At 49.3% G+C, this 72,089-nt stretch overlaps 1 long non-coding RNA gene across 1 annotated transcript; it reads left to right on the plus strand.

The window, feature by feature from the left end:
- Positions 1-7,354: 7,354 nt before the first annotated feature.
- On the plus strand, positions 7,355-52,374 carry LOC144486925 (uncharacterized). Its single transcript, XR_013496355.1, has 3 exons — positions 7,355-7,471; positions 42,765-42,977; positions 52,307-52,374. It is a non-coding gene; the product is annotated as an uncharacterized LOC144486925 (long non-coding RNA).
- The last annotated feature ends 19,715 nt before the right edge of the window (positions 52,375-72,089 follow it).

The raw sequence follows: 72,089 nt of genomic DNA on the forward strand, positions 1-72,089 counted from the left end.
CCCCTCGACCCCCAACTCCCTGTGTTACTGACTGTATCTGTACTGATGTTAATCCAGCCCCTCACACTGTCACTCAGTAACCCCTCTTCACCAGCACACTGTGTTACTGACTGTATCTGTACTGATGTTAATCCAGCTCCCACACACTGTCACTCAGTAACCCCTCTCCCCCAGCACCCTGTGTTACTGACTGTATCTCTGCTGATGTTAGTCCAGCTCCCTCACACTGTCACTCAGTAACCCCTCTCCCCCCAGCACCCTGTTTTATTGACTGTATCTCTACTGATGTTAGGACAGCTCCCTCACACTGTCACTTAGTAACCCCTCTCCCCCGCAGCACCCTGTGTTACTGACTGTATCTGTACAGGTGTTAATCCAGCTCCCTCACACTGTCACTCAGTAACCCCTCTCCCCCCAGCACACTGTGTTAATGACTGTATCTCTACTGATGTTTATCCAGTTCCCTCACACTGTCACTCAGTAACCCTCTTCCCCAGCACCCTGTGTTACTGACTGTATCTCTGGGTATGCAAGTCCACAGATCCTTGAAGGTGACGTCCACAGGGGGAGAAGCTGGTGAAGAAGGCATATGGCATGCTTCCCTTTATAGGACGGGGCATCGAGTATAAAAGTTGGGGTCTGATGTTGCAGATGTATAGAACGTTGGTTCGGCCGCATTTGGAATACTGCGTCCAGTTCTGGTCGCCACACTACCAGAAGGACGTGGAGGCTTTGGAGAGAGTACAGAGGAGGTTTACCAGGATGTTGCCTGGTATGGAGGGGCTTAGTTATGAGGAGAGATAGGGTAAACTGGGGTTGTTCCCCCTGGAAAGACGGAGGATGAGGGGAGACTTAATAGAGGTGTATAAAATTATGAAAGGCACAGTTAGGGTGAACGGTGGGAAGCTTTTCCCCAGGTCGGCGGTGATGTTGACGAGGGGTCATAGGTTCAAGGTGAAGGGGGGGAGGTTTAACACAGATATCAGAAGGACATATTTTACACAGAGGGTGCTGGGGGCCTGGAATGCGCTGCCAGGCAAGGTGGTGGAGGCGGACACACTGGGAACGTTTAAGACTTATCTAGATAGCCACATGAACGGAGTGCGAATGGAGGGATACAAAAGAATGATCTAGTATGGACCAGGGAGAGGCACGGGCTTGGAGGGCCGAAGGGCCTGTTCCCGTGCTGTTTTGTTTTTGTTCTTTGTTCAACTGATGTTAATCCAGCTCCCTCACACTGTCACTCAGTAACCCCTCTCCCCCAGCACCCTGTGTTACTGACTGTATCTGTACTGATGTTAATCCAGCTCCCTCACACTGTCACTCAGAAACCCCTCTCCCCCAGCACCCTGTGTTACTGACTGTATCTGTACTGATGTTAATCCAGCTCCCAAACACTGTCTCTCAGTAACCCCTCTCCCCCAGCACCCTGTGTTACTGACTGTATCTTTACTGATGTTATCCAGCTCACTCACAATATCACTCAGTAACCCCTCTCCCCCAGCACCCTGTGTTACTGACTGTGTCTATACTGATGTTAATCCAGCTCCCTCACACTGTCACTCAGTCACCCCTCTCTCCCAGCACCCTGTGTTACTGACTGTATCTCTACTGATAATCCAGCTCCCACACAGTCACTCAGTAACCCCTCTCTCCCAGCACCCTCTGTTACTGACTGTATCTGTACTGATGTTAATCCAGCTCCCTCACACTGTTACTCAGTAACCCCTCTCCCCAGCACCCTGTGTTACTGACTGTATCTCTACTGATGTTAGTCCAGCTCCCTCACACTGTCACTCAGTAACCCCTCTCTCCCAGCACCCTGTGTTACTGACTGTATCTCTACTGATGTTAATCCAGCTCCCTCACACTGTCACTCAGTAACCCCTCTCCCCCAGCACCCTGTGTTACTGACTGTATCTGTACTGATGTTAATCCAGCTCCCTCACATTGTCACTCAGTATCCCGTCTCCCCCAGCACCCTGTGTTACTGACTGTGTCTCTAATGATGTTGATCCAGCTCCCACACACTGTCACTCAGTAACCCCTCTCTCCCAGCACCCTGTTTTACTGACTGTGTCTGTACTGATGTTAATCCAGCTCCCTCACACTGTCACTCAGTAATCCCTCTCTCCCAGCACCCTGTGTTACTGACTGTATCTCTACTGATAATCCAGCTCCCTCACAGTCACTCAGTAACCCCTCTCTCCCAGCACCCTGTGTTACTGACTGTATCTCTACTGATAATCCAGCTCCCACACAGTCACTCAGAAACCCCTGTCCCCCCAGCACCCTGTGTTACTGACTGTATCGGTACTGATGTTAATCCAGCTCCCTCACACTGTTACTCAGTAACCCCTCTCCCCCAGCACCCTGTGTTACTGACTGTATCTCTACAGATGTTAGTCCAGCTCCCTCACACTGTCACTCAGTAACCCCTCTCTCCCAGCACGCTGTGTTATTGACTGTATCTCTACTGATGTTAATCCAGCTCCCTCACACTGTCACTCCGTAACCCCTCTCCCCCAGCAACCTGTGTTACTGACTGTATCTGTACTGATGTTAATCCAGCTCCCTCACACTGTCACTCAGTAACCCTCTCCCCCCAGCACCTGTGTTACTGACTGTGTCTCTAATGATGTTGATCCAGCTCCCACACACTGTCACTCAGTAACCCCTCTCCCCCAGCACCCTGTGTTACTGACTGTATCTCTACTGATGTTAATCCAGCTCCCTCACACTGTCACTCAGTAACCCCTCTCCCCCCAGCACCCCGTGTTACTGACTGTATCTGTACTGATGTTAAACCAGCTCCCTCACACTGTGACTCAGTAACCCCTCTCCCCCAGCACCCTGTGTTACTGACTGTTTCTGTACTGATATTAATCCAGCTCCCTCACACTGTCTCTCAGTAACCCCTCTCCCCCAGCACCCTGTGTTACTGACTGTATCTTTACTGATGTTATCCAGCTCACTCACAATATCACTCAGTAACCCCTCTCCCCCAGCACCCTGTGTTACTGACTGTGTCTATACTGATGTTAATCCAGCTCCCTCACACTGTCACTCAGTCACCCCTCTCTCCCAGCACCCTGTGTTACTGACTGTATCTCTACTGATAATCCAGCTCCCACACAGTCACTCAGTAACCCCTCTCCCCCAGCACCCTGTGTTGCTGACTGTGTCTGGACTGATGTTAATCCAGCTCCCTCACACTGTCACTCAGTAACCCCTCTCCGCCAGCACCCTGTGTTCCTGACTGTATCTCTCCTGATGTTAATCCAACTCCCTCAAATTATCGCTCAGTATCCCCGCTTCCCCCAGCACCCTGTGTTACTGACTGTGTCGCTACGAATGGTAGTCTAGCTCCCACGCACTGTCACTCAGTAACCGCTCTCCCCCAGCACCCTGTGTTTTTGACTGTATCTGTGCAGGTGTTAATCCAGCTCCCTCACACTGTCACTCAGTAACCCCTCTCCCCCAGCACCCTGTGTTACTGACTGTATCTGTACTGATGTTAATCCAGCTCCCTCACACCATCACTCAGTAACCCCTGTCCCCCCAGCACCCTGTGTTACTGACTGTATCTGTACTGATGTTAACCCAGCTCCCTCACACTGTCACTCAGTAACCCCTCTCCCCCAGCACCCTGTGTTCCTGACTGTATCTCTACTGATGATAATCCAGCTCACTCACACTGTGACTCAGTATCCCCTCTCCCCCAGCACCCTGTGTTACTGACTGTATCTCTGGGTGTGCAAGTCCACAGATCCTTAAAGGTGGCAGCACAGGTGGAGAGGGTGGTCAAGAAGGTATATGGCATGCTTGCCTTTATTGGACGGGGCATAGAGTATAAAAGTTGGCATATGATGTTGCAGATGTATAGAACGTTGGTTCGGCCGCATTTGGAATACTGCGTCCAGTTCTGGTCGCCACACTACCAGAAGGACGTGGAGGCTTTGGAGAGAGTACAGAGGAGGTTTACCAGGATGTTGCCTGGTATGGAGGGGCTTAGTTATGAGGAGAGATAGGGTAAACTGGGGTTGTTCCCCCTGGAAAGACGGAGGATGAGGGGAGACTTAATAGAGGTGTATAAAATTATGAAAGGCACAGGTAGGGTGAACGGTGGGAAGCTTTTCCCCAGGTCGGTGGTGACGTTCACGAGGGGTCATAGGTTCAAGGTGAAGGGGGGGAGGTTTAACACAGATATCAGAAGGACATATTTTACACAGAGGGTGCTGGGGGCCTGGAATGCGCTGTCGGGCAAGGTGGTGGAGGCGGACACACTGGGAACGTTTAAGACTTATCTGGATAGCCACATGAACGGAGTGGGAATGGAGGGATACAAAAGAATGGTCTAGTTTGGACCAGGGAGCAGCACGGGCTTGGAGGGCCGAAGGGCCTGTTCCCGTGCTGTTTTGTTCTTTGTTCTTTGTTCAACTGATGTTAATCCAGCTCCCTCATACTGTCACTCAGTAACCCCTCTCCCCCAGCACCCTGTGTTACTGACTGTATCTGTACTGATGTTAATCCAGCTCCCTCACACTGTCACTCAGTAACCCCTCTTCCCCCAGCACCCTGTGTTCCTGACCGTATCTCTCCTGATGTTAATCCTACTCCCTCACACTGTCACTCAGTAACCCCTCTCCCCAGCACCCTGTGTTACTGACTGTATCTGTACTGATGTTAATCCAACTCCCTCAAATTATCGCTCAGTATCCCCGCTTCCCCCAGCACCCTCTGTTACTGACTGTGTCGCTACGAATGTTAGTCTAGCTCCCACGCACTGTCACTCAGTAACCGCTCTCCCCCAGCACCCTGTGTTACTGACTGTATCTGTGCAGGTGTTAATTCAGCTCCCTCACACTGTCACTCAGTAACCCCTCTCCCCCAGCACCCTGTGTTCCTGACTGTATCTCTCCTGATGTTCCTCCAACTCCCTCAAATTATCACTCAGCATCCCCGCTCCCCCCAGCACCCTCTGTTACTGACTGTGACGCTACGAATGTTAGTCCAGTTCCCTCACACTATCACTCAGTAACCCCTCTCCCCCCAGCACCCTGTGTTACTGACTGTGTCGCTACGAATGTTAGTCCAGTTCCCTTACACTGTCACTCAGTAACCGCTCTCCCCCAGCACCCTGTTTTACTGACTGTATCTGTACAAGGGTTAATCCAGCTCCCTGAGACTGTCACTCAGTAACCCCTCTCCCCCAGCACCCTATGTTACTGACTGTATCTGTACTGATGTTAAACCATCTCCCTCACACTGTCACTCAGTAACCCCTCTCCCCCCAGCACCCTGTGTTACTGACTGTTTCTCTCCTAATGTTCATGCACTTGAGCAGTCACAGGCATTCAGCCTTGGATCTTCAGGTAAGCGTTCTCCAAGGCGGCCTTCACGACACACGACAGCGCAGAGTCGCTGAGCAGAAAACGATAGCCAAGTTCCGCACACATGAGGACGGCCTCAACCGGGATATATTGGGTTCATGTCGCACTATTTGTAACCCCCACAGCTTGCCTGGACCTGCAAAGTTTCACTGGCTCTCTTGTCTGGAGACAATACACATCTTTTTAGCCTGTCTTAGTGCTCTCTCCACTCACGTTCTTTGTATCTGAAAGACTTGATTATCTGTAAGTATTCGCATTCCAACCATTATTCATGTAAATTGAGTCTGTGTCTTTATAAGCTCTGTCTGTGAACAGAATTCCCACTCACCTGAAGAAGGGGTTTGGAGCGCCGAAAGCTTGTGTGGCTTTTGCTACCAAATAAACCTGTTGGACTTTAACCTGGTGTTGTTAAACGTCTTACTGTGTATGGCTTTAGCCAGTGCATATAACGGTTGGAATGTGAGCCTCTACAGGTAAGCAAGTCTGAAAGGTACAGACAATGTGAGTGGAGAGAGGGTTAAGCACAGGTTAAAGAGATGTGCATTGTCTCCAGACAGGACAGTTAGTGAGATTCTGCAAGTCCAGGCAAGTCGTTGGGGTTACAGATAGAAACATAGAAAACTACAGCACAAAACAGGCCCTTCGGCCCCACAAGTTTTGCCGAACATATCCCTACCTTTTAGGCCTACCTATAACCCTCCATCCTATAAAGTCCCATGTACTCATCCAGGAGTCTCTTAAAAGACCCTATTGAGTTTGCCTCCACCACCACTGACGGCAGCCGATTCCATTCGCCCACCACTCTCTGTGAAAAACTTCCCCCTAACATTTCCCCAGTACCTAACCCCCCAGCAACTTAAACCTGTGTCCTCTCATAGCAGCCATTTCCACCCTGGGAAAAAGCCTCTGAGCCTCTCAACACCTTATATACCTCTATTAGGTCTCCTCTCATCCTACGTCTCTCCAAGGAGAAAAGACCGAGCTCCCTCAGCCTATCCTCACAAGGCATGCCGCTCAATCCAGGCAACATCCTTGTAAATCTCCTCTGCACCCTTTCAATCTTTTCCACATCCTTCCTGTAATGAGGCAACCAGAACTGAGCACAGTACTCCAAGTGGGGTCTGACGAGGGTCTTATATAGCTGCATCATTATCCCCGGACTCCTCAACTCAATCCCTCGATTGATAAAGGCCAGCACACCATACGCCTTCTTAACCACCTCCTCCACCTGCGGGGCCGATTTTAGAGTCCTATGGACCCGGACCCCAAGGTCCTTCTGACCCTCCTCAGTACTGAGAGTCTTTCCCTTTATATTGTACTCCTTCATCCCATTCGACCTGCCAAAATGGACCACGACGCATTTATCTGGGTTGAAGTCCATCTGACACTTGTCCGCCCAGTCTTGCATCCTATGTATGTCCCTCTGTAACTTCTGACATCCCTCCAGACTAGCCACAACCCCACCAACCTTCGTGTTGTCGGCAAACTTACCAACCCATCCCTCCGCTTCCTCATCCAGGTCATCCAGATAGTGTGACATGAACCCAAGATGGCGGTTGGGGCCATCCTCATGTGTGTGGAACTTGACTATCAGTCTCTGCTCAGTGACTCTGCGCTGGCGTGTGTGGCGAAGGCAGCCTTGGAGAACGCTTCCCCGAAGACTCACATTCCAACCGTTATTGTGTAAATTGAGTTAGTGTCTCTGTCGGCCCTGTTTGTGAACACATCTCCCACTCCCCTGATCAAGGAGCAGTGCTCCGAAAGCTCGTGTCTTGTGCTGCCAAATAGACCTGTTGACCTTTAACCTGGTGCTGTTGCCCCGCCCACCATCTCACACCGTCACAATGCCCGGCTGATTGACGGCAGCTCCGGACCAATAGGAGGAGAAGGGGGCGAGACTGGAGGACCGAGCGGGAGGGGCTGGTCCTCCAACCAATCGGAGTGAATGAGGGGCGGGGCTGGGAGTGGAGCATGCGCAGTGTGCGGGATGGTGATGGGTGATTTGATGTCAGTGAGTGGAATGGCGGCTCGGGGGGAGCGATGGATCCGGCGGGTGGGCGGAGAGGATTCATAACCAGGTTTGTGTACAGCGGAAACTCAGAGAATGAAATCGCCGGTTCCCCGTTTGTACCCAGCGGGAGCCCAGTATTGTTCCCCGTTTCTGCCCCGAGTTCACCGCCGCCATGTTGACAGCGGGGCTGTGTGCCTGCACCGCCGCCATCTTTGTGAGGGGCAATGTGAGGAGAGCGCATGTTCAGTGCCATCTTTGTGAGGGGCAATGTGGGGAGAGCGCATGCCCAGTGCCATCTTGGTCTGGGTTTGACCAAAGGGCAGAGGTTAAAGGTGAGTGTGTTTCAGAGGGGATGTGGGGACAGAATGTTGAGCAGACTGTGTTGGAAATCTGGAACTCGCTGCCTGAGTGGCTGCTGGAGGCAGGGACTCTCTGATTGAAGAAGCCTCTGGACAAACACATCAATACACAAGGTATGGTCGCTGATAGTCCAAGTACAAGGGGCGGCACGGTAGCACAGTGGTTAGCACTGCTGCTTCACAGCTCCAGGGTCCCGGGTTCGATTCCCAGCTCGGGTCACTGTCTGTGTGGAGTTTGCACATTCTCCTCGTGTCTGCGTGGGTTTCCTCCGGGTGCTCCGGTTTCCTCCCACAGTCCAAAGATGTGCGGGTTAGGTTGATTGGCCAGGTTAAAAATTGTCCCTGAGATGTGTAGTTAGAGGGATTAGCGGGTAAATATGTGGGGGTAGGGCCTGGGTGGGATTGTGGTCGGTGCAGACTCGATGGGCCGAATGGCCTCCTTCTGCACTGTAGGGTTTCTATGATTTCTATGATTCTACATTGATTGGACTCAATTGGTATTGAGGGGGCGGGGGAGAGAGGTTGGGGTGAGTAGTTGCGGGGGATGGGGGTGAGGGGTTGCGGGTGGAGAGGTTGTGGAGTGAGGTGTTGCGGAGAAGCGGGCGAGGTGTTGGGGGGATGGGGGTGAGGGGCAGGGGGTGAGGGGTTGCGGGGGAGGGGTGGCAGGAGAGTGGTTGAAGTGGGGAGGGTTTGCGGGGGTTGGGGAAAGGGGTTGCGGAAGAAGGGTTGTAGGGGAGGGAATAAGGCGTTGCGGGGCAGCGGTTGCATGGGGGAGGGTTTGCAGGCGTGGGGGGGTGGGGCAGGGGTGGAGGAAGCGGTGGGGCTGGGGGAGGGGATGCGGGGGAGGGATTGCAGGGGGCGATCTATCTTCAATAGATTGGTTGAAGACTTGGGCAGAGAGGTGGCAGATGGAGTTTAATCCGGACAAATGTGAGGTCATGCATTTTGGAAGGTCCAGTCCAGATCGGAAATATAGAGTAAATGGCAGAACCCTTCAGAGTATTGATAGGGAGAGGGATCTGAGTGTACAGGTGCACAGGTCACTGAAAGTGGCAACGCAGATGGAGAAGGTAGTCAAAAAGGCATTTGGGATTTCAATGTTGGGGTTGTTGAATTTATTCGTGGTTTTCAATGTTGGGGTTGTTGTTGTTGAATTTGTTTGTCTTTTTTACATTTTAGTTTATTGTTGAATTTGACAGGTACACGGGTCTCTGTGTGGCAACGCAGGTGGAGAAGGTCGTCAAGAAGGCATACGGCATGCTTGCCTTCATCGGCCGGGGCATTGAGTTTAAAAATTGGCAAATCATGTTGCAGATTTATAGAATCTTAGTCAGGCCGCATGTAGAATATAGTGTTCAACTCTGGTCACCACACTAACAGAAGGATGTGGAGGCTTTGGAGAGAGTACAGAAAAGTTTTTTCGGAATGTTGCCTGGTATGGAGGGCATTAGCTATGAGGAGAGGTTGGAGAAACTTGGTTTGTTCTCACTGGAACGACGGAGGTTGAGGGGAGACCTGATAGAAGTCTACAAGATTATGAGGGGCATGGACAGAGTGGATAGTCAGAAGCTTTTTCGCAGGGTGGAAGAGTCAATTACTCGGGGGAATAGGTTTAAGGTGTGAGGGGGAAGGTTTAAAGGAGATGTCCAAAGCAAGTTGTTTTACACAGAGGGTGGTGGGAGCCTGGAACTCGCTGTCTCCCTCTTTCTCCCTGTCACTCTCACTCCCTCTCACTCTCAATTTCTCTCTGCACCCATTCACCCTCCCCCTGCTTCAGTAATGTCCATAGAGAAGGAAATCTGCCGTCCTTACCTGGTCTGGTCTACATGTCATTCCAGAGCCACAGCAACGTGTCTTACTCTCAGCTGTCCTCCCAAATGGCCGAGCAAGCCATTTCGTTCAAGGGCACGGTGGCACATGGTTCGCACTGCTGCCTCACAGCCCCAGTGAATCGCGTTCTATTCCCACCTTTGGTCACTCTGTGTGGAGTTTTCACCCTGTGCATTCGAAGATCCCAAAAATAATGGGAATTTTAAAATTCAGTGCAGGCTTTCTCATAGTGGAGCTCTCTCTCTCTCAATTCCTGCATGATTGTAATGTCGAAACGGACAGGCATCTAGTTTGCAAAGATTTTACAATTGAGTTAATGTTTACAGGCAGCGACAGAGAGAGAGAATGAGACAAAGAGACTGCAACAGGCAGAGATGGAGGCAGAGGCAAAGAGACTGAGACACGCCCCAACGGGCCCTCAGAATTAAAATGCAGAGTGTATCCCTCATTGAAACCCTGCTCCCACGAACCGCCTCAGTTTAACCCACCACATCCAGCTGTTTTATATCCCCCTCATTTCTCCCCTCACTCTCTCTGTCTCTCTCTCCATCTGTTTCTGCTGCATTTCGGGCTTGAATTGTGGCCTCGTCACAGAGGCTGCATTAAACCTTGGGGCAAAGAGCAGGATTGGCTCCACTCCAGTGAAACACAACAATTCTCTCCAGCCCGGAAAGCTGGAGTGACAGAGGCAGTGATAGTAATCCCCTGTCCTGAGCCCCTGCCCCTGGCACCACCCCTTCTAAAAACACAGTCAGGACTCTGGAATTGGGAACGTTTCCCTCCCTCGTCCCTCACATGTTTTACAGTCAGTTCCATTTTAAATTTGCGTGTTTACAAGTTGGAGTTCAGGAAAGGCAGCTGGTTATTGATGCACAGCCAGATCACGGGGCAACAATTTGACGATATCCGGACGGGACAAAGGGGAGAAATGTAATTCTCCCATCCTCATGCCTGGTGTAATCCTCCCACCCAGACACTGAACGCCACGTATATTCCGAGTCTGAATGGACAACATCTCAGTCACAGAAAGAGATAAACTCCCCTCTTTAAACTGGGAACAAGCTGTGTCCATTCCTTGGAGACTTTTTAAAATCAGCCTCCCAACATTTATTTATTTGTTTATTTAGTTGTTTATTTCTGTAAATTGGGAATCCCAGAGGGCTGTGACTGAGGCTTTTCTCCAGAGACAGGGAGCTGGGCACTGACCCCACACTGGACACCCCCCAGATCCTGTGTCTCATCCCACCACCTCACTTCAACCCACACCTCTGTTTTGCTGTCAATGTCTGTTTTTCCCTCACCCCCGCTCTCGATTTCTTTGTTCTGTAACTCTCCCCAACGCTCGACCATTAACTCAGTAAATCCTGCCCTGATTCCATCTACCAAAATGCATCACCTTGCATTTATCTAAATTAAACTTCATCTGCCATTTGTCAACCCGCTGGCCCAATTGATCAAGATCCGATTGCAATCGGAGATAACCTTCTTCACTGTCCACTATGCCACCAATCTTGGTGTCATCTGCAAACTCACTAACCATGCCTCCTAAATTCTCACCCAAATCAATGTAACACGGGACATGGAGAAATCAGACATTGGTATAGTTAATGCTGGTATTTAGCATCATGCTTCAACGCCGCTATCTTTCCCTGACCTGAAATAGATGCTCTATTCAGAAATTATTTAACACTCGGGTATTTCTGACCAGGTCACTGGCACAGAGTCAGGTTCTGTGGCCCGGAAAGGAAAGAGAGGGGTTCGGAGAGCAATAGTGGTGGGGGATGCGTCGGTTAGAGGCACAGACAGGCGATTCTGTGGGTGCAAACGGGACTCCAGGATGGTAGTCTGCCTACCTGGTGCTGGGGAAATGGATGTCACCGAGCGGATAGGAGGCATCTTAAAACGGGAAGATAAAGAAACGGATATCATTGTACACATTGATGCAAATGACGTAGATAGGAAGAGCAGGGTGATCCTACGAGAGCAATTCAGGGAGTTGGGAAATAGACTAACAAGTAGGGCCTCCAGGGTGGCCATCTCCGGGCTGCTCCCAATGCCTGGTGCCAGTGAGGCTAAGAATAGGGAGTTGGTACAATTGAATGCTTGGCGAAAGGACTGGTCCAGGAGGGAGGGCTTCATTTTCATAGATCAATGGGAAGTTTTCAGGAGAGGATGGCACCTCCACAAGAAGGACGGGTCACAACTATGTTGGAAGGGCATGAATATCCTGGCTGGGAGTTTTGCTAGTGCAGTTCGTGGGGGTTCAAACTAGTATGACAGGGGGGTGGGGATCAAAATATTAGGTCTACAAGTGTAGAGGCTGGGGACGAGCTTGGGGCTGGGTCAAGGCTGGCAAAGAAAAAGAGCACTCTGGGGGAGGATGACCTCACTGGGCCTGGAGGTCTGGAGTGCTTATACTTCAATGCAAGGAGCGTAGCAGGTAAGACAGACGAACTTAGGGCCTTAATGCTCACGAGGGATTTGGATGTGGTTGCGGTGACAGAGACTTGGTTGAAAGAGGGACAGGACTGGCAGCGGAATATTCCGGGGTACAACTGTTTTAGGCTAGACAGAGGAGGGGCCAAAAGAGGTGGGGGAGTAGCAGTATTAGTTGGAGAGCATATTACAGCGGTGCAGAGGGAGGACAATTCAGAGGGGTCGTGTAACGAGTCACTCTGGGTGGAGCTTAGAAACAGGAAGGGTGCAGTCACTATGTTGGGGCTATACTACAGGCTCCCTAACAGCCCGAGGGAAGTGGAAGAACGGATATGTCAGGAGATACTGGATAGGTGCAGGAAAAATAGGGTTGTTGTAGTGGGAGACTTCAATTTCCCTGGGAAAGACTGGAAATCACTGAGAGCTGGGACTCTGAATGGGGAGGAATTTGTAAAATGTGTACAGGAGGGTTCTTTGGAACAATATGTAGATAGCCCGTCTAGAGAGGGGGCTATACTGGACCTAATACTGGGGAATGAGCCCGGTCAGGTCTTCAAAGTTTCGGTAGGGGAACATGTCGCAAATCGTGACCACAATTCTGTTAGCTTTAGGATAGTGATGGGAAAGGATGAGTGGTGTCCCAAGGGTAAGGTGTTGGATTGGGGGAAGGCTAACTTTCGTGGGATCAGGCAGAAATTGGCAGCTCTTGATTGGGAGAGGCTCTTTGAGGGTAAATCCACATCTGGCATGTGGGAGTCTTTTAAGGAACAGTTGTTAGGGCTACAGGACAGGCATATGCCTGTAAAAAAGGATAGGATTCGAGAACCGTGGATAACCAGGGAAATTGAGGGACTTGTCAAAAAGAAAAGAGAGGCGTATGTTAGGTCCAGGCAGCGAAAAACGGAGGGAGCTCTGGAGGAGTACAAAGAAAGTAGCAAGGAACTGAAATGGGGAATTCGAAGGGCAAAAAGGGGTCTCGAAATGTCCTTGGCAGACAGGATTAAGGAGAATCCCAAGGCATTTTATTCATACGTTAGGAACAAACGGGTTGTCAGGGAAAAAATCGGACCTCTCAGGGACAAAAGTGGGGAATTATGCTTGGAGCCCAAAGAAGTAGGGGAGATCCTAAATGCATACTTTGCGTCGGTATTCACAAAGGAGAGGGATGTGTTGACTGGGAGTGTCTTGGAGGGGAGTGTTGAACCGTTGGAGAAAATCTCCATTACAAGGGAGGAAGTGTTAGGTTTGTTAGAGAATATAAAGACTGCCAAATCCCCAGGGCCTGATGGAATCTATCCAAGGCTGCTCAGGGAGACGAGAGATGAAATCGCTGGGCCTCTGACGCAAAGTTTTGTCTCGTCACTGGACGCAGGTGAGGTCCCAGAGGATTGGAGGATAGCTAATGTGGTCCCGTTATTTAAGAAGGGTAGGAAGGATAACCTGGGAAATTATAGGCCGGTGAGCTTGACGTCCGTGGTGGGGAAGTTGTTGGAGAAGATTCTTAGAGATAGGATGTATGCGCATTTAGAAAGGAATAAACTCATTCACGATAGTCAGCATGGTTTTGTGAGAGGGAGGTCATGCCTCACTAACCTGGTGGAGTTTTTTGAAGAAGTGACCAGAATGGTTGACGAGGGAAGGGCCGTGGATGTCGTCTATATGGACTTTAGTAAAGCGTTTTACAAAGTCCCTCATGTTAGGCTGGTGAAAAAGGATGGATCTCATGGGATAAAGGGGGAGGTGGCGAGATGGGTGGAGAACTGGCTTGGTCACAGAAGACAGAGGGTGGTAGTGGAAGGGTCTTTTTCCGGCTGGAGGACTGTGACTAGTGGTGTTCCGCAGGGCTCTGTATTGGGACCTCTGCTGTTTGTTATTTATATAAACGATCTGGAAGAACGTGTAACTGGGGTGATCAGTAAGTTTGCAGACGACACAAAATTGGCAGGACTTGCAGATGTGAGGAGCATTGTCAGAAGTGACAGAAGGATATAGATAGGCTGGAAATTTGGGCAAAGAAATGGCAGATGGAGTTCAATCCAGATGAATGCGAAGTGATGCATTTTCGTAGAAATAATGTAGGGAGGAGCTATACGATAAATGGCAGAACCATAAAGGGTGTAGATACGCAGAGGGACCTGGGTCTGCATGTCCACAGATCCTTGAAGGTGACGTCACAGGTGGAGAAGGTGGTGAAGAAGGCATATGGCATGCTTGCCTTTATAGGACGGGGCATAGAGTATAAAAGTTGGGGTCCAATGTTGCAGTTGTATAGAACGTTGGTTCGGCCGCATTTGGAATACTGCGTCCAGTTCTGGTCGCCACCCTACCAGAAGGACGTGGAGGCTTTAGAGAGAGTGCAGAGGAGGTTTACCAGGATGTTGCCTGGTATTGAAGGGCTTAGTTATGAGGAGAGATTGGGTAAACTGGGGTTGTTCTCACTGGAAAGACGGAGGATGAGGGGTGACCTAATCGAGGTGTATAAAATTATGAAAGGCATAGATAGGGTGAACGGTGGGAAGCTTTTCCCCAGGTCGGTGGTGACGTTCACGAGGGGTCATAGGTTCAAGGTGAAGGGGGGGAGGTTTAACACAGATATCAGAAGGACATATTTTACACAGTGGGTGGTGGGGGGCCTGGAATGCGCTGCCAGGCAAGGTGGTGGAGGCGGACACACTGGGAACGTTTAAGACTTATCTAGATAGCCACATGAATGGAGTGGGAATGGAGGGATACAAAAGAATGGTCGAGTTTGGACCAGGGAGCGGCATGGGCTTGGAGGGCCGAAGGGCCTGTTCCTGAGCTGTATTGTTCTTTGTTCAATTGATAGAGGTGTATAAAATTATGATGGATATAGGTAGAGTGAATGGAAGCAGGCTTTTTCCACTGAGGCGAGGGGAGAAAAAAAACTAGAGGGCATGGGTTAAGGGTGAAGGGGGAAAGTTTGAGGGGAATATTAGGGGGGGCTTCTTCACACAGAGAGTGGTGGGAGTGTGGAATGAGCTGCCAGATGAAGCGGTGAATGCGGGCTCACTTTTACCATTTAAGAAAGACTTGGACAGGTATATGGATGAGAGGGGTGTGGAGGGATATGGTCCAGGTGCAGGTCAGTGGGACTCGGCAGAAAAATGGATCGGCACAGGCAAGAAGGGCCGAAGGGCCTGATCCTGTGCTTTATTGTTCTTTGTTCTGAGCCCACACTGGACACCCCGCCCCCCTCCCCCCCCCCCCCCCCAGATCCTGGGTCTCATCCCACCATCTCACTTCAACCCTCTGTTTTGCTGTCAATGTCTGTATTTCCCTTACCCCCGCTCTCGATTTCTTTGTTCTGTAACTCTCCCCAACGCCCGACAATTAACTCAGTAAATCCTGCCCTGATTCGATCAACCAAAATGCATCATCTCGCATTTATCTAAATTAAACTTCATCTGCCATTTGTCGGCCCACTGGCCCAATTGATCAAGATCCCATTGCAATCGGAGATAACCTTCACTGTCCACTGTGCCACCAATGTTGGTGTCATCTGCAATCTTACTAACCATGCCTCCTAAATTCCCATCCAAATCAATGTAACACGGGACATGGAGAAATCAGACATTGGTATAGTTAATGCTGGTATTTAGCATCATGCTTCAACGCCGCTACCTTTCCCTGACCTGAAATAGATGCTCTGTTCAGAAATTATTTAACACTCGGGTATTCCTGGAGGAACAGATGGACGGTGCACAGTGAAACTTTATGCTGTTGATGGCAGCCTAGAATCAGAAAGATTGAAGGAACTCACAAGGTCAATCCTATTTTTGATGTGAGTGGGGTGAGAGAGAGAGAGTTGAGGTGAAGGGGAATTTTGAGGTGAGAGGGTCAGTGTTGAGGTGAGGGGTGTTGCTGTGGACGGTGGGAGTTGAGGTGAGAGGCGGTTACTGAGGTGAGAGGGAGTGTGTTGGTGTGAGGAGGGAGCTTTCAGATGAGAGGGGAACAACATGGTGTTATATCAATACACACTGATCCAACAAACACTCCCAGGATATTTACTGCAGGGATTAGGTGCGAAGTCAGTCTGTCCCCTCACGCTGCCAGCCAGAGTGCGGAGGGAACGGTGACAGCCCTTAAACACGGAGCAAACATCATCTGCAACATCCCATCAAACACTCCAGTGTGTTGTTCCCAGTGTAGGATGTGGGAGGTCCTGGAGGCATCTTGCCTCCCGGACATCCACATCTGTGAGGGGTGTGTCGAGCTGCGGTTCCTGAGAGACCGTGTGAGGGAGCTGGAACTACAGCTCGAGGATCTTAGGCTGATGAGGGAGAATGAGGAGGTGATAGACAAGAGTTATCATCAGGTGGTCACACCAGGGCCACGGGAGGAGGCCAAGTGGGTGACGGCCAGGAAGGGTAAGGCTAGGGTGGTTGAGAGCACCCCGGTGGATTTGCCCCTGCACAACAAGTACTCCTGCTTGAGTACTGCTGGGGGGGACAGCCCGCCTGGGGGAAGCAGCAGTGGCCGTGTCTCCGCAGTGGAGTCCAGCCCTGTAACTCAGAGGGCTAAGGAAAAGAGGAGGAAGGCGGTATTAATCGGGGACTCGATGGTGAAGGGGACAGACAGGCGTTTCTGCGGAAGTAGGCGGGATTCTCGCATGGTGGTCTGCCTCCCTGGGGCCGGGATCCAGGATGTCGCTCTCGCGTCCCGGAAATCCTGAGGTGGGAGGGAGAGGAGCCTGAGGTGGCGGTACATATTGGTACCGCTGATGTGGGTAGGAAGGGAGAAGGGGTCATGAAAAGGGAATACAGGGAATTAGGGAGACAGCTGAGAAAGAGGAAAGCAAAGGTAGTAATCTCAGGATTACTGCCTGTGCCACGGGAAGGTGAGGGCAGGAATGGAGTGAGGTGGAGGATGAATGTGTGGCTGAGGGACTGGTGCAGGGGGCAGGGATTCAGGTTCCTGGACCATTGGGACCTCTTTAGGGGCAGGGGTGATCTGTATACAAAAAACGGGTGGAACTTGAATCACACGGGGACCAATATCCTGGCCGGTAGGTTGGCTAAGGCTACTGGGGAGAATTTAAACTAGATAGGTTGGGGGGAGGGGAGCTAGAAGAGTTGACTAGGATCAAGGAACTAATTGATGGGGGGGAGGATGCAGGGGTAAGGGGAATTATAAAATTAATGGTAGAGGAGAGGGTGCAAGTGAATGAAGGCGGTAATTTAGATAAGGGAGTAGAGGGAGACGGTGTTCACGACTCATCAAAGCGGGTCCAGATAAAAGCTGGAATAAGGACACTTTGCCTGAATGCACGAAGCATTCGGAACAAGGTGAATGAGTTGATGGTGCAAATCAGCACAAGTGGGTACGATCTAGTGGCCATTACAGAAACGTGGCTGAAAGGTGACCAGGACTGGGAGATGAATATCCAGGGGTATCAGGCGTTTAGGAAGAATAGACAGGAAGGAAAAGGTGGTGGGGTCGCGCTATTAATAAGAGATAACATCAGGGTAGTACTGAGGGATGACATAGGCTCTGAGGAACAAAACGTGGAATCATTATGGGTAGAGATGAGGAATAGTAGAGGGAGAAAGACACTAGTAGGTGTGGTATATAGGCCCCCAAATAATAATGTTGAGGTAGGGAGGGCTATAAACAAGCAGATAAGGGATGCGTGTAAAAACGGAACGGCAATAATCATGGGGAACTTCAACATGCACATTGACTGGCAGACTCAAGTCGGTAAGGGTGGAATGGAGGAAGAGTTCTTAGAATGCTGTCGGGATAGTTTCCTTGAACAGCATGTTACGGAACCGACGAGGGAACGAGCTATTTTGGATCTGGTATTGTGTAACGAGGTAGGTAGAATTAAGGATCTTATTGTGAAGGACCCTCTTGGGTCTAGTGACCACAATATGGTCGAATTTCTGATTCAGATGGAAGAGGAGAAAGTTTGGTCTCAAACCAGTGTCCTCTGTTTGAACAGAGGGAAATATGATAGGATGAGGGATGAATTGGCTAAGGTAGACTGGGAGAGCAGGCTGGCAGGTAGGATAGCTGAGGAACAGTGGAGGATTTTTAAGGAGATCCTTTTCAGTTCTCAGCAAAAATATATTCCAGCAAAAAACAAGGATTGTAAGAAAAGGGAGAACCAGCCGTGGATAACGAAGGAAATAAAGGAGAGTATTGAAATAAAAACAGCTGCGTACAGAGTGGCCAAAAATAGTGGAGAAACAAGTGATTGGGAAAAATTTAAGAAACAACAAAGAGAGACTAAGAAAGCGATAAAGAAAGGAAGGATAGAATATGAAGCTTGGCTAGCAATTAATATAAAAAATGATAGTAAAAGTTTTTATAAATATATAAAAAGGAATAGAGTGGCTAGAGTGAATGTTGGACCCTTGGAGGACGAGAGGGGGGAGTTAATAGTGGGAAATGAGGATATGGCTGAGTCTTTAAATAAGTTTTTTGTGTCGGTCTTCATGGTGGAGGACACAAATAGTTTGCCAAATATTAACGATAGAGGGTTGGCAGCAGGAGAAATACTTAATACGATTAATGTTACCAGAGAGGCAGTGCTGGGTAGACTAATGGGACTGAAGGTGGACAAGTCCCCGGGTCCGGATGGAATGCATCCCAGGGTATTGAAAGAAATGTCAGAGGTAATAGTGGATGCGTTAGTGATTATTTATCAAAACTCATTGCATTCTGGGGTAGTGCCGGTTGATTGGAAAACGGCTAATGTTACGCCGCTGTTTAAAAAAGGAAGGAGACAAAAGGCGGGTAACTATAGGCCGGTCAGCTTAACGTCTGTAGGAGGGAAAATGCTGGAATCCATTATTAAAGAGGAGATAGCAGGGCATCTGGATAGAAATGGTTCGATCAATCAGACGCAGCATGGATTCATGAGGGGAAAGTCGTGCTTGACGAACATGTTGGATTTTTATGAAGATGTGACGAGGGCGGTTGATGGAGGAGAACCGGTGGATGCGGTGTTTTTGGATTTCCAAAAGGCGTTTGATAAGGTGCCCCATAAAAGGCTGCTGAAGAAGATTAGGGCACACGGAGTTGGGGGTAGTGTGTTAAAGTGGATTGGGGACTGGCTATCCAACAGGAAGCAAAGAGTCGGAATAAATGGGTGTTTTTCCGGTTGGAGGAAGGTAACTAGTGGCGTGCCGCAGGGATCGGTACTCGGGCCGCAACTGTTTACCATTTATATCGATGATCTGGAGGAGGGGACGGAGTGTAGGGTAACGAAGTTTGCAGACGACACAAAGATAAGTGGAAAAGTGAATCGTGTGGAGGAAGGAGAAGATCTGCAGAGAGATTTGGACAGGCTGAGTGAGTGGGCGAGGATATGGCAAATGGAGTATAACGTTGATAAATGCGAGGTTATACACTTTGGAGGAAATAATAACAAATGGGATTACTATCTCAATGGAAACAAACTAAAACATGCTACCGTGCAAAGGGACCTGGGGGTCCTTGTGCATGAGACGCAAAAGCCCAGTCTGCAGGTACAACAGGTGATCAAGAAGGCAAATGGGATGTTGGCCTATATTGCGAGGGGGATAGAATATAAAAGCAGGGATGTCTTGATGCACCTGTACAGGGCATTGGTGAGGCTGCAGCTGGAATACTGTGTGCAGTATTGGTCCCCTTATATGAGGAAGGATATATTGGCATTGGAGGGAGTGCAGAGAAGGTTCACCAGGTTGATACCGGAGATGAGGGGTTTGGATTATGAGGAGAGGCTGAGGAGATTGGGTTTGTACTCGTTGGAGTTGAGAAGGATGAGGGGGGATCTTATGGAGACTTATAAGATAATGCGGGGGCTGGATAGGGTGGAGGCGGAGACATTCTTTCCACTTAGTAAGGAAGTTAAAACTAGAGGACACAGCCTCAAAATAAAGGGGGGTCGGTTTAAGACAGAGTTGAGGAGGAACTTCTTCTCCCAGAGGGTGGTGAATCTCTGGAATTCTCTGCCCACTGAGGTGGAGGAGGCTACCTCGCTGAATATGTTTAAAGCGCGGATGGATGGATTCCTGATCGGTAAGGGAATTAAGGGTTATGGGGATCAGGCGGGTAAGTGGTACTGATCCACGTCAGATCAGCCATGATCTTATTGAATGGCGGGGCAGGCTCGAGGGGCTAGATGGCCTACTCCTGCTCCTATTTCTTATGTTCTTATGTTCTTATGTTAGCTACAGAGGTCCAGTGTCACTCCCACCCCATCTTAACTGTGTGACCAGGCTGTCTCATGGCTGCTAAAGTGAAGGTTCAACTTAGTCAGGCAACCTTCAGGCTCGATATCCGTAAGCTTGCGCCCATCAGACATTTACAAGGATAAACTGCCTCTACACTCCCATCAAATACCCTCATTGTAGATGCAGCACAGGCCCAGATACACAAACTATCTCCCTCTACACTGTCCAAACACGAATCTCCAGTGCAGGTATAGCAGAGGGTGAGATACACAGTGTGTACAGGTGAGAGGGGGAGAGCGTTGAGGTGAGAGGGGGAGAGCGTTGAGACGAGAGGGTGAGAGTGTTGAGGCGAGAGGGTGAGAGTGTTGAGGCGAGAGGGGGAGAGTGTTGAGTCGAGAGGGGGAGAGCGTTGAGGCGAGAGGGGGGGAGCGTTGAGGCGAGAGGGGGAGAGCGTTGAGGCGAGAGGGGGAGAGCGTTGAGGCGAGAGGGGGAGAGCGTTGAGGCGAGAGGGGGAGAGCGTTGAGGCGAGGGGGGGGGAGGGTTGAGGCGAGAGGGGGGAGAGGGTTGAGGCGAGATGGGGGAGAGGGTTGAGGCGAGAGGGGGGAGAGGGTTGAGGCGAGAGGGGGGAGAGGGTTGAGGCGAGAGGGGGGAGAGGGTTGAGGCGAGAGGGGGGAGAGGGTTGAGGCGAGAGGGGGGAGAGGGTTGAGGCGAGAGGGGGGAGAGGGTTGAGGCGAGAGGGGGGAGAGGGTTGAGGCGAGAGGGGGAGAGGGTTGAGGCGAGAGGGGGGAGAGGGTTGAGGCGAGAGGGGGAGAGGGTTGAGGCGAGAGGGGGGAGAGGGTTGAGGCGAGAGGGGGAGAGGGTTGAGGCGAGGGGGGGAGAGGGTTGAGGCGAGAGGGGGGAGAGGGTTGAGGCGAGAGGGGGGAGAGGGTTGAGGCGAGAGGGGGGAGAGGGTTGAGGCGAGAGGGGGGAGAGGGTTGAGGCGAGAGGGGGGAGAGGGTTGAGGCGAGAGGGGGGAGAGGGTTGAGGCGAGAGGGGGAGTGTTGAGGTGAGAGGGGAATTTTGTGGTGGGGGTGAGGTTCTGTAACACACTGGTTGGCGCTGCTGCCTCATGGCGCCAAAGACCCGGGTTTGATTCCAGCCTCGAGTCACTCTCTGTGTGGAGTGTGCACGTTCTCCCCTGTCTGTGTGGGAATCTATCCCAGATTTGGGTAAAGAAAAGTTCAATACAGATACATCTCCTCTTGATACTGCCCTCTGACACCCTCCCAGAACAGTTACACATGGGATTGCAGACAGAGCAAAGCTCACTCTGCAGTGTCCCATTGAATAGTTCACTGCAAAGGGTGTTCACTCTGTGTCGAACCCCATTCTGAACCATGTTTCTGTATTTGCCATTGGGTTACTGTAAATTGTGCTTCCATTGAACATTTCCAAGGATAGGGACAGCACTGGGTAAAGTGTATGGTCTTCCTGCACTGCCAATTCAAACAGGCTGATAAAAGGGACGTGTATCTTCTGTATCAAACACGTTTCCATCACTGTCCATGAAGTAATCCCAGGGCAGCCTCACTGATATTGATATTTTCCATTTGTGCTTTTATAATAACGGTCTTCTGTTAATTTGTTGTAACAGTTTGTGAAATAGTCCTTCAGATCTTTCCTAAATACAGTTCAGACACTTGGGAATTTGAATGAATTAATTGCAAACATTTTCTGTTGTATAGAACATAGGAAAACTACAGCACAAACAGGCCCTTCGGCCCACAAGTTGCGCCGGTCATGTCCCTACCCACCTAGGCTTATATATAGGCTTACCTAGAACCCTCAATCCTATTAAGTCCCATGTACTTATCCAGGAGTCTCTTAAAAGACCCCATCGAGTTTGCCTCCACCACCACTGACGGCAGCCGATTCCGCTCACCCACCACACTCTGAGTGGAAGACTTACCCCTCACATCTCCTCTGTACCTGCTCCCCAGCACCTTAAACCTGTGTCCACTCGTAGCAGCCATTTCAGCCCTGGGAAAAAGCCTCTGTGAGTCCACCTGATCTATACCACTCAACATCTTATATCTCTCTATCAGGTCACCTCTCATCCTTCGTCTCTCCAAGGAGAAAAGACCGACCTCTCTCAACATATCCTCATAAGGCATGCCAACCAATCCAGGCAACATCCTTGTAAATCTTCTCTGCACCCTTTCAATAATTTCCACGTCCCTCCTGTAATGAGGCAACCAGAACTGAGCACAGTACTCCAAGTGGGGTCTGACAAGGGTCTTATAAAGCTGCATCATTATCCCCGGACTCCTAAACTCAATCCCTCGATTGATGAAGGCCAGGTGAAAACTGCCCCAGTAAAGTAAATCAGATTGACCAACTGGTTGCAATCAATGCCAAATGGGGAATAATTGTCCTGTGTAGAAGTGAGAACCCGTTCCATATTGTGATTGTTTGCAGTATTGGGACAGTGAGATGACCCGATCCAACACAAGAACACTTTGCAATATCTCCCAGTAACAGTGAGTCTGTGTGTCAGCGTTAACCAAGCGGGGTGACATTCCCGGAGGGGCTGACATCTCACGCAGAGTGAAAACCAGAATTCAATTGGTGGGGATTGCCTTGTTAAATTCAGCTGGGGATTTATTGAGGGAATTTGTGAAAATGCATGTGGAGATCTTATACAATCTTATTGAAAAACATTTCGAAATCCGTTTCTCGGGGCGGCATGGTAGCACAGTGGTTAGCACTGCTGCTTCACAGCTCCAGGATCCCGGGTTCGATTCCCGGCTCGGGTCACTGTCTGTGTGGAGTTTGCACATTCTCCTCGTGTCTGCGTGGGTTTCCTCCGGGTGCTCCGGTTTCCTCCCACAGTCCAAAGATGTGCGGGTGAGGTTGATTGGCCAGGTTAAAAATTGTCCCTTAGAGTCCTGGGATGCGTAGGTTAGAGGGATTAGTGGGTAAAATATGTGGGGGGAGGGCCTGGGTGGGATTGTGGTCGGTGCAGACTCGATGGGCCGAATGGCCTCCTTCTGCACTGTAGGGTTTCTATGTTTCCAACTGACTGTACAGAACAGAAGAGGTACATTTATAGAGATCTCAAGGTGAATAACATTAGTTCCAGTCACTGAACACCAGCATTAACTTTTTAATGCATATCGTTTTATACATGTTTCACATGCAGTGAATATATTTATTTTAATTCCGGTCTCTGAGCAGTCAGATATTGATACAGATAATTCTGATATTTAGCACCATGCTCCCACACTGCCACCTCTGCTTGACCTGAAATAGATGCTCTGTTCCGCAATTATTTAAACCAAGTGTATTCGTGGAGGAACAAACTTACATTCTGCATTCAAACTTTATGTTGTTGAGATCAGCCCAGGATCAGAATGATTGAAGGAGCGGAAGGTTTTTGAGACAGTTTGTGTGACGCTGCTGCTGTGTTGCCTTTATTCGTTTTGTAACGTGGGGGTCGCAGGGAATCAGTAGCGACAATAAGAGTGAGGTCAGTGATGTATCTGTTTGTCAGTTGGTAATAAGAATGAAGTCGGTGATACACCTGGAAGGTAAAGGCAGTAGGGATGAGGTTAGCCATGCACCTGGATGTGTATTGACAATCAGAGCAATTCAGTAATGTATCTGTGCAGGTTGTGAAAGGAGAGTGCGGTCACTGCTGTTCCTAAATACCTGGTTCCAATAAGAATCAGGTTATTTCTGCATCTGCAGGGACAGGTGTAGCATCGGGGAAACACAAGATAAAACTCCATCTGCAATTTCCCCAGCAAACACACCCAGGGCAGGGACAGCGGGCGGATGTTTGGGTTGTGTGGAGTAGGGGTGCTGTGTGTGGTGGGGGGAGTGGGAGGGGGGATCCTGCAGAATAAAAGTAACGCTACACTGTCCTTGTCCATCTCTCCAGGAGCAGGTACAGACCAGTTGGACACAGAAAACTGCCTCTGCACTCCTCCATCAACCTTTACTGCGCAGAGACAATATTAGATCTCTTCGCATTCCCAAAAAAACAGCACGGGGTTAGATACAGAGTGAAGCTCCCTCTACACTGACCTATCAAACACTCCCAGGACACGTACAGCACGGGGTTATAAACAGACTAAAGCTCCCTCCACACTGTCCCCCGTCAAACACTCCCTGGGCAGATACAGCATGGTGTTAGATACAGAGTAAAGCTCCCTCTACACTGTCCCCATCAAACAGTCCCAGGACAAGTAGAGCACGGGGGTAGATACAGAGTCGAGCTCCCTGAACACTGTGCCCCATCAAACACTCCCTGGACAGGTACAGCATGGGGTTCGATCCAGAGTAAAGCTCCCTCTACACTGACCCAATGAAACACTCCCAGGACAGATACAGCATGGGGTTCGATACATTCTAAAGCTCCTCTTGCACTATCTCAACCACATGCTGCCAGTAAGGTACATGTATAGATAAAGTCATAGAGGTTTACTGCATGGAAACAGGCCCTTCGGCCCAACTTGTCCATGCCGCCCTTTTTTTTTAAAACCCCGAAACTTATCCCAATTGCCCGCGTTTGGCCCATATCCCTCTATACCCATCTTACCCATGTAACTATTTAAATGCTTTTTAAAAGACAAAATTGTACCCGCCTCTACTACTACCTCTGGCAGCTTGTTCCAGACACTCACGACCCTCTGTGTGAAAAAAATGCCCCTCTGGACACTTTTGTATCTCTCCCCTCTCACCTTAAACCTATGCCCCCTAGTTTTAGACTCCCCTACCTTTGGGAAAAGACATTGGCTATCGAGCTGATCTGTGCCCCTCATTATTTTGTAGACCTCTATAAGATCACCCCTCAGCCTCCTCCGCCCCAGAGAAAAAAGTCCCAGTCTATCCAGCGTCTCCTTGTAACTCAATCCATCAAGTCCCGGTAGCATCCGAGTAAATCTTTTCTGCACTCTTTCTAGTTTAATAAAATCCTTTACATAATAGGGTGAACAGAATTGCACACAGTATTCCAAGTGTGGCCTTACCAATGTCTTGTACAAATCCAACAAGACATTCCAACTCCTGTATTCAATGTTCTGACCGATGAAACCAAGCATGCCGAATGCCTTCTTCACCACTCTGTCCACCTGTGACTCCACTTTAAAGAAGCTATGAACATGTACCCCTAGATCTCATTGTTCTGTAACACTCCCCAGCGCCCTACCATTAACTGAGTAAGTCCTGCCCTGGTTCAATCTACCAAAATGCATGACATCGCATTTGTCTGAATTAAACTCCATCTGCCATTCGTCAGCCCACTGGCCCAATTGATCAAGATCCCATTGCAATTGGAAATAACTTTCTTCACTGTCCACTATGCCACCAATCTTAGTGTCATCTGCAAACGTGCGAACCATACCTCCTATATTCTCATCCAAATCATTAATTTAATGACAAATAACAGTGGACCCAGCACTGATCCCTGAGGCACAGCACTGGTCACAGGTCTCCAGTTTGAAAAACAGTTCTCTGCAACCACTCTCTAGCTTCTGTCAAGAAGCCAGTTTTGTATCTAGTTAGATGGATCACCCGAGATCCCGTGAGGTTTAACCTGATGCCACAACCTTACATGTGGTACCTTGTCAAAGGCCTTGCTGCAGTCCATGTAGACAACATCAACGACACTGCCTTATCTACCTTCTTGGGAGAGGGGGGAGTGCGGGTGCGAGGGTGGGGGGGGTGGAGTGCGGGTGCGAGGGGGGGGTGGAGTGCGGGTGCGAGGGGGGGGTGGAGTGCGGGTGCGAGGGGGGGGTGGAGTGCGGGTGCGAGGGGGGGGTGGAGTGCGGGTGCGAGGGGGGGGTGGAGTGCGGGTGCGAGGGGGGGTGGAGTGCGGGTGCGAGGGGGGGATGGGGGGCGGGTGCGAAGGGGGGGGTGGAGTGCGGGTGCGAGGGGGGGGTGGAGTGCGGGTGCGAGGGGGGGTTGGAGTGCGGGTGCGAGGGGGGGTTGGAGTGCGGGTGCGAGGGGGGGTGGAGTGCGGGTGCGGGGGGGGGTGGAGTGCGGTTGCGAGGGGGGGTGGAGTGCGGGTGCGAGGGGGGTGGAGTGCGGGTGCGGGGGGGTGGAGTGCGGGTGCGAGGGGGGTGGAGTGCGGGTGCGAGGGGGGGTGGAGTGAGGGGGGAGTGCGGGTGAGAGAGGGGGTGGAGTGAGGGGTGGAGTGCGGGTGCGAGGGGGGGTGGAGTGCGGGTGCGAGGAGGGGGTGGAGTGCGGGTGCGAGGGGGGTGGAGTGCGGGTGCGAGGGGGGGTGGAGTGCGGATGCGAGGGGGGGGGTGGAGTGCAGGTGCGAGGGGGGGTGGAGTGCGGGTGCGAGGGGGGTGGAGTGCGGGTGCGAGGGGGGGGGGTGGAGTGCGGGTGCGAGGGGGGGGTTGGAGTGCGGGTGCGAGGGGGGGGTTGGAGTGCGGGTGCGAGGGGGGGTTGGAGTGCGGGTGCGAGGGGGGATGGAGTGCGGGTGCGAGGGGGGAATGACGGTGCGAGGGGGAGGTGGAGTGCGGGTGCGAGGGGGGTGGAGTGCGGGTGCGGGGGGGTGGAGTGCGGGTGCGAGGGGGGGTGGAGTGCGGGTGCGGGGGGGTGGAGTGCGGGTGCGAGGGGGGGTGGAGTGCGGGTGCGAGGGGGGTGGAGTGCGGGTGCGAGGGGGGTGGAGTGCGGGTGCGAGGGGGGGTGGAGTGAGGGGGGGGAGTGCGGGTGCGAGGGGGGGTGGAGTGAGGGGGTGGAGTGCGGGTGCGAGGGGGGGTGGAGTGCGGGTGCGAGGGGGTGGAGTGCGGGTGCGAGGGGGGGTCTGGAGTGCGGGTGAGGGGGGGTGGAATGAGAGGGGTGGAGTGCGTGTGCGAGGGGGGGTGGAGTGCGGGTGCGAGGTGGGGGTGGAGTGCGGGTGCGAGGTGGGGGTGGAGTGCGGGTGCAAGGGGGGGGTGGAGTGCGGGTGCGAGGGGGGGTGGAGTGCGGGTGCAGGGGTGGAGTGCGGGTGCGAGGGGGCATGGAGTGCGGGCGCGAGGGGGGGTGGAGTGCGGGTGCAGGGGTGGAGTGCGGGTGCCGGGGGGGTGGAGTGCGGGAGCGAGGGGGGGTGAGAGGGTGCGAGGGGAGGTGGAGTGCAGGTGCGAGGGGGGTGGAGTGCGGTTGCGAGTGGGGGGAGTGCGGTTGCGAGGGGGGTGGAGTGCGGTTGCGAGGGGGGGTGGAGTGCGGTTGCGAGGGGGGGTGGAGTGCGGGTGCGTGGGGGGGTGGAGTGCGGGTGCGTGGGGTGGTGGAGTGCGGGTGCGTGGGGGGGTGGAGTGCGGGTGCGTGGGGGGGTGGAGTGCGGGTGCGTGGGGGGGTGGAGTGCGGGTGCGTGGGGGGGTGGAGTGCGGGTGCGTGGGGGGTGGAGTGCGGATGCGTGGGGGGGGGAGTGCGGGTGCGTGGGGGGGTGGAGTGCGGGTGCGTGGGGGGGTGGAGTGCGGGTGCGTGGGGGGGTGGAGTGCGGGTGCGTGGGGGGGTGGAGTGCGGGTGCGTGGGGGGGTGGAGTGCGGGTGCGTGGGGGGGTGGAGTGCGGGTGCGTGGGGGGGTGGAGTGCGGGTGCGTGGGGGGGTGGAGTGCGGGTGCGTGGGGGGGTGGAGTGCGGGTGCGTGGGGGGGTGGAGTGCGGGTGCGTGGGGGGGTGGAGTGCGGGTGCGAGGGGGGTGGAGTGCTGCTGCGAGGGGGGTGGAGTGCGGGTGCGAGGGGGGTGGAGTGCGGGTGCGAGGGGGGGTGAGATGGTGCGGGGGGGGTGGAGTGCGGGTGAGGGGGGTGGAGTGCGGGTGCGAGGGGGGTGGAGTGCGGGTGCGAGGGGAGTGTGGGGTGCGGGGGAGGGTGGAGTGCGGGTGCGAGGGGGGTTGGAGTGCTGGTGCGAGGGGGGGTGGAGTGCGGGGGGGAGGTGGAGTGCGGGTGCGAGGGGGGGTGAGATGGTGCGAGGGGGGGTGGAGTGCGGGTACGATGGGGGGTGGAGTGCGGGTGCGAGGGGGGGTGGAGTGCGGGGGGGGTGGAGTGCGGATGCGAGGGGGGGTGAGAGGGTGCGAGGGGGGGTGAGAGGGTGCGAGGGGGGGTGGAGTGCGGGGACGAGGGGGGGTGGAGTGCGGGTGCGAGGGGGGGTGAGAGGGTGCGAGTGGGGGTGAGAGGGTGCGAGGGGGGGTGGAGTGCGGGTGCGAGGGGGGGTGGAGTGCGGGTGCGAGGGGGGGTGGAGTGCGGGTGCGAGGGGGGGGTGGAGTGCGGGTGGGGGGGTGGAGTGCGGGTCCGAGGGGGGGTTGAGTGCGGGTGCGAGTGGGGGAGTTGAGTGCGGGTGCGATGGAGGGGTGGAGTGCGGGGGGGGGGGGGTGGAGTGCGGGTGCGATGGGGGTGAGAGGGTGCGAGGGGGGGTGGAGTGCGGGTGCGGGAAAGGGGGTGGAATGCGGGTGCGGGAAGGGGGGTGGAGTGCGAGTGCGATGGAGGGTGGAGTGCGGGTGCGATGGGGGGGTGGAGTGCGCGGGCGGGGGTGGAGTGCGGGTGCGAGGGGGGGTGAGAGGGTGCGAGAGGGGGGTGGAGTGCGGGTGCGGGGGGGGTGGTGGAGTGCGGGTGCAAGGGGGGGTGGAGTGCGGGTGCGAGGGGGGGGTGGAGATCGGGTGCAAGGGGGGTGGAGTGCCGGTGCGAGGGGCAGGTGGAGTGCGGGTGCGAGGGGGGGTGGAGTGCGGGTGCGGGAGGGTGGAGTGCGGGTGCGATGGGGGGTGGAGTGCGAGGGGGCGTGGAGTGCGGGTGTGGGGGGGTGGAGTGCGGGTGTGGGAAGGGGGGTGGAGTGCGGGTGCGGGAAGGGGGGTGGAGTGCGAGTGCGAGGGGGGGTGGAGTGCGGGTGCGAGGGGGGTTGGAGTGCGGGTGCGAGGCGGGGTGGAGTGCGGGTGCGAGGGGGTGGTGGAGTGCGGGTGCGAGGGGGTGGTGGAGTGCGGGTGCGAGGGGGTGGTGGAGTGTGGGTGCGAGGGGGGTGGAGTGCGGGTGCGAGGGGGGTGGAGTGCGGGTGCCAGGGGGGTGGAGTGCGGGTGCGAGGGGGGGTGGAGTGCGGGTGCAAGGGGGGGTGGAGTGCGGGGGGGGTGGACTGCGGGTGCGAGGGGGGGTGGAGTGCGGGGGGAGTGGAGTGCGGGTGCGAGGGGGGTGGAGTGCGGGTGCGAGAGGGGGGTGGAGTGCGGGTGCGAGGCGGGGGGAGGAGTGCGGGTGCGAGGCGGGGGGAGAGAGCGTGCGAGGGGGGGTGGAGTGTGGGTGGGAGAGAGGGTGCGAGCAGATTGTTGAGGTTGAGGAGAGGAGAGGATTTTTGAGGAGATTGGCCGGCACGGTAGCACAGTGGTTAGCACTGCTGCTTCACAGCTCCAGGGTCCCGGGTTCGATTCCCGGCTCGGGTCACTGTCTCTGTGGAGTTTGCACATTCTCCTCGTATCTGCGTGGGTTTCCTCCGGGTGCTCCGGTTTCCTCCCACAGTCCAAAGATGTGCGGGTTAGGTTGATTGGTCATGCTCAAATTGCCCTTACTGTGTCCTGGGATGCATTGCTTAGAGGGATTAGTGGGTAAATATGTCGGGATAAGAGGGTAGGGCCTGGGTGGGATTGTGGTCGGTGCAGACTCGATGGGCCGAATGGCCTCTTTCTGTACTGTTGGACTTCTAGGATTTCTAAGAGAGATGGGGAGAGTGCAGGGTAGAGCGAGTGAGCTGGAACGGGGTTGTTGAGGCCTGGGAGTGTGTTGAGGTTGGAGGGGGAATGTTGATGTGAGAGGGGGAGCATCATGTGGAGGGGGATATCTTGAGTGGAGTGTGAGTGATGGGGTGAGGTTGGAAAATGTTGAGGAGTGGGTCAGTGTTGAGATGTGAGGAGACAGTTGAGATGAGAGGTGAGATTGTTGAGGTGTGAAGGAGGAGAGTGGGTCAGAGACAGACAGTGTTGAGGTGAGATGAAGATTGTTGAGTTCGAGGGGGGAGTGTGGATTTGAGAGCGAGACCGGTGACCAGACGGGGGAATGTTAAGATGAGAGGGAATTGTTGATGTGAGAGAGAGAGATTGTTGAGGTGAAAGGGGCGTGTGGAAGTGAGAGGGACAGTGATGACATGAGGGGGTGTATTGAGATGAGGGGGGGGGGGTTTGTTGAGGTGAGAGGGGGGGAAAGTTGAGGTGAGATGGCGGGAGCTGAGGTGAGGCAATGTGCTGAGATGAGAAGGGAGAGCTGACGTAATGGGGGAGAATGTTGTGGTGAGACAGAGGGTAGGATTTTATCCCCCGCGCTCACCCCGAAATCGGATCATCCCACCAGAGGTAATGGGATCTTCACACGGTCTGTGCCCGTCTGCTCCGACTCCCATGTGGTGTGGGACGGGAGATTTGTCTCTTGGGGATGTTGAGGTGAGAGTGTGAAGCTGAGTGGGGAGTATAGAGATGAGATGGGTAGTGTTGTGGTGCGTGGGGTAATGTAGAGGTGAGTGGGAGGATTGATGTGAGGGGGGAATATGTTAAGGTGGGAGGGGGAGAGTTGTGTTGGGTGGGGGAGTGTTGAGCTGAGAGGGGGTGTTCTGGTGAGAGGGAATGATGTTGACCTCAATGGGAGAATATAGATGTGAGAAGTTGAGTGTTGAGGTGAGAATTTGCCTTTTGCGATGAGAGGGGATGTGTTGAGCTGCGGGGATGTGTGTTGATGTGTGGGGATGTGTTGAGGTGGTGGAGAGTGCTGGGTTGAGTGGAAGTGTTTTTGAGGGGTGAGAGTGTTGAGGTGAGAAGGGGAGTTTTGTCATGAGAGGGACATTGTTCCATTGAGGCACGGCATAGAACATAGAACACAGAACAGTACAACACAGAACAGGCCCTTCGGCCCACGATGTTGTGCCGAGCTTTGTCTGAAACCCAGATCAAGCTATTTCCTCCCGATCATCCCGAAGTACTCCATGTGCCTATCCAATAGCTTCTTAAATGTTCCTAAAGTTTCTGACTCCACTATCCCTGCAGGAAGTCCATTCCACACCCCAACCACTCTCTGAGTAAAGAACCTACCTCGGACATCCTTCCTATATCTCCCACCATGAACCCTATAGTTATGCCCCCTAGTGACCGCTCCATTCACCCGAGGAAATAGTCTTTGAACGTTCACTCTATCTATCCCCCTCATCATCTTATAAACCTCTATCAAGTCTCCTCTCAACCTCCTCCACTCCAAAGAAAAAAGCCCAAGTTCCCTCAACCTTTCCTCATAAGACCTACCCTCCAAACCAGGCAGCATCCTGGTAAATCTCCTTTGCACTCTTTCCAGTGTCTCCACATCCTTCTTGTAGTGAGGTGACCAGAACTGCACACAATAGTGTTAAGGTAATGGGGCATGTCGAGCTGAGGGGAGGGATGTTCATGTGAGAGGGCTGTGTTGATGTGTGAGGGGGAGTATTAAGGAGAACGGGGAGTGTTTAGATAGGAGTGGTCGCTGAGATCAGAAGGGGTGGGTTTTGAAATAAGGGAGGTGTGGATCGCAGGCGGTGAATTCGGGTGTGAGAGGGAGAATTTGGAAGCGAGACGGATAGTGTTGAGGAGAAAGGGTGTAATGTCTGTGTGATAGAGATTGTGTAGAGAGGGGAAGGGGAGTATTGAGGTGAGCGGGGGTGTGTTGAGGTGAGGGAGTGTGTTGAAGTGACAGGACAGTGTTGGTGTGAGAGAGAGAGTGTTGGGGTAATGGGGAGTGCTGAGTTGAGAGTGAGAGTGTTAATGTTGTCATGTGAGTGTTCCTTGAAGAATTATTGTTTAAATCATGCAGCTTCCATGGAGGTGGAGCTAAGCTGTGGCAGTCAGGTAGTAGTTTTTTTTTGGTATTTTAGTTTAGTTTTGGGAAGCAGTTTAGCAGCAAGCTCAGAAGCAATCTCTCTCCCTCTCCCTGTCCTTCTCTTTTGAAAAGGCTGTGTTTTGCCAAATAGATTCGACTGCAACCTCTTCTGAGTTTCTCAAGGGATTTTGAGCATTCAGCCCAGGAGGCTGGACACGTGTAATAATTCGGCATTAACCTCTGCTGTATTGTGGTGATTTGGAGGGTTTTGTGGATTGGATGTTGGCTCTGGTTGGAACATACCAGAGATATGTCCTTCAGAGTTGTACATTATCGTGGTTGTTGTGTTTCTTGTTTGAAATTGTTAAATGTTCTTGCTAATTGTCTTACTACACATGTCAACAATATTCTTAATTAAACTTTGTATTGAATAAGAGTTCCTCGTGGGTCAGTTCACTCACACCTGAAGTGAAACCTCTCGTGCTCCTTCCAGCCAGATTCAAGGTAAAGAGTTACAGGTCACTCGAGCTTCATGAAACACCTGGAAGTATCCAACCTGACTGAGAACAACTGGGGGCTCCGGGATTGAAACCTGTATTTCTTGATTGATTTGGGATTAGTGAACTCAAAGACAGTGAGCGGTGAGCAGATTTGTGTTTTCTTTTCAGGTGTTGTATTCCAGTTTAAATAGGGAGTGTGGTTTGGATTAATGTCTGTTTCAGAGGCTCAGAAGTTTCTGCGTGTGGAGGAAGTCACGCAAGTTACCTGACAGATAGTGACTAAAGCAAAGCTTTTGGAATTGGAAACACATTGCAGTTGACATTGCCTGACAGAGTACAGAAAGGAGAGATAATTATGGCAATAGCACAACATTTGGAATTGTCAGAAGCTCAGTCAGAATCGTTGGAAATGGCGAGAATTCAGTTACAAATGAAACTGACTCAATATAAAACATAGAAATAAACCCTACAGTACAGAAAGAGGCCATTTGGCCCATCGAGCCTGCACCGACCACAATCCCACCCAGGCCCTTCCCCCACACCCCTACATATTTATCCACTAATCCCTCTAACCTACGCATCTCAGGACACTAAGGGCAATTTTTAGTGTGGCCAATCAACCTAACCCGTACATCTTTGGACTGTGGGAGGAAACCGGAGCACCCGGAGGAAACCCACACAGACACGAGGAGAATGTGCAAACTCCACACAGAAAGTGACCCAAGCCGGGAATCGAACCCAGGTCCCTGGAGCTGTGAAGCAGCAGTGCTAACCACTGTGCTACCGTGCTGCCCGGTGTAATGTCTGTGTGATAGAGATTGTGTGGAGAGGGGAAGGGGAGTATTGAGGTGAGCGGGAGTGTGTTGAGGTGAGGGTGTGTGTTGAAGTTACAGGATAGTGTTGATGTGAGAGGGAGAGTAGCTAAAAAGTAGTGAATTAAAACTATTTGAATTACAGGGAAAAGAAAAGGAAAGAGAGGAACAGCAAGGAAAATAATTAAATCAATCTGAATTACAGGCAAAAGGGAAAAGGAAAAATCGAAAGACTTTGAACTTCGGAAACTGGCCTTCAAATGTAAACATCGGGTACGATTGGCGGAGGTAAAGGGTAAAGTACAGTCTGAGGGTAGGGATGAGGATAGTGAGAGAATGAGGGGCAGAAAATACATCAGGAATAGAAAAGGCAACATTACAATCATCATGGGGGACTTCAATATGCAGGTGGACTGGGAAAATCAGGTAGGTCGTGGATCCCAAGGGAAGGAATTTGTGGAATGTTGAAGAGATGGTTTTTGGAGCAGCTTCTAACAGCCGACTAGGAAACAGGTAATTCTGGATTTGGCGATGTGTAATGAGGCAGAATTGATCAGGGAACTGAAGGTGAAGGAACCCTGAGGGAGCAGTGATCACAATACGATAGAATTTACCCTGCAGTTTGAGAGGGAGAAGCTGGAATCAGATGTAAAGGTATTACAATTAAATAAAGGTAATTACAAAGACATGAGGGAGGAGCTGGCCAGAGTTGATTGGAAAGGGAGCCGAGCAGGGGAGACAGTGGAACAGCAATGGCAGGAGTTCTTGAGAGTTATTTGGGAGGCACAACAGAAATTCATCCCAAGGAGGAGGAAACATGCCACAGGGAGGACGAGGAATCCATGGCTGACGGGGAAGCCAAGGACAGCAGAAACACAAAAGGGAAAGCATCCTTAGTGGCAAGGATTAGTGGGAAGGCAGAAGATTGGGAGGCGAGCAGAGGAGAACTTTAAAAAGCAATAAGGGGGAGAAGATGAAATATGAGTGTCAGCGAGCTCGTATTATAAAAAAAAGACAGGAGGAGTTTTTCCAAGATATAAAAGTTAAGAGAGAGGCAAAAATAACCATTGGATCACTGTAAAATGAGGCTGGAGAAGGAATAATAGGAAACAAAGAAATGGCAGAGGAACTGAATCGTTACTTTGCATCAGTCTTCATGGTTGAAGACACCAGTGGGATGCCAGAGCTCCAGGAGAGTCGGGGGGCACAGCTGAGTGTAGTGGTCATTACTAAGGAGGAGGTTCTGGGGAAACTGAAAGGTCTGAAGGTGGATAAATCACCTGGACCGGATGGACTACACCCCAGGGTTCTAAAATAGATAGCTGAGGAAATTGTGGAGATACTGGTGGTGATCTTTCAGGAATCACTGGAGGCAGGGAGGGTACCAGAGGACTGGAAATTAGCTGATGTAACAGCGCTGTTTAAGAAGGGAGGGAGGCAGCAGATGGGAAATTATCGGCCGGTTAGACTGACTTCCTTCATTGGCAAGATTTTTGAGTCCATTATTAAAGATGAGATCTCAGAGTACTTGGAAGTGCATGATAAAGTAGGACTGAGTCAGCACGGCTTTGTCAAGGGGAGCTCATGTCTGACAAACCTGTTAGAGTTCTTTGAGGAGGTAACAAGGAAGTTAGATAGCGAGAACCTGATTTATTTTGATTTCCAGAAGGCCTTTGATAAGGCGCAGCATAGGAGACTGTTATATAAGTTAAGGGCCAATGGTGTTGAGGGCAAGATCCTGGCATGGATAGAGGATTGTCTGACTGGCAGAAGCAGAGAGTGGGGATGAAGGGATCGTTTTTCAGGATGGCAGCCAGTAACCTAGTGGTGCGCCTCAGGGATCGGTGCTGGGAACACAACGTTTTACAATATACATTAATAATTTGGAAAAATAAAATGAAGGCACTGTTGCTAAGTTTGGTGATGATACAATGATATGCAGAGGGACAGGGAGTATTGCGGAAGTGGGCGGGGGGAGTGGGAGGGGGAGGGCTGCAGAAGGACTTGGACAGGTTAGGACAGTGGATAAAGAGGGGGCAGATGGAATACAATGAGGAAAAGTGTGAGGTTATGCACTTTGGAAGGAGGAATGGAGGCATAGACTATTTTCTAAATGGGGATATGCTTCGGAAATCAGATGCACAAAGGAATTTGGGAGGCCTTGTTCAAGATTCTCTAAAGGTTAACCTGCATGTCCAATCGGCAGTTAGGAAGGCAAGTGGAATCCTGGCAATCATGTCGAGAGGCCCCGCACCAGGTTCAGAGCCACCCAGGTTCGGACAGAGACGCTGTTCAGATTCACACAAGGTTCGGACTCGGATCATGTTCAGATTCACACCGTGTACAGACTCACCTCAGCTTCACAATCATAGAAACATTGAAATATAGGAACAGCAGGAGCAGGCCATTCGGCCCTTCGACCCAGCTCCGACATTCAGTTTGATCAGGGATCATCATCAACTTCAATATCCTGACCATCCCTTGCTCCCATATCCCGTGATCACTTTAGCCCCAAGAGCGATACATAATTTATTCCTGAAATCACGAAAGGTTTTGGCCTCAGCTACTTTCTGTGGTAGCGAAGTCCATAGATCATCAGAGTGGAGAAATTTCTCCTCACCTCTGTTCTAAAAGGTTGATGCTTATCCTCAAACCATGAACCCTAGTCCTCAACTCCCTGAGCATCAGGAACATTCTTTCTGAATCTACCCTGTCTAAACCTGTTCCAATATTATATGTTTCACTCTAATGAACTCCAATGAATAAAGCCCTAACCGACTTAGTCTCTCTTCATATCACAGACTTGCCATCCCAGGAATCAGCCTGGTAAACATTCGCTGTACTCCCTCTATAGCGAGGATATCCTTCCTCAGATAAGGACACCAAAACTGCACAGAATACTCGAAGTGTGGCCTCAACAATGCCCTGTACAACTGCAGTGACACATCTCTCTTCCTGTATCCAATCTTATCCCTATGAAGGGCAGCATTACAGTTGTCTTCTTTACTGCCTGTTGTACATGCGCGCTGACTTTCACTTACTGATGCAAACGGACACCAAGGTCTCGCTGAGTATCCACCTCTCTCAATTTACACCCATTCAAATAATAATCTGTCTTCCTATTATTGATGCTAAAGTGGATAACCTCACACTTATCCACATTTTACTGCAACTGCTTTGCACATGCCCACACATTGAGCCTGTTCAAATCACACTGAAGCATAAGAACATAAGAACATAAGAAATAGGAGCAGGAGTAGGCCATCTAGCCCCTTGAGCCTGCCCCGCCATTCAATAAGATCATGGCTGATCTGACGTGGATCAGTACCACTTACCCGCCTGATCCCCATAACCCTTAATTCCCTTACCGATCAGGAATCCATCCATCCGCGCTTTAAACATATTCAGCGAGGTAGCCTCCACCACCTTTGTGGACAGAGAATTCCAGAGATTCACCACCCTCTGGGAGAAGAAGTTCCTCCTCAACTCTGTCTTAAACGGACCCCCCTTTATTTTGAGGCTGTGTCCTCTAGTTTTAACTTCCTTACTAAGTGGAAAGAATCTCTCCGCCTCCACCCTATCCAGCCCCCGCATTATCTTATAAGTCTCCATAAGATCCTCCCTCATCCTTCTAAACTCCAACGAGTACAACCCCAATCTCCTCAGCCTCTCCTCATAATCCAAACCCCTCATCTCCGGTATCAACCTGGTGAACCTTCTCTGCACTCCCTCCAATGCCAATATATCCTTCCTCATATAAGGGGACCTGTACTGCACACAGTATTCCAGCTGCGGCCTCACCAATGCCATGTACAGGTGTATCAAGACATCCCTGCTTTTATATTCTATCCCCCTCGCGATATAGGCCAAGATCCCATTTGCCTTCTTGATCACCTGTTGTACCTGCAGACTGGGCTTTTGCGTCTCATGCACAAGGACCCCCAGGTCCCTTTGCACGGTAGCATGTTTTAATTTGTTTCCATTGAGATAGTAATCCCATTTGTTATTATTTCCTCCAAAGTGTATAACCTCGCATTTCTCAACGTTATACTCCATTTGCCATATCCTCGCCCACTCACTCAGCCTGTCCAAATCTCTCTGCAGATCTTCTCCGTCCTCCACACGATTCACTTTTCCACTTATCTTTGTGTCGTCTGCAAACTTCGTTACCCTACACTCCGTCCCCTCCTCCAGATCATCTATATAAATGGTAAATAGTTGCGGCCCGAGTACCGATCCCTGCGGCACGCCACTAGTTACCTTCCTCCAACCGGAAAAACACCCATTTATTCCGACTCTTTGCTTCCTGTCGGATAGCCAGTCCCCAATCCACTTTAACACACTACCCCCAACTCCGTGTGCCCTAATCTTCTTCAGCAGCCTTTTATGGGGCACCTTATCAAACGCCTTTTGGAAATCCAAAAACACCGCATCCACCGGTTCTCCTCCATCAACCGCCCTAGTCACATCTTCATAAAAATCCAACATGTTCGTCAAGCACGACTTTCCCCTCATGAATCCATGCTGCGTCTGATTGATCGAACCATTTCTATCCAGATGCCATGCTATCTCCTCTTTAATAATGGATTCCAGCATTTTCCCTCCTCCAGACGTTAAGCTGACCGGCCTATAGTTACCCGCCTTTTGTCTCCTTCCTTTTTCAAACAGCGGCGTAACATTAGCCGTTTTCCAATCAACCGGCACTACCCCAGAATGCAACGAGTTTTGATAAATAATCACTAACGCATCCACTATTACCTCTGACATTTCTTTCAATACCCTGGGATGCATTCCATCTGGACCCGGGGACTTGTCCACCTTCAGTCCCATTAGTCTACCCAGCACTGCCTCTCTGGTAACATTAATCGTATTAAGTATTTCTCCTGCTGCCAACCCGCTATCGTTAATATTTGGCAAACTATTTGTGTCCTCGACCGTGAAGACCGACACAAAAAACTTATTTAAAGACTCAGCCATATCCTCATTTCCCACTATTAACTCCCCCCTCTCGTCCTCCAAGGGTCCAACATTCACTCTCGCCACTCTATTCCTTTTTATATATTTATAAAAACCTTTACTATCATTTTTTATATTAATTGCTAGCCTAGCTTCATAGTCTATCCTTCCTTTCTTTATCGCTTTCTTAGTCTCTCTTTGTTGTTTCTTAAACTTTTCCCAATCACTTGTTTCTCCACTATTTTTGGCCATTCTGTACGCAGCTGTTTTTATTTTAATACTCTCCTTTATTTCCTTCGTGATCCACGGCTGGTTCTCCCTTTTCTTACAATCCTTGTTTTTTGCTGGAATATATTTTTGCTGAGAACTGAAAAGGATCTCCTTAAAAATCCTCCACTGTTCCTCAGCTATCCTACCTGCCAGCCTGCTCTCCCAGTCTAACTTAGCCAATTCGTCCCTCATCCTATCATATTTCCCTCTGTTCAAAAAGAGGACACTGGTTTGGGACCAAACTTTCTCCTCTTCCATCTGAATCAGAAATTCGACCATATTGTGGTCACTAGACCCAAGAGGGTCCTTCACAATAAGATCCTTAATTCTACCTACCTCGTTACACAATACCAGATCCAAAATAGCTCGTTCCCTCGTCGGTTCCGTAACATGCTGTTCAAGGAAACTATCCCGACAGCATTCTAAGAACTCTTCCTCCATTCCACCCTTACCGACTTGAGTCGGCCAGTCAATGTGCATGTTGAAGTCCCCCATCATTATTGCCGTTCCGTTTTTACACGCATCCCTTATCTGCTTGTTTATAGCCCTCCCTACCTCAACATTATTATTTGGGGGCCTATATACCACACCTACTAGTGTCTTTCTCCCTCTACTATTCCTCATCTCTACCCATAATGATTCCACGTTTTGTTCCTCAGAGCCTATGTCATCCCTCAGTACTACCCTGATATTATCTCTTATTAATAGCGCCACCCCACCACCTTTTCCTTCCTGTCTATTCTTCCTAAACGCCTGATACCCCTGGATATTCATCTCCCAGTCCTGGTCACCTTTCAGCCACGTTTCTGTAATGGCCACTAGATCGTACCCACTTGTGCTGATTTGCACCATCAACTCATTTACCTTGTTCCGAATGCTTCGTGCATTCAGGCAAAGTGTCCTTATTCCAGCTTTTATCTGGACCCGCTTTGATGAGTCGCGAACACCGTCTCCCTCTACTCCCTTATCTAAATTACCGCCTTCATTCACTTGCACCCTCTCCTCTACCATTAATTTTGTAATTCCCCTTACCCCTGCACCCTCCCCCCCATCAATTAGTTCCTTGATCCTAGTCAACTCTTCTAGCTCCCCTCCCCCCAACCTATCTCGTTTAAATTCTCCCCAGTAGCCTTAGCCAACCTACCGGCCAGGATATTGGTCCCCCTGTGATTCAAGTTCCACCCGTTTTTTGTATACAGATCACCCCTGCCCCTAAAGAGGTCCCAATGGTCCAGGAACCTGAATCCCTGCCCCCTGCACCAGTCCCTCAGCCACACATTCATCTTCCACCTCACTCCATTCCTGCCCTCACCTTCCCGTGGCACAGGCAGTAATCCTGAGATTACTACCTTTGCTTTCCTCTTTCTCAGCTGTCTCCCTAATTCCCTGTACTCCCTTTTCATGACCCCTTCTCCCTTCCTACCCACATCAGCGGTACCAATATGTACCGCTACCTCAGGCTTCTCTCCCTCCCACCTCAGGATTTCCGGGACGCGACTAGCGACATCCTGGATCCCGGCCCCAGGAAGGCAGACCACTATGCGAGACTCCCGCCTACCTCCGCAGAAACGCCTGTCTGTCCCCTTCACCATCGAGTCCCCGATTAATACCGCCTTCCTCCTCTTTTCCTTAGCCCTCTGAGTTACAGGGCATGTCTGCATTTTCTCATAGCTCACCCTCACACACCTTTTATCATCTGCAAATTTGGAGATGATACATTTAGTTCCATTTTCGGAATAATTAATATATAATGTGAGCAGTTGGGGTCCGTGCACAGATTCCTGCAGAACCCCACTAGACACTGACTGCTAATCAGAAAAAGGCCCATTTATCGCCAACTCTTTGCTTTCTATCTGTGAACCAGCTTTCTATCCGTCTCAAAACATTGCCTGTAATCCCATGTGCTTTCACTTTACATGGCAGTCTGCTATGTGAGAACTTGTCGAAAGTCTTCTGAAAGTCTCAATAAACACATCTGCTCACGGCACTTTCTGAACTGTAATGTCTGGGGGACACCTCCCCGCCCTGGACCTGGCCGTAAGGGACCGGGCAGTAAGGGACACAAGACACAGCAATACCTCTCCACCCACTTCCCTAAACTCCCACACTTACCCCAGCTCTCAGTGCTTCACTCTCTGCAGCTTGCACTCTGTGGAGCTCCCTGAGTGGGCACATTTCACAGGCCTCAGTTTGGTAGTTTATATTTGCCTGAGTCCAACTCATGAACCTGATTGAAGTCACTGCACCCCCTCCCCCTCTAGGTCTGAGTAACCGCCGAGGGCTGACCACCTTGGAAGCCTTTTTTGGAGTTTCAATGCTGGGTCCGGTTCCTGCTGCTCAGCCTCGGAAGTGAGTGGGGTTCAGCAGACCGGAGCTCGCCTCTTCCACCATGAGCGTGTGGCCCGAGTTCCCTTTATCGGGTGACAATGTGATCGAGAGGCTAAACCCACTGTGTCCATTTCAGACTCCGAGGTTCCCACTGGCGGAGATGGGGAACAGGAGCCGGAGAGCCTGGAATTCTTTCCAAAGTTCCCGGTCTGCTGGGAATTGAATTTTCCTGCACGGCCTGGGGCTTCATGGCTTGTAGATGATTGAAGCATTCCCATAGGATGGTATCTCCCAAGCGGACTTGATAGGAAACTGGCCCTGTTCCAGACTCGACCGTGCCTCATAACCACGCGGATCCATTGCCATGATTCTTTACCAATAACCTATCACCTGCCTTTCGGTGCCTCTCCCGGCTGGTGGGAACGGCACTGGGTGTTAGCTCCCACCTTCAGAAGGTCAGACTTAACACTGGGCGGAGTGAACTTCCCATCAACAACTCTGCTGGGGCTATTCCAGTTGTTGAAGAGGGGAGGTCGGGGGGTGGTTGGAGGGTGTCATTCTGTAATTGAAGATGAAATCTGGATGGTTTGGTGTCCAAAGAGACTGAGGGATGGTATTTTGAACCTGCTTTTACTGTTTGGGCCGCTCTTTCTGCCAGGCCATTGGATGATGGGTAATATGACACTGTAAGAAGTTTAACAACACCAGGTTAAAGTCCAACAGGTTTATTTGGGAGCAAAAGTGGCTTTTGCTACCAAATAATCCTGTTGGACTTTAACCTGGTGTTGTTAAACTTCTTACTGTGTTTACCCCAGTCCAACGCCGGCATCTCCACATCATAATATGACACTGCCCAAACGTGTCAAATTCTGTCCAACTTCATCGAATGCACAAATTCCTGGCTGATGAAGAGTGGTTTATTTTCAGGAACTAACATTTCCGGGATCCCGGTTGTCATGAAAGAGGTGTGAAGTTTCTCCACTCTTGTCCTTGTGTTTGAGTAACTCACCCTGTGTACGGCCATCCATTTTGAATCAGCATCTACCATTTCAGGAACATAGACCCCATGAACGGACCGGCACTCTCCGTGTGCAGCCACGTCTACGGATGTCCTGGCCATTCCCAAGTGTGAAGAGTAGTAATTGGTGGTACTTCTGCCCTTGTTGATATTGTCAACACTGACCCACGGGCAAATATTCGTATCCATACCTGGCCACCAGACATGGCAACTGTTTGTTATTTATATTTGAAAGTCCAATAGGAAGATTCAGGGGTCCTGTAGTTGTAGTTTCCTCTCAGGGTCTAATGAGTTGAAGAATTGAAGTAATGGATATTTCAGCAGACTTTTCAGCTGCTGCCTGAAGTGAGTCTGTGTCACAGCATAAATGGCAGTGTTTGTACAACAACTTGTGAGTTGTAACATGAAACCAAATTGCAGAACATAAGAATCTAACCATACCGACCGATAGCCCAAATCGTACATCCGACTCCATATAGAATAAACCATTAATGTCGACCATAAGAGGATGAAATTGGCTGAGATAACAAACAGTAAAATGATGGATTTCCTGCGACTCACCATCTCTGGGTCTCTGGGATTCTCCCCACTGCTGTGAGTCCGGAGTCTCCTGCGGGCTCTGCTGCTCATTAAAATGTGTCTGACGGTGAAAACGTTGAGCAGCAGAATCAGGACGAACGGGACAGCCGGGGTTAGAATGTTGTGGAGGAACTCGATTGTTCCCCAGACCGGAGAGAACATCACAACCATTGTGAACAAACAAAACCAGGGGGCGTTCCCCAGCCGATATCTATTTAATAACATAAAATACCAGGAAATGTTCTTTAAACAGCTCAGCACCGTCACTGTTCCCAGAACCACAGCCGCCGATTTCTCACTGCAATATTTACTCTTCAGCTTGGGGCAGCAAATGGCCACAAATCGATCAAAGGTGAAAGTGACGGTGAACCAGACAGAACAGTCAGTGGCTGCATAAAGCAGGACGGCGTGGATGTTACACACGGGGACCCAGTGCAGGAAAACAAACTGTTCCGGATAAAGAATGGGAATGTGTCTGAATATCAGGTCGAGGATAACGACCAGCAGATCCCCCGCTGACATGGCCACCAGGTAACGAGTCACACATTTGGACAGACCACAGTTTCTGCTCGTCAGAGTCACAATTGTGATTATGTTCACTGTCAGGAAGGGAAATAAAGAATAAAATTAGACAGGATTCAGGGAAAGAAGTTACCATTTGGACTGAGGTTGGGTTAAAATAAAAAAAGAATGTTCACACATAAAATCACTTAAATCTTTTTAAAAAAAATCCAGCATGTATTTTGCAGTGTGAGAGGAAAGAGGAGCATCCGGAGGAAACCCACACAGACACGGGGAGAAGGTCCAAACTCCACACAGACAGTGACCCAAGCCTGGAATTGAACCCAGGTCCCTGACGCTGTGAGTCAGCAGTGCTAACCACTGTGTCACCGTGCTGCTCCATGGTAGCAACACTGTGGTATACATTTGGGAGCGAGATTTCCGGGGAGGCCACAACATTGACCCTCACTCAGCTACAAGTAAATAGCCCCCCTCCCTTGTGGGGGATTTGGAGGGTATGAAGGATGAGGGAGTAAACCTTACAGAAAATCTAGACTGGAGTCCTGTAGATGGTAATCTGTCGTCTCTCAGACAGTTTACTGACAATCCCTGCAACAGAGCTGGTACCAAAGAGGGCTGGTTTGACCCTTGCCTCTGGACAATACTAACAATTGGCAGAGGGAGATCCTGATGCCTTGACAGCACAGAATCTCTATTATATTTACACAGAACTGTACCCTGGAGAGGAGATCACAGCATCGGGGCCACTGTTAGCACAACACAGGAAAAAATAGTAATCTCACACTCGATTGACACAGAACACAACTTCCAGTGTTTGCTCTGAAGAGTCGGAGAAAGCTTCACGGTTCAGCGATTCGCTATCGTCCATAATGCTCAGTGCGATTACTGCTGTCCCACGTTGGTCTACTGGACCAGTGCAGCTGCATCAGTCCTCTCTCGGCAGGAAGGTTGCCAATCTATGCACCAGGTAAAACTCAAACAAAGGCCAGTACCAAAGGAAAAGCCAAGCAGGCTGCCTTAATGCCTATCGTCCGGTGACTCTGATGTCCAATATTATGAAATGCATCAAAAGGTTAGTCATGGCATGAATCAGTTCCGGCTTCCCAGATTGCCTGGATCCACGACAGTTCACCGACATCCACCACAGGTCCACAATGCCATCTCCCTGGCCTGACAGTGAACCCTGGAACACAGACTCGTGTTTATCAACTACAGCTCAGCCTGCAACACCATTAGTCCTACGAAACTCATGTCCAAAGTCCGTGGCCCTGGGCTTGGCTCCTGCCTCTGCAATTCGATCCTCAACTTCCGAATCCATAGAGAGCAAAATTAAGGACAATCAACAACATCTCCTCCACAATCATCCTGAACAGCGGTGCCCCGTAAGGCTGCGTCCTCAGCCCCTTACTATACTCCTTATACACTGGTGACTGTGTGGCCAAATTCCCCTCCAACTCCATTTCCAAGTTTGCTGATGACACCTGCAGTGGGTCGGAGGAAGAGACAGAGAATCTGGTGAACTGGAGCGACAACAATAATCTCTTCCTCAATGTCAACAAAGCAAATTGACTTCTGGAAGCCTAGTGGAGTACATGCCCCGGTCTACATCAATGGGATGAAGTTGAAATAGTCGAGAGCTTCACGTTTTAGGGTCCACATCACGAAAAACCTTTCCTGGTTCCTCCATGACGTCCCTATAATTAAAAAAAGTCTCCGAACGCCTCTATTTTCTCAGAGGTTTACAGACATTTGGCATGTCAGCTGCGACTCTCACCAACTTTTACAGATGCACCATAAATACCATTCTAGCTTGGTATGGCTCCTGCTCTGTCCAAGACTGCGAGAAACTTCAAAGCTTGGTGAATGCAGACCAGTCCATCACTCAAACTAACCTCCCACTCATTAACTCTGTCTAAACTTCCCGTTGCCTCACAAAAGCTGTTTGTAGTGTACATTGATGGTCTAGACATGAATGTGTGAGGTGTGATCAGTAAGTTTGCAGATGATACAAAAATTGGTGGTGTGGTAAATATTGAGGAGGAAAGCCTTAGATTACAGGAATCATAGAATCCTACAGTGCAGAAGGAGGCCATTCAGCCCATCGAGTCTGCACTGGGCACAATTCAGGAATCGCGCACCACGGACATCAACTCTTCTCACTTGTTCCATCAGAGAAAAAGATAAACAATGTGTGAGGTCATGGACCAACCGACTCATAGAATCATAGAATCACTACAGTGCAGAAGGGGGCCATTTGACCCATCGAGTCTACACCGACAACAATCCCACCCAGGCCCTATCCCCAAAGTTCCACATATGTACCCTGCTAATCCCCCAAACATACATATCCCAGGACGCTAATGGGCAGTTAACATGGCCAATCAACCTAACCTGCACATTTTGGACTGTGGGTGAAAACCGCAGTATCCGGAGCAAACCCATGCAGACACGGGTAGAATGTGCAAATTCCACACAGACAGTGATCCAAGCCAGGAATCGAACTCAGGTTCCTGTGAGACAGCAGCACTAACCATTGTGCCACCATGCTGCCGACTCAGGAACAGCTTATCTGCTGCCACCAGACGTTTGAATGGACCCACATTGCATTAAGATGATCTTTTCCTACATCCTAGCTATGACTGCAACATTACATTCTGCCCTCTCTCCCTCTCTATGTACAGTATGCTTTGTCTGTATGGCACTCAAGCAACAACACTTTTCACTGTATATCCAATGTTATGAAATGCATCAAAAGGTTAGTCATGGCATGAATCAATTCCGGCCTCCCAGATTGCCTGGATACGCTACAGTTTACCTACCTCCCCAACAGGTCCACAGACACCATCTCCCTGGCCCAACACTGAACTCTGTAACACTGTAACTCTGAACATAGAGAAGGAGAGAGTGCAGAATGTAATGTTGGACTCAGAGCGAGGGTGGAGAATAAGATCATCTGAATGCGATGTGGGTCCATTAAAACGTCAGATGGCAGCAGAGAAGAAGCTGTTCTTGAGTCGGCAGCATGGTGGCACAATGGTTAGCACTGCTGTCTCACAGGGACCTGAGTTCGATTCCCGGCTTGGATCACATATTTATTATATGTGAAAATAATAAACCAAATCAATTCAAATCAAATCAGTCTTTCGCATCTCAAGCTGAAACATCAGCACGATGTGCCCTGGCCTTACCAATCAACTTATGCAGGTTGATGATGTATACGGGACGGCTGTGATCGAGACTGAATTTACAAGGCTGAATGTGGACATTGGGGAGCTGCGAGAAACTGGACTTGCTCACAGTGGATTCTTTCCAGAGGAACACCACACGTTCTTGTAATAGGAGAAATCCCAACAGGCGAGATGTGAGAATGGAACAAAGTTTAAAAATAAGCTTCACTGGTGCTGATGGAATCCCAGGAATTGAAATGGGATCCCTGATGCTGTGAGGCAGCAGTGCCAACCACTGTGCCATACTGCCATCCTGCAAGGTGCCCTGGAGATATCCAAGATCACGGCCAAGACACCATCATCACCTTGGGGTCCGGGTCCATAGGACTCTTAAATCGGCCTCGCAGGTGGAGGATGCGGTCAAGAAGGCGTACGGCGTACTGGCCTTCATTAATCGAGGGATTGAGTTTAGGAGTCGGGAGATAATGCTGCAGCTTTATAGGACCCTGGTTAGACCCCACTTGGAGTACTGCGCGCAGTTCTGGTCACCTCATTACAGGAAAGATATTGAAGCCATTGAAAGGGTGCAGAGGAGATTTACAAGGATGTTGCCTGGATTGTGGGGGCATGCCTTATGAGGATAGGTTGAGGGAGCTTGGTCTCTTCTCCCTGGAGAGACGAAGGATGAGAGGTGACCTGATAGAGGTTTACAAGATGTTGAGAGGTCTGGATAGGGTAGACTCTCAGAGGCTATTTCCAAGGGCTGAAATGGTTGCTACGAGAGGACACAGGTTTAAGGTGCTGGGGGGTAGGTACAGAGGAGATGTCAGTGGTAAGTTTTTCACTCAGAGGGTGGTGGGTGAGTGGAATCGGCTGACGTCGGTGGTGGTGGAGGCAAACTCGTTGGGGTCTTTTAAGAGACTTCTGGATGAGTACATGGGATTTAATGGGATTGAGGGCTATAGATAGGCCTAGAGGTGGGGATGTGATCGGCGCAACTTGTGGGCCGAAGGGCCTGTTTGTGCTGTGGCTTTCTATGTTCTATGTTCTATGTTCTATATCCGTAGTAGGGAAATGATTGGAAAACAATCTGAGGGACAGAATTAATCTCCACTTCGAGAGGTAAGGATTTATGAACAATAGTCAGCATTTATTTGACAGGGGGAGATCATGTCTAACAATTCGCTGGAATATATTGAGGAGGTGACTGGATGAGGAGATGAGGGAAGTGCAGTCGATGTAGTCTACGTGTTCTTCAGAAAAGCTTTTGACAAATATGGAAGACTGAACAAGGAAGTGATTCCGATTGGAACCAGGTCAATTTGGTAAATTATATTCAAAATGGCTGAGTGGCAGAGGGTGATGGTGGAAGGTTGTTTGTGTGACTGCAAGCCTGTGTTCAGTGGGGTTCCACAGGGATCGATGCTGGGTCCCTTGCTGTTTGTAGTGTACATTGATGGTCGAGACATGAATGTGTGAGGTGTGATCAGTAAGTTTGCAGATGATACAAAAATTGGTTGTGTGGTAAATATTGAGGAGGAAAGCCTTAGATTACAGGAATCATAGAATCCTACAGTGCAGAAGGAGGCCATTCAGCCCATCGAGTCTGCACTGAGCACAATCCCACCCAGGCGATATCCCCTGAACCCCATACATTTACCCAAGCAATTCTCCCTGACAGTAAGTCCAGTATATCCTGGCCAATCCACCTAACCCACAAGTCTTTGGACTGTGGGCGGAAACTGGAGCACCCGGAGGAAACCCATGCAGACACGGGGAGAATGTGCAAACTTGACACAGATGTGGTCCAAGCCAGAAATCGAACACACGTCCCTGGCGCTGTGGGGCAGCAGTGCTAACCACTGTGCCACCGTGCTGAGGAAACTGAAAGGCTGGGCAAATGTAATTTACACCTGACGAATGTGAGGCCATGCATTTGGGACGACTATCCGGGCAAGGAAATGCATCATGTCCGGTCGAGTGTGAGGAAGTGCAGAGGACCAGAATGAATTTGGGGTGCATATATGTGGATCCCTAAAAGCAGCAAGACAGGTAGACGAGGTGGTTAAGACGACATGTAGGATACTTGCCTTTAGCAGCCGCAGCATAGAATATAAGAGCTGGGAGGTGATGATGGAAGTTTATAAAACGCTGGTTAGACCAGAGCAAGAGAACTGTGTACAGCTCTGGTCATCACACTACAGGAAGGATGTGATTACACTGGAGACGGTGGAGAGGAGATTCACCAGGATGGTGCCTGGGCTGGAGAGTTTCAGCTATGAGGAGAGGCTGGTTAGGCTGGGTTTTTTACCTTAGAGCAGAGACGGCTGGAGGTGGAGTGGGTGTAGTGGGTGGTGATGGGGAATGCTTTCAGGCGGGGGCGGGACGGGGGGGGGGGGACTGAGTGATATGAACAAAATTATGTGGTACATCGATAGGAAGAAACTTTTTCCCTATAGTAGAGGTGTCAATAACCAGAGGGGCGTGGAGTTAAGGTAAAGGGCTGATGTTTGTGTGGATTTGAGGGAAAATGTTTCCATCCACAGGGTGCTGGGATCTGCAGCTCACGGCCTGAAAGGATGGTAGAAGCGGGAACAACCACAAGAGGCATTTAGATCAGCAACTCAAACGCCAGAGCATATAATTATTAAACTAGAACGAGTGCAGAAAAGATTTACTCGGATGCTACTGGGACTTGATGGATTGAGTTACAAGGAGAGGCTGAATAGACTGGGACTTTTTCCCCTGGAGCGTCGGAGGCTGAGGGGTGATCTTATAGCGGTCTATAAAATAATGAGGGGCACAGATCTGTTCAATAGTCAATATCTTTTCCGAAAGGTAGGGGAGTCTAAAACTAGATGGCACAGGTTTAAGGAGAGAGGGGAAAGATACAAAAGTGTCCAGAGGGGCAATTTTATCACACAGAGGGTGGTGAGTGTCTGGAACGAGCTGCCAGAGGCAGTAGCAGAGGCGGGTACAATTTCATTTTTTAAAAGCGTTTAGATAGTTCAATGGGCACGATGGGTAAAGAGGGATATTGGGCAAATGTGGGCAATTGGGATTAGTTTAGGGGTTTAAAAAGAAAGGGCAGCATGGATAAGATGGGCCGAAGGGCCTGTTTCCATTCTGTAAACTCTATGACAAGGCTATGGATCGAGTGCTGGAAAATGGGATTGGATTGGATAGGTGTTTGATGACCAGTTCAGACATAATGGTCGAAGGGCCTCATTTTGTGCTGTTCCGATGGCTGTTGGACCACCCACAGCAGTGGCCCCATCACTTGCAGCTCTCACAGCGCTGGCTGGGATACCGACCACCTCCCAAACACATCTGGTTGCAAATGTGCAATTGCAGCCAGCAGTGAGCTGCCTGGTCTGAGAGAGACATCTGTCAGCTCTCTGCTGCTGCAGCTCGCTTCAACACAGCAGCTGCCCCCAGGTAGTCCGGGGGTCCTCAGCTCTTTCTGAGCAGCCCCCGACCAGATATAGACCCAGCCCCCTCCCCACCACCTGGACCAATCACCCACCATTCCCCCACACCAATTGCATGCAGAGTGTCAGCAGGGCACCTCTCCCTAACCCACTGTGCATGCAGAGAGGCAGCGAGACCCCTCCCTAACCCACTGTGCATGCAGAGAGGCAGCGAAACCCCCTCCCTACCCCACTGTGCATGCAGAGAGGCAGCGAGACCCCCTTCCTACCCCACTGTGCATGCAGAGAGGCAGCGAGAACCCCTCCCTACCCCAGTGTGCATGCAGGGAGGCAACGAGACCCCCTTCCTACCCCACTGTGCATGCAGAGAGGCAGCGAGACCCCCCCCCTACCCCACTGTGCATGCAGAGAGGCAGTGATGCCCCCCTCCCTGCCTCCACCAATCACGTGCAGAGTGGCAGCGGGGACCGCCCCACCCCACAGACAGCGTGCAGAATGGTAACGGGACCCTCTCCGACCCAGCAACTACGTTCAGAGTCGGCCCCGCTACCTTCAGGCTCCGCCCCTGTAGACCCCGCCACCTCATGCCCCACTCCCTGGTACTGCCCGGTGGGCATTGCCCAAGGGGCACCTACCTTTGCCCTCGACCTTGCCCGGTGCCCTCAATGGCCTTCACTTCTCCCGGCGAGGTCATCATGACTCGTCCTCATACATGTGGCCAACTGTTTTCCTCACCGGACCCAACCTCTCCCGGTGAGGCTGCAAAGGCAAGTGTGGCGCACAATTCCATCCCAGGCTCACTAATTTCATTTAAATTTGTTTTAAAATAAATTGAAATAATTTATTCAGCCTCTTGCCGGAAATGGGCAGGAGACTGAATCCGCTGTTTATCCATTGCCGGTGAAGGTTGCAAGAGGTGAGAAATGGGACGTGGACCTGAGTTCCAGGCTGTCACGCGGTTTTACTTGATCACCCCAACATCAATGGACAGGGAGTCGCTGTTATCCTACCCCCCGACCGTGTGTGTGTTGCGTGTGTCTATATTGTCTGTACCAGTATGCATGTGTGTGTGTGCGTGTTTGTGTGTGAGCAACAGAGTACCTGACGAGTGTTCCTAAGTGTGCGTTCTTCTGGAGTGTTGCAGCAATTTTGGTTCTTGAATTTGTGTGTGAGTGGGAGCAAGTGTCTAAATCTGATTGCTTCGATCAACAAATGTGTGTATTAATGTATGTGTGTTTGGGTGTGTCTGTGTGTTTGTGTTCCTGTTGCTCTCGGAGAGCTTGTGGTAGCACAGGGGATAGCATTGCTGCCTCACAGCACCAGAGGTCCTGGTTCAATTGCAGGTTTGGCCACTGTCTGTGCAGATTCTGCATGTTCTCCCCATGTCTGCGTGGGTTTCCTCCGGGTGCTCCAGTTTCCTCCCACTATCTGAAAGTTGTGCTGGTTGGGTGCATTGGCCGTGCTAAATTCTCCCTCAGTGTACCTGAACAGGCACTGGAGTGTGGTGACTCGGGGATTTTTATAGTAACTTCATTGCAATGTTAATGTTCGCATACTTGTGACACTGATGAATAAATTTCAAATTTCATGAAATATGTTTTCTCTCTGTGAGATCCTGCTGTGCAGATATGACCAATAAAATTGATTCTGTGGCCTGGTGATTGGGTGGGTGAACTGGTGTTATATGCAGAGGGTGAAAAGGATTCTGTCTCAATATTTTACGCACGAAGGAATAGTGTTTGAGGTCACATGTCTATGGAAAGTCACAGCACTCAGAAGACATCCCAGCCCATAGACCCTGAGACAATTGTCAGTGGCTGAAAGAATTAATAACCGGATACAGAGATTAATTAAGAGCAGCAAACACAGTACAGGAAATGACAAGAAAATCAATACAGTTAAACAGCCTTTCTAGAATTAGGAACTGGACACAGGGGACGGGACTTTCCAGCCTCACTCTTCCCCAAGCTCCAAAATCCCACCCATGTTCAACAGACCTTCCCATTCTCCGCCCCTCGCCTGCTCCGATTCCCGTGGCGGTCGGGCCGGTCCAATTCCAGCCAGAGACTTACCCGGAACACCAACAATCGCCAGGAGGGGATAGTAAACGCATTGAATCACCCTCAGTAGATATTCAATCCGATCAGCTGATGTCATCATCCAATAATAATCAGTAAACACAGAAATCCAATAGAATAAACTCCTGTCCTTGGTTGGAACATTCCGGTTCATTGTTCCCAGATTCTGATCCTTTGTCGAAACATTCCAATCCATTGTTCCCAGATTCTGATCCATTGTTGGAAGATTCCAATCTATTGTTCCCAGATTCTGATCGATTGTTGGAACATTCCGGTTCATTGTTCTCAGATTCTGGAGGGCACAGGTTTAAGGTGAGACGGGAGCGATACAAAAGTGTCCAGAGGGGCAATGTTTTTCACACAGAGGGTGGTGAGTGTCTGGAACAAGCTGCCAGATGTAGTAGTAGAGGCGGGTCCAATTTTGTCTTTTAAAAAGCATTTAGATAGTTACATGGGTATCGAAGGATATGGGCCAAATGCGGGCAATTGGGGTTAGTTGATGAGTTAAAAAAAAGGGTGGCATGGACAAGTTGGGCCGAATGGCCTGTTTCCCTGCTGTAAACCTCTATGACTCTATGACTCTGTTCTGATCCATTGTTGGAAGACTCCAATCCATTGCTCCCAGATTCTGATCTCTCCTCTCCCTCCCTCTCTCTCCACAGCCGCTGATCTCTGTTGGTGTTGGAGTTGCCGCTCCCGCTGACTCAATGGGACAACACATTGAACGGAATCCCTTATTAATAGAAGAGGGGATTCCCTCCAGGCACACTAATCGGATCCATGGAGACTCACATCAATTCCAGTCACTAAACAAACAGCTTCACTTAACCCCCTTCAATCCAACACTTTTTATACCCAACATAGAACAGTTACAGCCTCGATGGGGTGTTGAGGGTCAGGGAGGGATGGAAAGTTGGAAATAATGTAGGGTCAATATTAATTCGATATAGCAGAGATCACTCTGCTAGTGTTAATTTCGAGACGACGAGAATACAAAAGCAGGGGTGTACTGCTGAGGGTTTATAAGACACTGGTCTGACCGCATTCAGAATATTGTCAGCAATTTTGGTCCCCGTATCTAAGGAAGGATGTGCTGGCCTTGGAGACGGTCCAGAGCAGGTTCACAAGAATGATCCGGGGAATGAAAGACTTGACGCATGAGGAGCGTCTGAGGACTGGGGGTCCATACTCGATGCAGTTTGGAAGTATGAGGAAGGGGATAACATTGAAACTTACAGAATAATGAAAGGCCTGGATCGAGTGCACTTGGGGAAGATGTTTCCATTAGTTGGGGAGACTTGGACCCGAGGGCACAGACTCAGAGGAAAGGGATGGCCCTTTAGAAATGTGATGTGGAGATGGCGGTGTTGGACTGGGGTGTGCGCAGTAAGAAGTCTCACAACACCAGTTTCCCACTCACCTGATGAAGGAGCAGCGTTCCGAAAGCTCGTGATTCGAAATAAACCTGTGGGACTTTAACCTGCTGTTGTGAGACTTCTTACTTCAGAACTGAGACGAGGAGGAATTTCTTCAGCCAGAGGGTGGTGAATCTGTGGAATTCATTGCCACACAAGGCTGTGGAGGCCAGATCATTGAATGTATTTAACAAAGAGATAAATAGGTTCTTGACTGGTACAGCGATCAAGGGTTACGGGGAGAAAGCAGGAGAATGGGTTTGAGAAACTTATCAGCCAGAATTGAATGGTGGAGCCGGCTCGACGGGCCGAATGGCCTCATTCTGCTCTTATATCTTATTGTCTGATGGGTATCATGGTCGTGGTTTTTAGATGAAGTTAACGTCAATCAGGGTTGATATAGTCTGCTTAATCCAGGTTGTAGCAGATCTTATGTACAGCTCATGGACAGAACAATCTTAGTATAGGACTTCACACGGATCAATCTCTCAGCATTACGTACAGTACAGTCTTAGCTCGAGTCATCAGATAGAACTATCTCTCAGTGTTATGTACAGTACAATCTGAGGCTTCAGATAGAACTATCTCTCAGTGTTATGTACAGTACAGTCTGAGGCTTCAGATAGAACTATCTCTCAGTGTTATGTACAGTACAATCTGAGGCTTCAGATAGAACTATCTCTCAGTGTTATGTACAGTACAATCTGAGGCTTCAGATAGAACTATCTCTCAGTGTTATGTACAGTACAATCTGAGGCTTCAGATAGAACTATCTCTCAGTGTTATGTACAGTACAATCTGAGGTTTCAGATAGAACTATCTCTCAGTGTTATGTACAGTACAATCTGAGGTTTCAGATAGAACTATCTCTCAGTGTTATGTACAGTACAATCTGAGGCTTCAGATAGAACTATCTCTCAGTGTTATGTACAGTACAATCTGAGGCTTCAGACAGAACTATCTCTCAGTGTTATGAACAGTACAATCTGAGGCTTCAGATAGAACTCTCTCTCAGTGTTATGTACAGTACAATCTGAGGCTTCAGATCGAACTATCTCTCAGTGTTATGTACAGTACAATCTGAGGCTTCAGATAGAACTATCTCTCAGTGTTATGTACAGTACAATCTGAGGCTTCAGACAGAACTATCTCTCAGTGTTATGAACAGTACAATCTGAGGCTTCAGATAGAACTCTCTCTCAGTGTTATGTACAGTACAATCTGAGGTTTCAGACAGAACTATCTCTCAGTGTTATGTACAGTACAATCTGAGGTTTCAGATATAACTATCTCTCAGTGTTATGTACAGTACAATCTGAGGCTTCAGATAGAACTATCTCTCAGTGTTATGTACAGTACAATCTGAGGCTTCAGACAGAACTATCTCTCAGTGTTATGAACAGTACAATCTGAGGCTTCAGATAGAACTCTCTCTCAGTGTTATGTACAGTACAATCTGAGGCTTCAGATAGAACTATCTCTCAGTGTTATGTACAGTACAATCTGAGGCTTCAGATAGAACTATCTCTCAGTGTTATGTACAGTACAATCTGAGGCTTCAGACAGAACTATCTCTCAGTGTTATGAACAGTACAATCTGAGGCTTCAGATAGAACTCTCTCTCAGTGTTATGTACAGTACAATCTGAGGTTTCAGACAGAACTATCTCTCAGTGTTATGTACAGTACAATCTGAGGCTTCAGATAGAACTATCTCTCAGTGTTATGTACAGTACAATCTGAGGCTTCAGATAGAACTATCTATCAGTGTTATGTACAGTACAATCTGAGGTTTCAGATAGAACTATCTCTCAGTGTTATGTACAGTACAATCTGAGGCTTCAGATAGAACTATCTCTCAGTGTTATGTACAGTACAATCTGAGGTTTCAGATAGAACTATCTCTCAGTGTTATGTGCAGTACAATCTGAGGTTTCAGATAGAACTATCTCTCAGTGTTTTGTACAGTACAATCTGAGGCTTCAGATAGAACTATCTCTCAGTGTTATGTGCAGTACAATCTGAGGATTCAGATAGAACTATCTCTCAGTGTTTTGTACAGTACAATCTGAGGCTTCAGATCGAACTATCTCTCAGTGTTATGTGCAGTACAATCTGAGGATTCAGATAGAACTATCTCTCAGTGTTATGTACAGTACAATCTGAGGCTTCAGATAGAACTATCTCTGTGTTATGTACAGTACAATCTGAGGTTTCAGATAGAACTATCTCTCAGTGTTATGTACAGTACAATCTGAGGCTTCAGATAGAACTATCTCTCAGTGTTATGTACAGTACAATCTGAGGCTTCAGATAGAACTATCTCTCAGTGTTATGTACAGTACAATCTGAGGCTTCAGATAGAACTATCTCTCAGTGTTATGAACAGTACAATCTGAGGCTTCAGATAGAACTATCTCTCAGTGTTACGTATAGTACAATCTGAGGCTTCAGATAGAACTATCTCTCAGTGTTATGTACAGTACAATCTGAGGCTTCAAATAGAACTATCTCTCAGTGTTATGTACAGTACAATCTGAGGCTTCAGATCGAACTATCTCTCAGTGTTATGTACAGTACAATCTGAGGCATCAGATAGAACTGTCTCTCAGTGTTATGTACAGTACAATCTGAGGCTTCAGATAGAACTATCTCTCAGTGTTATGTACAGTACAATCTGAGGCTTCAGATAGAACTATCTCTCAGTGTTATGAACAGTACAATCTGAGGCTTCAGATAGAACTATCTCTCAGTGTTACGTACAGTACAATCTGAGGCTTCAGATAGAACTATCTCTCAGTGTTATGTACAGTACAATCTGAGGCTTCAGATAGAACTATCTCTCAGTGTTATGTACAGTACAATCTGAGGCTTCAGACAGAACTATCTCTCAGTGTTATGAACAGTACAATCTGAGGCTTCAGATAGAACTCTCTCTCAGTGTTATGTACAGTACAATCTGAGGCTTCAGATAGAACTATCTCTCAGTGTTATGTACAGTACAATCTGAGGCTTCAGATAGAACTATCTCTCAGTGTTATGTACAGTACAATCTGAGGCTTCAGACAGAACTATCTCTCAGTGTTATGAACAGTACAATCTGAGGCTTCAGATAGAACTCTCTCTCAGTGTTATGTACAGTACAATCTGAGGTTTCAGACAGAACTATCTCTCAGTGTTATGTACAGTACAATCTGAGGCTTCAGATAGAACTCTCTCTCAGTGTTATGTACAGTACAATCTGAGGTTTCAGACAGAACTATCTCTCAGTGTTATGTACAGTACAATCTGAGGCTTCAGATAGAACTCTCTCTCAGTGTTATGTACAGTACAATCTGAGGCTTCAGATAGAACTATCTATCAGTGTTATGTACAGTACAATCTGAGGTTTCAGATAGAACTATCTCTCAGTGTTATGTACAGTACAATCTGAGGCTTCAGATAGAACTATCTCTCAGTGTTATGTACAGTACAATCTGAGGTTTCAGATAGAACTATCTCTCAGTGTTATGTGCAGTACAATCTGAGGTTTCAGATAGAACTATCTCTCAGTGTTTTGTCCAGTACAATCTGAGGCTTCAGATAGAACTATCTCTCAGTGTTATGTGCAGTACAATCTGAGGATTCAGATAGAACTATCTCTCAGTGTTATGAACAGTACAATCTGAGGCTTCAGATAGAACTATCTCTCAGTGTTATGTGCAGTACAATCTGAGGATTCAGATAGAACTATCTCTCAGTGTTATGTACAGTACAATCTGAGGCTTCAGATAGAACTATCTCTGTGTTATGTACAGTACAATCTGAGGTTTCAGATAGAACTATCTCTCAGTGTTATGTACAGTACAATCTGAGGCTTCAGATAGAACTATCTCTCAGTGTTATGTACAGTACAATCTGAGGCTTCAGATAGAACTATCTCTCAGTGTTATGTACAGTACAATCTGAGGCTTCAGATAGAACTATCTCTCAGTGTTATGTACAGTACAATCTGAGGCTTCAGATAGAACTATCTCTCAGTGTTATGAACAGTACAATCTGAGGCTTCAGATAGAACTATCTCTCAGTGTTACGTACAGTACCATCTGAGGCTTCAGATAGAACTATCTCTCAGTGTTATGTACAGTACAATCTGAGGCTTCAAATAGAACTATCTCTCAGTGTTATGTACAGTACAATCTGAGGCTTCAGATAGAACTATCTCTCAGTGTTATGTACAGTACAATCTGAGGCATCAGATAGAACTGTCTCTCAGTGTTATGTACAGTACAATCTGAGGCTTCAGATAGAACTATCTCTCAGTGTTATGTACAGTACAATCTGAGGCTTCAGATAGAACTATCTCTCAGTGTTATGAACAGTACAATCTGAGGCTTCAGATAGAACTATCTCTCAGTGTTACGTACAGTACAATCTGAGGCTTCAGATAGAACTATCTCTCAGTGTTATGTACAGTACAATCTGAGGCTTCAGATAGAACTATCTCTCAGTGTTATGTACAGTACAATCTGAGGCTTCAGACAGAACTATCTCTCAGTGTTATGAACAGTACAATCTGAGGCTTCAGATAGAACTCTCTCTCAGTGTTATGTACAGTACAATCTGAGGCTTCAGGTAGAACTATCTCTCAGTGTTATGTACAGTACAATCTGAGGCTTCAGATAGAACTATCTCTCAGTGTTATGTACAGTACAATCTGAGGCTTCAGACAGAACTATCTCTCAGTGTTATGAACAGTACAATCTGAGGCTTCAGATAGAACTCTCTCTCAGTGTTATGTACAGTACAATCTGAGGTTTCAGACAGAACTATCTCTCAGTGTTATGTACAGTACAATCTGAGGCTTCAGATAGAACTCTCTCTCAGTGTTATGTACAGTACAATCTGAGGCTTCAGATAGAACTATCTATCAGTGTTATGTACAGTACAATCTGAGGTTTCAGATAGAACTATCTCTCAGTGTTATGTACAGTACAATCTGAGGCTTCAGATAGAACTATCTCTCAGTGTTATGTACAGTACAATCTGAGGTTTCAGATAGAACTATCTCTCAGTGTTATGTGCAGTACAATCTGAGGTTTCAGATAGAACTATCTCTCAGTGTTTTGTACAGTACAATCTGAGGCTTCAGATAGAACTATCTCTCAGTGTTATGTGCAGTACAATCTGAGGATTCAGATAGAACTATCTCTCAGTGTTTTGTACAGTACAATCTGAGGCTTCAGATAGAACTATCTCTCAGTGTTATGTGCAGTACAATCTGAGGATTCAGATAGAACTATCTCTCAGTGTTATGTACAGTACAATCTGAGGCTTCAGATAGAACTATCTCTGTGTTATGTACAGTACAATCTGAGGTTTCAGATAGAACTATCTCTCAGTGTTATGTACAGTACAATCTGAGGCTTCAGATAGAACTATCTCTCAGTGTTATGTACAGTACAATCTGAGGCTTCAGATCGAACTATCTCTCAGTGTTATGTACAGTACAATCTGAGGCTTCAGATAGAACTATCTCTCAGTGTGATGAACAGTACAATCTGAGGCTTCAGATAGAACTATCTCTCAGTGTTACGTACAGTACAATCTGAGGCTTCAGATAGAACTGTCTCTCAGTGTTATGTACAGTACAATCTGAGGCTTCAAATAGAACTATCTCTCAGTGTTATGTACAGTACAATCTGAGGCTTCAGATAGAACTATCTCTCAGTGTTATGTACAGTACAATCTGAGGCTTCAGATAGAACTGTCTCTCAGTGTTATGTACAGTACAATCTGAGGCTTCAAATAGAACTATCTCTCAGTGTTATGTACAGTACAATCTGAGGCTTCAGATAGAACTATCTCTCAGTGTTATGTACAGTACAATCTGAGGCTTCAGATAGAACTATCTCTCAGTGTTATGTACAGTACAATCTGAGGCATCAGATAGAACTGTCTCTCAGTGTTATGTACAGTACAATCTGAGGCTTCAGATAGAACTATCTCTCAGTGTTATGTACAGTACAATCTGAGGCTTCAGATAGAACTATCTCTCAGTGTTATGAACAGTACAATCTGAGGCTTCAGATAGAACTATCTCTCAGTGTTACGTACAGTACAATCTGAGGCTTCAGATAGAACTATCTCTCAGTGTTATGTACAGTACAGTCTGAGGCTTCAGATAGAACTATCCCTCAGTGTTATGTACAGTACTATCTGAGGCTTCAGATAGAACTATCTCTCAGTGTTATGTACAGTACAATCTGAGGCTTCAGATAGAACTCTCTCTCAGTGTTATGTACAGTACAATCTGAGGCTTCAGATAGAACTATCTCTCAGTGTTATGTACAGAAGAACCTGATCAAGAAGCTTCACATCAAACTTTCTCAGCGTTTTCTCTTGTGAGGTTGAAAGGAGGCAAGTGTGAGTTGAGGAGTGTGTGGGAGAAGGACACCGGGACACCTGAACAGGGTCAGCAGCACCTTGAGGAGCGTGTGAGAGGGGGACACGGGACATCGGGACAGAGTCAGCAGCACCTTGACGAGAGTGTGAGAGGGGGACACGGGACATCGAGACAGAGTCAGCAGCACCTTGAGGAGAGTGTGAGATGGGGACATAGAGGGTTGAAGCTACTGGTAGAGTTGTACAGCACTGGGATCGAGACTGTTTGTTTATGTCCTGTGGTTCTGAGGATTCTCTTCAATATCGACTCCACAGTCAGGTGTCAGGGACACAACTCTTTATTCCGTCTGTTCACACAGCACTCCAAATATTGACTGCCCAATCTGGGAGGATCCCAACAGCTCACCCCACACCTGAGATCACATGGCCCGTTCCCTGAAAGAAAGCCCCAACATATATAACACTCTCCCCTGTAAGTAACACCTCCCCACCCCCCACCCCCACACCCCCACACCCCCCGGTACAGAAACAGCATTTGAAACCATTTGCGAACATTTTTCTCTATTCACTTCATCCAGTCTTGGTGCAGAATCCACAGCATATTTACAATATAATACATCCCATAGTTCATTCCTGATCCTTATGTCCATCTCACAGAGACCTGATCAGGGGGAGTGACAACCCCTTGGGGGTTGATGCCTGGGGATTGGAGCCAGTTTTAAGATCCTCTCTGGTGAGTGAAGCCTCGATGAACCCACCAACGTTTGATCGTCTTCCCGCCGGTCGTCAGTAACCAATGTCGAGTTCCCTGTCCCCTCCATCAGCGGAGGAGCTGTTGATACCAGGCCTCCCTGGCCTCCCACATAACAGAACAGAGAGTATAGAAGGTGGCAGGAATCTAACCTCAGGCAGAGCAAAAAAAAGGTGCCAGGAATGAGAAGGGAGGTGGTCAATGCGGGACTGAGGGTGTTGTACCTCAATGCGGGACTGAGGGTGTTGTACCTCAATGCGGGACTGAGTGTGTTGTACCTCAATGTGGGACTGAGGGTGTTGTACCTCAATGCGGGACTGAGGGTGTTGGACCTCAATGCGGGACTGAGGGTGTTGGACCTCAATGCGGGACTGAGGGTGTTGTACCTCAATGCGGGACTGAGGGTGTTGTACCTCAATGCGGGACTGAGGGTGTTGGACCTCAATGCGTGCAGTATATCAATCAAGGTAAATGAGCTTGTTGCGCACATTGAAATTGGCTGGTCCGATGTTGTGGGCATCACAGAGACGTGGCTGCAAGGGGATCAGGGCTGGCATCTAAATATCCAAGGACAGGTGTCTTATTGGAAGGACAGGCAGATGGGCAAAGGGGCCGGGGTTGCATTGTTCGTAAGGAATGGCGTTAAATCAATAGCAAGAAGCGATACAGGATCAGAAGGCAGAGAATCTCTGTGGGTAGAGTTGTGGAGAAACAATGGTAAAAAGACCCTGATGGGAGTTATGTACAGGTCTCCAAGCAGTAGTCAGGATGAGGGGCAGAAAATAAATCTGGAGATAGAAAAGGCACATAAAAAGGCAATATTACAATAATTATGGGGGACTTCAATGTGCAGGTGGCCTGGGAAAATCCGGTAGGTAGTGGGTCCCAAGAAAAGGAATTTGTGGAATGTCTAAGAGATGCTTTTTTGGAGCAGCTTGTGACAGAGCCTACTGGGGAAACGGGAATTCTGGAGTTGGTGATGTGTAATGAGGCAGATTTGATTAGGGAACTTAAGGTGAAGTGACCCTGAGAGAGCAGTGACCACAATATGATAGAATTTACCCTGCAGTCTGAGAGGGAGAAACTGGAATCAGATGTAAAGGTATTTGAATTAAATAAAGATAACTACAAGGACATGAGGGAGGAGCTGGCCAGAGTTGATTGGAAAGGGAGCCGAGCAGGGGAGACAATTACAGGAGTTTTCGGGGGGGGGGGGGGGGGGGTTATTCGGGAGGCCCAACAGAAATTCATCCCAAGGAGGAGGAAACATGCTAAAGAGAGGACGAAGCTTCCATGGCTGACGAGGAAAGCAAAGGACAGCATAAAAGCAAAAGAATCACTGGAGGCAGGGAGGGTGCCAGAGGACTGGAAAGTAGCTGATGTCACACCGCTGTTTAAGAAGGGAGGGAGGCAGCAGATGGGAAATTATAGGCCGGTTCGACTGACTTCGTTCATTGGCAAGATTTTAGAGTCCATTATTAAAGATGAGATCACAGAGTACTTGGAAGTGCATGATAAAGTAGGACTGAGTCAGCACGGCTTTGTCAAGGGGAGATCATGTCTGACAAATCTGTTAGAGTTCTTTGAGGAGGTAACAAGGAAGTTAGATAAAGGAGAGCCAGTGGACCTGATTTATCTGGATTTCCAAAAGGCCTTTGACAAGGTGCCACATCGGAGACTTTTAAATAAGTTAGGTGCCCGTGGTGTTAAGTGTAAGATCCTGGCATGGAGAGAGGATTGGTTGACTGGCAGAAGGCAGAGAGTGGGGATAAACGGGTCTTTTTCAGGATGGCAGCCGGTGACTAGTGGTGTGCCTCAGGGGTCGGTGCTGGGACCACAACTTTTCACAATACACATTAACGATTTGGAAGAACGAAATGAAGCCACTGTTGCCAAGTTTGCAGATGATGGAAAGATATGCAGAGGGAGAGATAGTATTGAGGAAGCAGGGGGACTGCACAAGGACTTGGATAGGCTGGGAGAGTGGGCAAAGAAGTGGCAGATGGAATATAACGTGGAAAAGTGTGAGATTATAAACATTGGAAGGAGAAATGGAGGCATAGACTATTTTCTATTTGGGGAAATGCTGAGGCAATCAGAAGCACAAAGGGACTAGGGAGTCCTTGTTCAAGATTCCCTTAAGGTTAACGTGTAGGTTCATAGAACCATAGAAAATTACAGCTCAGAAACAGGCCTTTTGGCCCTTCTTGTCTGTGCCGAACCATTTTTTGCCTAGTCCCACTGACCTGCACTTGGACCATATCCCTCCACACCCTCTCATACATGAACCCGTCCAAGTTTTTCTTACATGTTCAGTTAGCAGTCAGGAAGACAAATGCAATGTTAGCATGCATGTCGAGAGCGCTGGAATACAAGAGCAGGGATGGACTTCTGAGGCTGTATAAGGCTCTATTTGGAGTATTGTGAGTGGTTTTGGGCCCAGTATCTGAGGAAGGATGTGCTGGCCTAGGAAAGGATCCAGAGGAAGTTCACAAGAATGATCCCTGGAATGAAGAGCTTGTCGTATGAGGAACGGTTGAAGACTCTGGGTCTGTACTCGTTGGAGTTTAGAAGGATGAGGGGGATCTTATTGAAACTTACAGGATACGGCGAGCCCTGGATAGAGTGGACGTGGAGAGGATGTTTCCACTCGTAGGAAAAACTAGAACCAGAGGGTATAACCTCAGGCTAAAGGGACGATCCTTTAAAACGGAGATAAGGATGAATTTCTTCAGCCAGAGAGTGGTGAATCTGTGGAATTCGTTGCCACAGAGGGCTGTGGAGGCCAGGTCATTGAGTGTCTTTAAGACAGAGATAGATAGGTTTTTGATCAATGAAGGAATCAAGGGTTATGGGGAGAAGGCAGGAGAATGGGGATGAGAATCATGTCAGCCATGATTGAATGGCGGAGCAGACTCGATGGGCCGAATGGCCGAAATCTGTTCCTCTATCTCAAGGTTTTATGAAGAGAGGTTGGATAGGCTTGAGCAGTTTTCGTTGGAGCAGAGAAGACTGAGGGGCAACCTGATCGAGGTGTTCAAGATTATGAGGAACATGGACAGAGTGGATAAGGAGCAGGGATAAACTGGGGTTGTTCTCACTGGAAAGACAGAGGATGAGGGATGACCTAATAGAGGTGTATAAAATTATGAAAGGCATAGATAGGGTGAACGGTGGGAAGCTTTTTTCCAGGTCGGTGGTGACGTTCACGAGGGGTCATAGGTTCAAGGTGAAGGGGGTTGCGGGGGGAGGTTTAACACGGATATCAGAAGGACGTATTTTACACAGAGGGTGGTGGGGGCCTGGAATGCGCTGCCGGGCAAGGTGGTGAAGGCAGACACACTGGGAATGTTTAAGACTTATCGAGATAGCCACATGAACGGAGTGGGAATGGAGGGATACAAAATAATGGTCTAGTTTGGACAAGGGAATGGCGCGGGCTTGGAGGGCCGAAGGGCCTGTTCCTGTGCTGTATTGTTCTTTGTTCTTTGAGCAGCTGTTTCCCTTAGTTGATGGGTCAGTTACGAGGGACATAGGTTCAAGGTGAGGGGCAGGAGGTTTAGGGGGGAATGTGAGGAAAAACCCTTTTACCCAGAGGGTGGTGCCGGTCTGGAATGCGCTGCCTGGGAGGGTGGTGGAGGTGGGTTGCCTCACATCCTCTAAAAAGTGCCTGGATGAGCACTTGGCACAGCCATAACATTCAGGGCTATGGACCAGGTGCTGGCAAGCGGGATTAGGTGGGCAGGTCAAGGCATTTCATGCATCGGTGCAGACTCGATGGGCCGAAGGGCCTCTTCTGCGCCGTGTGATTCTATGATTCTCTGAGTGTTGCTGAGGTCATGGAGTGGCCGGGAAGTGATGGGTTCAGGCTGGTTGGGTTGGTGGGGATCAGGTGGTGGGAGAGGCGGGTGTGAGTGGAATGTTAGAATGGAACCAATGTAACAACCAACAGAACCACATTGGATCTGTTGTAGTGACCAATGGGAACAAGCTGTAAGGGTCAGCTGACCCAGTAAACTATGTAACCAATGAGAAAATGATGTGGTGGTCAGCTGACCAGATGACTCAGTATCAGTCAGAAGCTGCTGGGGTTTGTGGGAATGGCCCAGGGTGAGGCCTCGAGTGTTGGAGTAATGAAGTTTCATTATTGAAACGTTTTGTCTGATTTACAAGTTGGAGTAAGTTTTGTTTCATTTTATTGCCCAGAACTGAAGAGTCCCTTCTGCTGGATGAACATGGAATACCGAGGGGGGTGGGGTGTTTATTTGGGATGGGGGTGAGGGTAGGGCGTGTGGGGCTGTCCCATACGGGGCACCGTCTGCACCTTTAAAATAAAATCCAGTTACAAGAGTTTTTTCCCCCTCCTAATGTTTTCATTGTAACTATGATCGGATGTCAGGGATTGAAATCAGTTTGTCAGATGGTAGCAGGCACAGCACAATTCTCCAGTAGAATAGGCCTTCTGGACAATCGCTGGGTAAACCCTTAACTATCAGGGGCGCAACAAGTACGATAATACCCAGCACCCCCCCTTCCCATTACCAGAGAGCACCAACCCCCCTACACCGCCCCCCAGCCCATGCTCCAATCCATTACTAATTAAAACTCTGTCTGTCTCCTCAAATTTACCAAGTCCCAGCATCCACCGCACTCCGAGGTAATGAATTCCACAGATTCACCACACATTGAGAGAAGTAATTTCTTCCCATGTCTGTTTTAAATCTGCTGCCCCTTTCCCGTAACATGCCCTACATTGTTCTACACTGTGATTCCTGATAGGCTGCTTTATACCACTCCCACTACAGTGGCACAGTGGTTAGCACTGCTGCCTCACAGCGACAGGGACCTGGGTTCAATTCCCGGCTTGCCTCACTGTCTGTGTGGAGTCTGCACGTTCTCCCCGTGTCTGCATGAGTTTTCTCCGGGCGCTCCGGTTTCCTTTCGAAGTCCCATAGAAGTGCTGGTTAGGTACATTGGCCACGCTAAATACTCCCTCAGTGTTAACCAAACAGGCGCTGGAGTGTAGCAACTGTGGGATTTTCACAGTAACTTCATTGCAGTGTTGATGTAAGCCTACTTGTGACACGAATAAAGAACCTTTAAACTTATTCACTGATGCGTGAGTGTTAAACCTCCCGATACAATCAGCACTTGTTTACACAGCAAAATCAATCCCATTCCAAGAGATACATGGGAGAGTGAACATCGAAGGGCCTGTTCCTCTGCAGCACTTTTCTTTGTTCTTAAGGCATAAATATCTTTAAGCATGTTGATTTTGAAATAATTTTATCCAAGATTTAACATAAATCTGTCTTCTTCACATCAGGTTATGGATCTGACTTTTATGGTAAGAAAAACATCCTTCAGTTCAGTTCCTGTTATTCAACTCCTCCAAAACAGTCATGGGGGCGATGGGTTATTCACTCAGACATTTCCCTCAGATGCTTTTAATGTGATAATCCTTGGAAATTTAAACAGATAGTGAAAAAATCATGACAGTTCAATGAATCCGATCACATTGCAGAATGCCAAGACTAATATAACCTGCTGCCTGGCGAATTGGATTAGCTATGCTGCCTCACAGCACCAGGGACACAGGTTCGATTCCCGGCTTGGGTCACTGTCTGTGCGGAGTCTGCATGTTCTCCCCATGTCTGCATGGGTTTCCTCTGGCTGCTCCGGTTTCCTCCCACAGTCTGAAAAACGTGCTGTTAGGTGGATTGGCAATGCTAAAGTGTCCTTAGTGTCCACAGATGTACTGGATTGGTGGATTGGCCATTCCACATGACCCCTTCGTGTCCACAAATGTACTGGATAGGTGGATTGGCCATTCTACATTGCCCCTTAGTGTCCACAGATGTACTGGTTTGGTGGATTGGCCATTCTACGTTGCCCCTTAGTGTCCACAGATGTATTGGTTTGGTGGATTGGTCATTCTACATTGCCCCTCAGTGACCGCAGATGTGCGGGTTAGGTGTATTGGCCATGCTAATTGCCCCTTACTGTCCAAAGATTTGCAGGTTAGGTGAATTAGTCATGCTAAATTTAACACTCATGCCACGATGAATCATAGAATTCTAGTGCAGAAGGAGCCCATTCAGCCCATCGAGTCTGCACCGGCCACAATCCCATCCAGGCCCTGTCCCTGTAACCCCATGCATTTACCCTAGCTAGTCTCCCTGACACGAAGGGGCAATTTAGCATGGCCAATCCACCGAACCTGCATATCTTTGGACTGTGGGAGGAAACTGGAGCACCCGGAGGAAACCCACGCAGACACGGGGAGAACGTGCAAACTCCACAGACAGTGACCCGAGGCCAGGAATCGAACCCGGGTCCCTGGCGCTGTGACACCCCACGAAGTATCAATCTATTCCTGATTATGAAGATTTATTAATGTTGGGGTACAGAGTGGGAATAGAATAAGATGATTTTAGGGCACCTTCGTGTTGAGCTGGGCCAGAGAACGGGGCTTTAAACATTTGAATTCAGTTTGTAAAATGTGGAAATAAGTCAGTGAAAATAGCGGTGAAGTTGATGGGTTGTTGTAAAAACCTGACCAGTTCACTGATGTACTTCGGGAGAGGTCCTTACCCACGCTCAGCTCTACGTGACTCCAGCCCCACACCAATGTGGTTGACTCAACTGTCCTCTGAAGTGACTGAGTCAGCCCTGTGGTTGTAAGAATGCTCCAACGATGAATTTCCAAGGATGGACACTAAAGTCAGCAATGCCCACACACTGAGAATGAACAATACTGATTTTGGCACGACACATCGGTTATGTTACACCACACTAAGGGCCTCATGGTCTGATTTGCCAGCGGGATAAAGCCTCAGAACAGCAGGTTATGTCGTGTCCAAAGATGTGCAGGTTGGGTGGATTGTCCATGCTGAATTGCCCCTTAGTGTCCAAAGATGAGAAGGACAGGTGGATTAACCATGCTAACTTGCCCCTTCGTGTCCAAAGATATGGAGGATCGGTTGATTGGCCATGTTAAATTGCCTTAACGGGCGCGAAAACTTGGTAAAGTCAGGTGTGAGGCGATTAGTACAATCCGTGCAGATGTCCACTTTACCAAGGCCCGAAAATGGCCGCGATCCGAACCGCGCCCGAAATGGGTGATGCATTTAAATTGACTTAATGAGCTGGATGCCCAATCTTACCTGCGTTTCCCCCCTTACCATCGCGTTCGCCCGTCCAGATTCGGGGCGGAACAGATGTGCTCGGGAAAGGTCTGTTTCGGGCAGTCCAGCTCTGAGGAGGTAAGATCAGAGCTTCTGGCGGCTCTCTGACTCAGATCAGTGGTGGGGGGAGAGGGGGGCGGGGGTGCGGGAGGCCGGAGGTGGATCAGGTCATTCTCTGGTCATGGGGGGAGGGGAGGGAGGTGGATCAGATCATTCTCTGGTGAAGGGGGCAGGGGTGGGAGGGTTGCCGTTGCCATTCTGCGGGTGATCGGTGGGGGGGGGGGGGGGTGGGGTAGGGGTCGTGATCGGTCTGGGTAGTGGGGGAGGTGGGTGTAAAGGGGGACAGTTATGTTGTGGGGTGGGACGATGTCTGTGGGAGCCATCACTCCCACTTTTCGCTCCCAGGCCACTTTATCCGCTTGTTGCTGCCCGGGAGCGATGTGACAGGGGCGCCCATTTCAGATGTATTTCTCACTGCGCACGCGCAGTTCAGAGCTTCGATCGGAGTTGCAGCGTTTCGAGAGCGAGAAGCCCCGCCCACAGAGCGATTCACACTCACAATGTTTTTTCCTGGGTAAGTGCGTATGGGGCCCCCGAGAACAGATTTCCAAGTCAGATCTGAATTGCGTCCAGATTCAGCACTTGGAATCAAATGGTAAAATCGGGCCCTAAGGGTGCAAAGGTGTACAGGTTCGGGGGATTGGCCATGCTAAATTGCCCCTGAGTGTCCAAAGACATGCTGGTCAGATGCATTGGCCATGCTAAATTGCCCCTTAGTGTCCAAAGACATGCTGGTCAGGTGCATTGACCATGCTAACTTCTCCCTAAGTGTCCAAAGACATGCTGGTCAGGTGCATTGACCATGCTAAATTCTCCCTAAGTACATGCGAACAGGTTCCGGAGTATGACGACTTTGGGATTTTCATAGTCGATTCAGAGAGATTTACAGCATGGAAACAGGCCCTTTGGCCCAACTTGTCCACACATCCCAGTTTTCACCAATAAGCGAGTCCCAATTGCCCGCATTTGGCCCATCTCCCTTTATACCCATAGAAATCATAGAATTCCGAATGTGCAGAAGGAGGCCATTTGGCCCATCGTGTCTGCACCAATCACCATCCCACCCAGACCCGATCCCTGTAACTCCACCCATTTATCATGCTCGTCCACCTGACACGAAGGGGCAATTTACTATAGCCAATCAACCTAACCTGCTCACCTTTGGACTGTGGAAGGGAAATGGAGCACCCGGAGGAAACCCACGCAGACACGGGGAGAATGTGCAGACTCCACACAGACAGAGACCTGAGGCTGGAATTGAACCCGGGTCCCTGCCGCTGTGAGGCAGCAATGCTAACCACTGTGCCACCGTGCAGCCCATCTTACCCATGTAACTGTCTAAATGCTTTTTTGAAAGTCAAAATTGTACCTGCCTCCACTACTGCCTCTGGCAGCTCGTTTGCGTTAAGTGACTTTTCAACAAAAATAACTTAATTGCAGAGTTAATATAAGCCAATAAATAAACTTTAATCTCTAAACGGTGCCATCTTTGATGAAGAGTAAGATAAAAGCAAAATACCGTGGATGCTGGAATCTGAAATAAAAACAGGAAATGCTGGAAAAACTCAGCAGGTCTGACAGCATCTGTGGGGAGAGAATAGAGCAAATGTTTCAACTCTGGATGACCCTTCGTTCGACTCAAAGCGTTGTCTCTATTCTCTCTTCTTTCTGTGTGGAGTTTGCACATTCCCTCCGTGTCTGTGTGGGTTTCCTCCGGGTGCTCCGGTTTCCTCCCGCAGTCCAAAGATCTGCAGGTTTAGTGGATCGACCATGATAAATCACCACTTAGTGTCAGGGGGACTTGCAGGGTAAATATGTGGGGTTACGGGAATAGGGCCTGGGTGGGATTGTTGTTGGTGTAGGCTCGATGGGCCAAATGGCCTCCTTCTGCACTGTAGGGATTCTATGATTCACAGATGCTGTCAGACCTGCTGAGATTTTCCAGTATTTCCTGTTTTTGAGAAAGTTATACCTCCCAAAGTAAACAGACAGTGGAAACAGAAGGTCCCTTATTTCATAACAAAATGGCGATTCTCGAACCACTGCCCAGAATCGACAGTCAGAAAAGGAACTTTGCTGTTAAATTAAAGTACTGTGTTCAGTGACGCACGTTAAAATAATCTGGGTCAAATACCTTCAATTCACAATATTGATTACACAATACTGATTACACAATACTGATTACACAATATTGATTGCACAACATTGATTACACAATATTGATGACACAATACTGATTACACAGTATTGATTACACAACATTGATTACACAGTAATGATTACACAACATTGATTACACAGTATTGATTACACAACATTGATTACACAGTAATGATTACACAACATTGATTACACAATATTGATTACACAACATTGATTACACAGTAATGATCACACAACATTGATTACACAATATTACAAAGAACAAAGAACAATACAGCACAGGAACAGGCCCTTCGGCCCTCCAAGTCCGCGCCACTCCCTGGTCCAAACTAGACCATTCTTTTGTATCCCTCCATTCCCACTCCGTTCATGTGGCAAAACAGATAAGTCTTAATCGTTCCCAGTGTGTCCGCCTCCACCACCTTGCCTGGCAGCGCATTCCAGGCTCCCATCACCCTCTGTGCAAAATACGTCCTTCTGATATCTGTGTTAAACCCTCCCCTCCCCCCTCACTTTGAACCTATGACCCCTCGTGAATTTCACCACCGGCCTGGGAAAAAGCTTCCCACCGTTCACCCTAAGAATGCTTTTCATAATTTTATACATCTCGATTAGGTCACCCTCATCCTCCGTCTTTCCAGTGAGAACAACCCCAGTTTACCCAATCTCTCCTCATAACTGAGCCCTTCCATACCAGGCAACATCCTGGTAAACTTCCTCTGCACTCTCTCTAAAGCCTCCACGTCCTTCTGGTAGTATGGCGACCAGAACTGGGCGCTGTATTCCAAATGCGGCCAAACCAACGTTCGAGACAACTGCAACATCAGACCCCAACTTTTATACTCTATGCCCCTTCCTATGAAGGCAAGCATGCCATGTGCCTTATTCACTACCTTCTCCACCTGTGACGTCACCTTCAAGGATCTGTCGACTTGCACACCCAGGTCCCTCTGCGTTGCTACACCCTTTATGGTTCTGCCATTTATCGTTTAGCTCCCCCCTACGTTAGTTCTACCAAAATGCATCACTTCGCATTTATCTGGATTGAACTCCATCTGCCATTTCTTTGCCCAAATTTCCAGCCTATCTGTATCCTTCTGTAGCCTCTGACAATGTTCATCACTATCTGCAAGTCCAGCCATTTTCGTGTCATCCGCAAACTTACTGATCACCCCAGTTACAAAGAACAAAGAACAGTACAGCACAGGAAACAGGCCCTTCGGCCCTCCAAGCCTGTGCCGCTCCTTGGTCCAACTAGACCAATCGTTTGTATCCCTCCATTCCCAGGCTGCTCATGTGACTATCCAGGTAAGTCTTAAACGATGTCAGCGTGCCTGCCTCCACCACCCTACTTGGCAGCGCATTCCAGGCCCACACCACCCTCTGTGTAAAAAACGTCCCTCTGATATCTGAGTTATACTTCGCCCCTCTCACCTCGTGCCCGTGACCCCTCGTGATCGTCACCTCCGACCTGGGAAAAAGCTTCCCACTGTTCACCCTATCTATACCCTTCATAATCTTGTACACCTCTATTAGATCTCCCCTCATTCTCCGTCTTTCCAAGGAGAACAACCCCAGTCTACCCAATCTCTCCTCATAGCTCAGACCCTCCATACCAGGCAACATCCTGGTAAACCTTCTCTGCACTCTCTCTAACGCCTCCACGTCCTTCTGGTAGTGCGGCGACCAGAACTGGACGCAGTACTCCAAATGTGGCCTAACCAGCGTTCTATACAGCTGCATCATCAGACTCCAGCTTTTATACTCTATACCCCATCCTATAAAGGCAAGCATACCATATGCCTTCTTCACCACCACCTCCACCTGTGTTGCCACCTTCAAGGATTTGTGGACTTGCACACCTAGGTCCCTCTGTGTTTCTATACTCCTGATGACTCTGCCATTTATTCTATAACTCCTCCCTACATTATTTTTTCCAAAATGCATCACTTCGCATTTATCCGGATTAAACTCCATCTGCCACCTCTTGCCCAATTTTCCAGCCTATCTATATCCTGATGTATTGCCCGACAATGCTCTTCGCTATCCGCAAGTCCATCCATCATTGTGTCATCCGCAAACTTGCTGATTACACCAGTTACACGTTCTTCCAAATCATTTATATATATCACAAATAGCAGAGGTCCCAGTACAGAGCCCTGCGGAACATCACTGGTCACCGACCTCCAGCCGGAAAAAGATCCTTCGACCACTAGCCTCTGTCTCCTATGGCCAAGCCAGTTCTCCACCCATCTAGCCCCTTCTCCTTGTATCCCATGAGCCTGAACCTTCTTAACCAACCTGCCATGTGGGACTTTGTCAAATGCCTTACTGAAATCCATATAGACGACATCCACGGCGCTTCCTTCATCAACCGTTTTTGTCACTTCCTCAAAAAACTCCACCAAATTTGTAAGGCACGACCTCCCTCTTACAAAACCATGCTGTCTGTCACTAATGAGATTGTTCCGTTCTAAATGCACATA

This window comes from Mustelus asterias, unplaced genomic scaffold (genome assembly GCF_964213995.1).
Source record: "Mustelus asterias unplaced genomic scaffold, sMusAst1.hap1.1 HAP1_SCAFFOLD_520, whole genome shotgun sequence".
NCBI classification, from domain to species: Eukaryota; Metazoa; Chordata; class Chondrichthyes; order Carcharhiniformes; family Triakidae; genus Mustelus; species Mustelus asterias.